Source organism: Vicugna pacos, unplaced genomic scaffold (assembly GCF_048564905.1).
Source record: "Vicugna pacos unplaced genomic scaffold, VicPac4 scaffold_19, whole genome shotgun sequence".
NCBI classification, from domain to species: Eukaryota; Metazoa; Chordata; class Mammalia; order Artiodactyla; family Camelidae; genus Vicugna; species Vicugna pacos.
The window spans coordinates 29,345,272-29,417,360 of record NW_027328740.1 but is presented as its reverse complement, the minus strand read 5'-3'; the positions used below and the strand labels follow the sequence as shown (position 1 = coordinate 29,417,360).

The 72,089-nt window shown below is 33.1% G+C and overlaps 1 protein-coding gene and 1 long non-coding RNA gene across 3 annotated transcripts; both read right to left on the bottom strand.

Moving 5' to 3' along the window:
* Positions 1-31,164: 31,164 nt before the first annotated feature.
* Positions 31,165-63,647, bottom strand: LOC140693049 (heat shock transcription factor, Y-linked-like). Of its 2 annotated transcripts, none has more exons than XM_072957164.1 (2): positions 32,274-32,900; positions 31,165-31,807 (listed from the first exon to the last, which is right to left on the bottom strand). In XM_072957164.1, the coding sequence occupies exons 1-2, from the start codon at positions 32,784-32,786 to the stop codon at positions 31,442-31,444; spliced, it is 879 nt and encodes a 292-aa protein (XP_072813265.1). In that variant the 5' UTR covers positions 32,787-32,900; the 3' UTR covers positions 31,165-31,441. The 2 variants fall into 2 exon arrangements, 1 of the variants encoding a protein (XP_072813265.1); XR_012068699.1 differs by lacking the exon at positions 32,274-32,900 and adding an exon at positions 63,472-63,647 and having other exon boundaries at positions 31,646-31,807.
* A 2,951-nt stretch (positions 63,648-66,598) lies between these two features.
* On the bottom strand, positions 66,599-68,455 carry LOC140693048 (uncharacterized). The gene is made up of 2 exons (XR_012068698.1): positions 68,261-68,455; positions 66,599-66,871 (listed from the first exon to the last, which is right to left on the bottom strand). It is a non-coding gene; the product is annotated as an uncharacterized lncRNA (long non-coding RNA).
* Positions 68,456-72,089: the final 3,634 nt, after the last annotated feature.

Sequence of the window (72,089 nt, the reverse complement as noted above, 5' to 3'; positions counted from 1 at the left end):
AAAATCCGTATATGAAAAACCAATGACTAACATCAAGTTCAATGTTAACATACAGGAAGGTTTTTCTCTGGTACAGTAATAAGAAAAAATAGCTCATACAAACAAGTCCTATATTACACTACTAGAAGTTCTAGCCAGAACAACTAGTCAAGAAAAAATATAAAAGTCATTCAACTTGTGAGCAAGCAGTAAAATTTTTATAGATGACATAATTATACATAGTTAGAAAACTGCACACACACTGCCAGTGACTGTGAGAAATAATGAACAAACTTAGTAAACTTGCTGTATACAAAATCAATATACAAATATCCATTGCATTTTTATATAGTAACAACACATTATCAGGAAGAGAAATTAGGAAATCAATTGTGTGTAAATTTATACAAAAAAGAATAAAATAGGAATACATTTGATAAGTTAAATAAAAGATCTAAACACAGATCTATAAATTACAGGTGGAAAAATATAAGTAAACATAATAAATAAAAGATATTCTGTGCTTAATGATTGTATACAATGTGAGGAAATACTCTAATCTATCTTTCAATTGTTCAGCCTCCCCAGCAATGCTTATTGAGGAGAATCTCTTTTCTTCATTTAATACTCTTGCTTCTTTTTTCATAGGTTAATTTATCATAGGTGAGAGGGATTATATCTGGTTGCTCTATTCTCTTCTATTGATTGGTGTCAGTTTTTGAGCCAGTATCATGTTGTTTAAATTACTAAAGTTTTGTAGGGCTGTTTAACAACAGAGAAATTTACAATATTATATTCAATACTCTTTTTCAAGATTATTTTGGCAACTAAGATCTTTGTGGTTGCATATAAATTTTGAAATTATTTCTTCTATTTAATTTAAAAATCTCATGGTTATTTTGACATGAATCACATTAAATGTAGATTCCTTTGGGTAGTATGGTTGTTTCAACCACACTGTTTCACATCATTAACATAAGAGATCTTTTCATTTCTTTGGATCAATTTTAATTTCCTTCATCTATGTTTTCTATTTTTTAAAGTATAGGTTTTCTCTGTATTTGTTAACTTCATTTGTAGGTATTCTTTACATATATATAATTATATATATTTTATTTCTAAACATGTTCCTCACACAAATACAACAGGCAGAAGGCAGTGGCAAGACATATTCAAAGTCCAGAATGAAAGAAATCTGTTATCTAAGATAAGATATCAAGCAAGGCTAAACTTTAGAATAGAAGGAGAGAAAAATAATCTCCACACAAGGAAATACTAAAAGAATTTAGCAACAGAAAAAGACATAATGAAACATCTCCTCAAAAAATAAAGAAGCAGGATGCTATAGAAAGAGAAAGGCATAATTAGAAAGGCAAAAGCTACAATGACTTACAACAGAATAATAATGATATTGTAAAACAGGACGTCAAAATTTTTAAGTTTAAATTTAAAATTTAGATAGTGAAACAGGACAATACAGATTATTTTCTTCTTATTTCTGTTCTCTGTATGATGCATTTAAATTTATATTCCTTTCAGTTATTATAAAAATATATAGTAACGGGTCAATATACATACAAAACAGGGTAACAATAAGTCAACATCTTACAATGAAGTCACAAAGCTAGAAAAAAACCAAGATAATAAAAGAAAACTTATAAAGCCACAAAAAGAAAAAGAAATGAATAAAAAGGTAATACAAAATCAACTGGAAAATTAAGTTCAAAATGGAAATAAACACTAGTTTATCAATAATTGTTACAAATGTTAATGGACTTAGTGCTTCAATCGAAAGATGTATATTGTCAGATGGGATAATATAACAAGACCCTACATTACGAAGCATACAAGAGACCCACTTTAGAAAGAGGAACACACATCAATTGAAAGTCAGAAAATGGAAAAATACATTCCATGCAAATGTACATGACAAGAAAGGAGGACTAGCAGTACTGACTTCAAACAAAATAGACTTTACAAGAAAGGCCATAGAGAAAGATAAACAAGGACATGATATAATGATTAAAGAACAATACAAAATGATGGTTTTATACTCATTACTATATATGCACTCAATATAAGAGCACATAAGTACATAAAGTAAATACTAATAGATAAAAAGGGAGAAATTGATGGGAACACAATCACAGTAGGACACTATAACTCCCCATTACCATCACTAGACTGGTCTTTCAGACAGAAAATTAATAAGGGAACAAAGATACAAAAAGATACGATAAAATAATTGGATTTGATTGATAGTTTCAATACACTACTTATCCCCAAAACAGAATATACATTCTTTTCCAGTGCACAAGGAACATTTTCTAGGAATGTTTGTGTACTAAGGCACAGAAGAAGCCTAATCAAATTTAAGAAGTTAAAAAAGATTTCAAGCATCTTTTCTGAGTATAATAACATGAAACTAGAAATGAATCACAGAAAAACAGGGAGATAAAATGACAGCATGTAAATTAATAAACATGGTACTAAAACAAGGGGGGTAGGTGATGAATTAAAAGAAGAAATTAAAAAATATCTTGAAAAATATGACACAACACTACACAAAGTATATGGAATATAGTTGAAGCAGGCTTAAGAGGGAAGTTCACAGTGACAAGGTCCGCCTCAAATTAGAAGAGCAATTTCAAATAACTAATCTAATATTCTATGTAAACTAATCATGAAGAGAAGAACAAACAAAATGAAAAGTCAGCAGAAAGCGGGAAAATAAAGAGCAAGGGAGAAAGATTTGAAATAAGATTAAAAATAGAAAAAATCAATCAAACTGTTTTTTGAAACAGTCAACAAAATTGACAAAACTCAGGACAGGCTCACCAACAAGAAAAGAGAGAGAACACAAATAACACACATAGTGAAAATGGGGAAACTACAAAGAGTACATAAAATTTGCAAAAAACCATAAGGGTATACCATGAGCAACTGCATGGAAACAAACTGGATAATCTAGAAGAAATGGAGAAGTTTCTGGAAACATTCGGCCCACCATTATTGTATCAAAAGAAATTGACCATTTGAACAGACAAATCACCAGAAATGGAATAGAATTATCAGTAAAATAAAAAAAAAAAATCTCTGCAAACAAATATTCAGACCCAAATACCTTCACTGGGGAATTTGACCAAACATACAAAGAAAAATCCATACCAATCCTCCTCAAACACTTCCAAAAGATTCATATGGAGAGAGTACTCCCAAACTCACACCATAAGGCCAACATCAACCTGAAAATAAAACCAGACAAACACACTACCTAAAAAGAAAACTATAGGCCAATATCATTGATAAATATAGATGTTAAAGTCCTTAGGAAATTATTAACAAACAGAATCCAACAGCATGTAAAAAAAAAGATCATACACCATGATCAAGTTAGGTTCATCCCAGGAACACAAGGATGGTGTAACATATGCAAATCAATCAATCATTTGTGATACACCATATCAACAAAAGAGAGACAAAAAACCACATGATAATCACAGTAGATGCAGAAAAATCATTTGATAACATTTAACACCTATCTGCAAAAGAAGTTCTTATCACAGTGGGTAAAGAGGGACCATATCTCAACATAATAATAGCTATTTATGACAAATATATAGCCAGCAAAATATTCAATGGTGAAAAACAGAAACCCTTCTCACAAAAACCTGAGACAATACAAGGTTGCCCATTCTCACAATTTCAATTCAATATAGTCTTGGAAGTCCTAACCAGAACGATCAGTCAAGAAAATTTGATTTCCGATCAAATTATGCAAAACGTTTCTTTTTAGGACTGAAACAAATGATCCTAAGATATACATAGAGTCATAAAGAAACCATAGTTACAAAAGCAATATTGAAGTAAAAGAAAGATGCTGGAGGAATACCCCATTAGTTCTCCATACACTATGGCAGAGCTACAATAATGAAAATGACATGACATTGGTAATAAAACAGGCATATGGACCAATGGAACAGAATAGAGACCCTAGGAATAAATCTACAGGCCTATGTTCCATTAATCTTTGACAGACTAGCTAGGAATATGACAGAGAAAAGACCATCTCTTCACCAAATGGTTTTAGGAAAACTGGATAGCAGCATCAAAGCAATGGAGTTAGAACAATCATTCACTCCGTACACAAGAATAAAATCAAAATATCTAGAAGACTTAAATATAAGTAAGACACAGTAAATCTCCTAGAAGAAAACATAGGCAAAACACTCTGAGATAAATCTCAGCAATGATCTCCTAGAACAGCCTACCCAGGGAAGGGATGTAAGAGCAAAATTAATAAATTGGATCAAATAAAACTTATAGGCTTTTGCACAGCAAAAGGAACCATAAACAAAGCAAAATGACAACCTGCAGGATTAAAGAAAATATTTAGAAGTGATGCAACTGACAAAGTCTTAATTTCCAAAATATAAAGAGTTCATACAACCTAATAATAATAAAAAAAAACCAAGAAACCCAATCTGAAAATGGGAAGAATCCCTAAACTAGCAATTCTCTAAAAGAGATGTTCAAATGCCACACAGATATATGAATAAAGAAAAAAAATGGTCATTATCATTATCAGAGGAGGGCAATTCAAAACTATAATGAAGAATTACTTCCCAGTAGTCACAGTGGTTATCATTTAAAAGTCCACAAACAATAAATGCTGGGGAAGCTGTGGAGAAAGGGAAACTTCCTACACAGTTGGTAGGAATGTAGTTTGGTGCAGTCATTTTGGAAACCAGGATGGGGATTCAGCAAAAGAATAAAAATAAACTTAACATACGATCCAGCAATCCCACTTCTGGGTATATATCAAAGGGAACCCTATTTCAAAAAGACACGTGCACCCCAATGTCCTTAGCAGTGCAGTATACAAAAGCCAAAATATGGAAGCAACATAATTGCCCAACAACAGATGACAGTATACAGAATTTATGCCATATTTGCACAATGGAATAATATTCTGCAATAAAAATGATAAAACAATGACATTTGCAGCAAAAAAGATGTCCCAAACATGTGTCATTCTAATTGAAGTTAGCCAGAAATAGAAAGAAATATAATGCATGATATTACGCATGAAGAAGCTTTAAAAAATATATGGATGGGAACACTATGATTTCATCTACAAAACTGAAACATACTCGCAGATCTTCTAAACAATTTTAGATTACTGTGGAAATGGGCTTCGAGAGGATCTATTTGGGAGCTGTAGATTTATAAATGTTATCCACTGTATATAAAAAATGATGTTTTCAAAGTTTCTTTTGTATGACACAGGCCATTATGTTAAATATCGTGAAGTAACGTTTTATAGGCATAGAATTATATGTGTGTATGGGCACACTATGCTATACACCACAGATTGACACATTGTAAATGACATATTTCATTGATAAATAAATTAATAAATATGTAAATATATAAATAAATAAATATATATATTATATTTAATAATAAAAGAAATACAAAGATTCACACTACTTAACTTTACACATCAAGAATCTAGGAGAAAACAGAAAGAATAAAGAAGAAAATTGAATCAATGAGAGTAAGGCAAATAATAAGAGAAACAATTAAAAATATAAAAAAAATACCAAAGTCTGTTTCTTTTAAACATAAAGTGGACAAACGTTTAGGTTGACTAAGAAAATAAAATCTCAAATAAAATTAGAAATAATAGAGAAGATATTACCACTGATGTAGAGATGCATAGCGTCATAAGAAATTAACACTAGCCAAAGATTTGAATGACCTAGAATAAAAGACAAATTCTCAGAAACATATGTCTTCCAATACTGATTCAATAAGAAATTAGAAAGTTAAATATAGCAAAAGTGTGTATGAGTAAATCAGTAATCCAAACCTCCCAAACCAGAAAACATTTACAAGATGACTTTGCTGGTGAAATCTGTGATACATTTGAAGACAATTTTTCACCAATTCTTCCAAAAATCTTCCAAGAATTTCAAGGGGGTGAAAGATTCCAAAGTTATTTTATGATGCCAGATTTATTTGCATAACAATGCAAGAAAGTACATTAGATGCAAAATATGAAATATTATCCCTGATGAACATATGTGCCAAAATTCTCATCAAAAGAGGAAAGTCAATTCAACAACACATTAATGTATCATGCACATACAATGAGTAAAGGGACTTATCCCTGGGTTTAAAGACACTTCAAAATATTCAGATCAATATAGGTGACATGCCACACTTACAGAATGAGAAATAAAACTCACATAATAATTTCAATAGGTGCAAAAAGAGCATTGTATATAATGCAACATCCTTTAAAAATACTCCCAACAAATTACATTAACACTGTCAGTGGCACGATATCATATACAGACAAACACTGTGTGGCCAGAAGAGGAGCAGTTCTCTTTTTATTGATTCCTAGGAAAAGGGTTTATGTAGGACATGCACAATGCCTCATATATCATCTAAGTTATAACAATGTTAATAATCTTAAGCTATTTATGTCCCCATGATCCTGCAGTAAGCACAGGATGTTAAATGATCAAGGATTGTTTTAAAGTTCATCACGGAACTTCATTAAGTAGGCCATCTCTTATCCAGCCGGCTGTGCCTGTCGTAGGTTGTCCTCCTCTGAGGATCTTACCCAGCATGGGCTATCTAGCCATCCATAATGGATACAATGTGCAGGCCACTTCTTATCCAGCCTGGATATGTGACATTCCTCACAGCTTGTTTATCAGTTCAGCCCATGGGCTTATTCTTTAGAGCCTTCAGACAGGAACCTGCAAACCCAACATCCCTTGACCGAAAAATGGATGAAGAAAATTTGATGTACATATGAAATGGAATCAATACTTTGCATTCCTATAAAAAGTGTCCATGGTGTTCCTTTTTCTCTACAATCTCACCAACATATGTTTCTTTTCTTTTTGATGAGAAATTTCTGACAATTTTGAAGTCTTGTCTCATTTTTGGTTTATGACTTTCCTAATAATTGATAACTCTGAACATATTTTCATGTGTCATTTAGGCATCTGTAAGTTTTCTACAGATAATTGATTGAGATCTATCTATTCAGTTCTTACGTACTTTTTTAATTGGATTGTTTGTTCTTTTATTGGTGTTGTGGGGTAAGAGTTTGCCATATATTTGGATATTAACAATTGATTGGAAAATATCACATGCAAACATATTCTCCCAATATGTTGGTTGACTTTTCATTTTATTGATCATTTCTTATGCAGTGTAAATCTGTTTAGAGTGATACAATCATATTTTGTTAGATTTCCCTCTGCTTCCCTTGCCAGAGGAGATATATGTAGAATCAATTTCAGTCCAATGTCAGAGTGTGCTTCTTATGTTTTACCCTAGGATACTTTGTTTTCAGGTTTTATGCTTTATATGCCCTGGAGTGGGATTGCTGCGTCATATGATAGGTCTATTTTAATTATTTAAATGAACATCCATACTGTTTCCAAAGTGCTTGCACCAATTTTCATTCCCACCAACACCGTTGGAGAGTCCCTTTTTCTCCACAACTTCCACAGTCTTTATTATTTGTAGACATTTTGATGACAGCCCTTCTGACTAGTGTGAGGTAAAACATTATTTTATTTTTGTGTTGCATTTGTATAATGATTAGCTATGTGAGCATGTTTTTATGTTTCTGATTGTCATCTGTGTGTGTTTTTTAGAGAATTCTCTTCTGCTCATTTTCTGGCTAAGTAGATTATAGATTTTTGAAATGGAGTTTTTTGAACGATTTGTGTATTTTAGAAATTAGCCTCGTGTTAATTGCATTGTTTTCTAATGTTTTCTCCCATTAGGAATTTCATCTTTTCATATTGTTTATTTTGCTATGAAGAAGGTTTTAAGTTTAATTAGGACCTATTTGTTTGTTTTGCTTTTATTGTTTTCAGCATGGGAGATTGACATATGAAAAATTCGCTACAATTTATGTCTTGTTTTGCCTATGTTAGTTTCCAGGAGTTTTATTTTGTCATGTATTATATTCAGATATTTCAAGCATTTTGAGTTTATTTTTGTACAGTGTGATGGAGTGTTCTAATTTCATTGATTTACATGTAGATGCCTTGCTTTCTCGACATCACTTGCTGAAGACTGTCTTTTCAGCATTGTATATTTTTGTTTCCTTTGTCATAGTTTAGTTGACCATGGTTGTGATGTTTTATTTCTACCTTGTATTCTGTTCCAGTGATATAGATCTTTGTTCGTTTTCCAGTATTGTGCTATTTTGATTACTGTTTTCGTAATATAGTCTGATATCTGGGAGGTTATTGGGTTATGGCTCCAAATTTGTTCTTTTTCCTCATTGTTCCTTTGGCAGTTCTGGTACATTTGCAGTTACATACAAATCTTAGGACTGTTTTAATTTCTGTGGAAAATATCATGTAGTTCGAACTGCATCAATTTATATCTGTGGACATCATTTTTTGTATGTATATTTTAACAATATTAATTCCTCTAAACTAAGACCTTGAGATTTCTTTCCATTTCTAGGCATCATCTCCAAATATATTTATCAGTCTCCTATAGATTTTACTATCTTGGTTTTTCCATAGGTTTTTCATTTTTGATATGATTTCATATGGATTTTTTAAAATTATGGAATATTTCTTTGTTAGGGTAAAGAAATGTGACAGTTTTTGTATATTAATCATGAATCATGCTACTTTGCTAAATGTCTTTATTAGTTTTATTTGTTTTCGTGTGGTGAATCTTTAGGGTTCTCTATATATATCATCATGTCATCTAAAATAATAACAGTTTTACTTCATTCAATCCAACTTGAATAACATATTTTTCTTGTCTGATTGCTGTTGCTAGGACTTCCCATACTGTGTTTAATAGAAATGGTGAGAGTGGGCATCCTTTTCTTATTCCTTAATTTGGCTTTCAGTTATTCACTTTTGCATATTATGTTGTCTGTGTGTCTGTTATTAATGACTTATTTACGTTGAGATATTTTTCCTGAATCCTGCTTTTGTTAGAGGTTTCTGTTGTTGTTCTTTCTGTTGTTTTTTGTTATTGCTGTTGTTGCTGCTTTTTAATGAATAAAAGTTGAAGTTTGTGAAATGCTTTTGATGGATTTATTGGGATGATCATTTCATTTTCCCTTTTTCTTTTGTTAATGTGGTGTATCAAACTGATTGATTTCATGTATGTTCCACCTCTCTTATTACCCTGCAATAAATTAAAGTTGATCATGTTGTATAATTCATTTTAATTATTGCTGGATTTAGTTTGCTAATAATATTTTTTAAAATTTTTGCATCTATGTCAATCAAAGATATTGGCTTGAAATTTTATATGCCTGTAGTTTGTTTGTTGGCTTTGCTATCAGGGTGATGAAAGTTTCATAGAAATAATTTGTGAGTTTCCCACATCTTCACTATTTTTGAATAGTGTGAAGATTATAAGTTCTGCTTTGAATTTTTGTACAGTGTTCCATGGGAGCTGTTTAAATCTGCACTAACATTTAACGATTTTTTAAATGCAGATTGTTTCTTTCTTCTAATAAACAGTTTGTTCAAATTATTTGTTTCTCCTTATCCCTGTCTCTTTCTAGACATTTGTCTATTTCTTCTAAGTTGTCCAGTTCATTGTCATATAAGTGTTGACAAAATGATCCCCTTTTTGTATATCTGAGGGAACAATTGTTATTTCTCCATATTTATTTCTGACTTTATTTCTTTGGATCAATTCTCTTTTCTTCATGATGCATCTGGATAGAGGATTTTTGATTTTGCTTATCTTAAAAAGACAACAAAAACAAAATTTAGGTTTTACTACTCTTTTGCATAGTTGTTTATCTCTCTAATTTATATTTATACATGTAATATTTAGGTTCATGTTTTTTTCTTTTTTAACTTTTTTTTATGGATTTTTAATCATTTTACAAAGGTGTCTCAAATTCCATTGTAGAGCATATATTTTTAGTTACAATGAACTTATATACATTTCTTGTACCATTTTTTCCCCTGTGAGCTGCCTTAAGATCTTTTATATATTTCCCTGTGCTATACAGTACTGTCCTGTTTATCTATTTTAGAATTTTGAAGTCCCAGACTATCTATTCCCACACCCCACCCACTTGGCAACTAAAATTTTGTATTCTCTGCCTGCGAGTCTATTTCTGTTTTGTATTTATGAGTTTTTTGTTTGGTTTGGTTTTGTTTTTAGATACCACACATGAGCCTTCTCATATGATATTTTTCTTTCTCTTTCTGGCTTACTTCACATAGACTGATTTTCTCCAGGAGCATCCATGTTGCTGAAAATGGCATTATGTTATCAGTTTATAAGACTGACTACTATTCCATTGTATAAATATACCACCTCTTCTTTATCCAGTCAACTGTCGATGGACATTTAGGGTGTTTCCATGTCTTGGCTATTGTAAATAATGCTGGCTATGAACATTGGGGTGCAGGTATCTTCCTGAAGTCGGGTTCCTTCTGGATTTATGCCCAGGAGCGCGATTCTTGTGTTATATGGTATGACTATTCCTAGGCTTTTGAGGAATCTCCATCCTGTTTTCCACAGTGGCTGTACCAAACTTCATTGCCACCAGCAATGAAGGACGGTTAACTTTACTTCACATCCTCTCCAGCATTTATCATTTGTGGATTTTTCAATGATGGCCATTCTGACTGGTGTGAGGTGATACCTCATTGTAGTTTTGATTTGCATTTCTCTGATAATAAGTGATATTGAGCATTTTCTGATGTGTCTTTTGATCATTTGTATGTCTTCCTTGGAGAATCGCTTGTTCAGGTCTTCTGCCCAATTTTGAATTGGGTTGTTTATTTTTTCTTATTCAGTTAGATGAGCTGCTTATATACTCTGGAGATCAAGTCTTTGACGGTTTCATATGCAATTTTTTTCCCATTCCGTAGGTTGACTTTTTGTTTTACTTCCGGTTTCTTTACTGTGCAGAAGCTTGTATGTTTCATTAGGTCTCATTTGTTTATTCTTGGTTTTATTTATTCTACGAGAAAATTTTCGAGACTTATATCAGATAATATTTTCCCTATATTTTCCTCTTTGTGGTTTATTGTGTCTTGTCTTATGTTTAAGTATTTGATCCATTCTGAGTTTATTTTTGTGCATGGTGTTCTGGCTTCATTGGGAGTGTTCTAGCTTCATTGAATTATATGCTGCTGTCCAGTTCTCCAAACACCAGTTGCTGAAGAGACTATCGCTTTTCCATTGTAATTTCTTGCCTCCTTTGTCTAAGATTAATTGACCAAACGTTTTTGGGATCATTTCTAGGCTCTTTATACTGTGCCATTGGCCTATATGTATGTTTATCTACCAATACAGTGTTGTCATGTTGACTATAGCTCTATAGTATTATCTGAATCATTAGCATAAAGAAATGCCACAGATATTTGAACCTTAATCTTGTAACCTGCTACCTTGCTGAATTCTTTGATCAGCTGTAGTAATTTCATTCTGGATCTTGTATGGTTTTCTATAAATAGTAACATATAATCTGCATATAGTTAGACTTTTATCTCTTCCTTTCAAATTTTCATCCCTTTTACTTCTCTCTCTTGTTTGATTGCTGTGGGTTGGACTTCCAAGACTATCTTGAGTAGGAGTCATGATGGTGTGCATCCTTTTACTGTCCCAGATTTTAGTAGGAAGAATTTGACTCTCTCACCTTTGAGTACTATGCTGGCTGCAGGTTTGTTTGCTGAGATATATTCCTTCTATGCCCAATTTGGTCAGAATTTTTATCATACGTGGGTGTTGAATTTTTCAAATGTTTTTCCTGCATGTATTGAGATGATCATGTGGTTTTGGCCCTTCCTCTTGTTGATGTGCTGTATTACATTGATTGATTTGCATAAGTTGAACCACCCCTGTGTCCCTAGTTTGATCCCCTCTTTGTCATGATATATAATCTTTCTTCTGTGTTGTTGGATTCTATTTGCTACTCTTTTGGTGAGGATATTTGCATCTGTGTTCATCAATGTTATTGGCCTATAATCCTCTTATTTGGTAGTGTCTTTGCCTGGTTGTGGTATCAGGGTGATTGTGGCTTCATAGAATGTCTTTGGGAGTATTCCTTCATTTTCAAACTTCTGGAAGAGTTTCAGAAGGACTGGTATGTGTTTTTCTTTGTTTGTTTGGTAGAATTCCAATGTGAATCTGTCCAGTCCTGGACTGTTATTTGTAGGGAGGTTTTATGTTGCTATTTTGATTTCATTTCTAGTGCTCTATTTGTTAAAGGGGTCAGTTTCGTCTTGATTCATTCTTGGTGGACAGTATGTTTCCAGAAACTTGTCCATCTTTTCTAGGTTATACTGTTTTATTCCATATACTCTTCATAATATTCTCGTATGATATTCTGTTTTTCTATTTTTTTGTTGTAATTTCTCCATTTTCCTTTCTCATTTTGCTAATTTGTGCTCTCTCTCTTTTCTTCTTTTTGAGTTTGGCCAGAGGTCTGTTGATTTAACTTACTTTTTGGAAAAACCAGCTTTTGGATTGGTTGACTTTTTTCCTATGGTCTTTTTAATATCTATTTTATTTATTTCCTCCCCATTATTGATGATTTCTTTCCTTCCACTGCCTTTTTGGTCTTGTTTTTCTACTTCATTCTGCTGGAGGGTTAAATTGTTTATTTGTGGTTGTTCTTCTTTCTTGAGGAAGGCCTGTATCAGTATTAACTCCCCTCTCAGAACTGCTTTTGCTGTGTCCCATAAATTTTGTGTGGTTTTGCTTTCATTTTCTTTTGTCTCAAGGTAATTTGTCATTTCAGCATTGATTTCTTCATTGACCCATTGGTTTTTTAATAACATAATGTTTTATCTCCATGTTTTCCTTTGTTCTCCTTTTTTCTCTGTTGTTGATTTCTAGCTTCATGGTATTGTGTTCAGTAAAGATGCTTGAGGTAATTTTTATCTTCTTAAAATTGCTGAGATTTCTTTTGTGCCCAAGTACACCATGAATCCTGGAAAATATTCCACGTGCACTTGAAAAGCATATATATATCCTGATTTGGGGGGGTTGCAATGCTTTGAAAATATCCACCAAGTGTAATATTTCTATTGTATTGTTTAATTTGTCTGTTGCCTAATTTATTTTCTATCTCGATGATTTGTTCAGTGATGTTAATGCATTGTTCAAATCTCCAAATATGAATCCCACTTTATATCTGTTAGTAATTATTTTATGTACTTAGGTGCTCCTCTATTTGGTGCGTATGTATTAACGAGTGGGCTATTCTCATACTGTATCACTCCTTCAATCATTATAAAATGTCCTTCTTTATCTTTCTTTATGACCTTTGTTTTAAAGACTATTTTGTCTGAAATCAGTAATGCAACAACTGTTTTTTGGCTTTTCCAATTGTATGGAATACCCTTTCCATCCTTTCATTCTCAATCTATATCTGTCCTACTCTCTGAAGTAGGTCTCTTGTATGCAACATATTGAAGGTTCTTGCTTTATTATACAGCCTGCCACTCTATGACTTTCGACTGGAGCATTTAGTCCATTAACTTTTAAAATAATTGATGATAGGCTTGTGTTTACTGCCACTTTGACCTTATCTTTACAGTTGATTTGTTATTTCCTCTTTATTCCTTTCATCTTCCTTTTATGGTTTGGTCATTTTCCTTTGTATTATCATGAAATTTATTTAGTTTTAGTGACTCCCGAATAACTTTTTGTTTTCTTGTTACCCTTTTTTAGAAGTCCATTAGACCATTACCATAACTGCTTTTATTAAATGGATAGTTAGATTATCTCAAACCTATCCTATCTGAGAACAAAAAATTTAAAATGAAAGACCAAAAAAAAAAATTCTGTATTTCCCTGCCTCCCTCTTCCACTCTCAATGATTTGTATGACTTCTTTTAAAATTTTGTGTTTATTTTATTTGTCATTCATGAATTATCACCTTTCCAGCTGTGAGTATCACATTTCTGTTGCATCCTGCTGCTTTTCTTTTTAGAGAAGACTTTTCAATAATTATTTTAGCATGGGTCTAGTGTTGCTAAACTCTTGAAGCTTTTTCTTATCTGTGAAGTCCTTTATTTCTACTTCTACCAAAAAGAATTGCATTGCTGGTGAAAGTATCCTACAGTATTTAATTTTTTCATTCAGGACTTTGAATATGTCTTGCCACTCCATTCTGGCCTGTAGTATTTGTGTAGAAAAATCAGCTAATAGCTTTATGGGGATTCCCTTATACCTCACACTTTACCATTCTCTTGTTGCCTTTTGGATCATTTCTTTATCTTTGACTCTGGCCACCTTAATTATATCTCTTAGTGCAGGTGTATTTGTGTTCTTCATGTTTGGGACACACTGGGCTTCCTGTATTTGGATATCTGATTCCTTCTTTAAGTTTTGGAAGTTCTCAGTCATGATTTCTAGAAAAACTTTGCAATCCCCTTTGATCTTTCTTCCCCTTCTTGGACTTCTATCTTGCCAAGATTGGCATGCTTTCTATTATCTCATAGGTCTCTTGAGCTTTTTTCAATTGTTTCTCATTGTTTCTCTTGTAGCTCTTCTGATTGGGTGCTTTCTATTGTCGTGTCTTCTAAGTCACTAATTCATTCCTCTGCATTATCTAGTCAGCTTTGCTACACCTTTAAATCATTCCTCATCTCAGTCAACATGTTTACCTATTCTACTCGGCACTTCATTAAATCTTCCATTTCATTTTTGACATATTTTATATCTGTAAACACTATCTCTTTTATTACCTTCAGTATTTGGTCACTCTGTTTTTGAAATCTTGATCAAGTTGGATATCGATGTCTATTTCACTGATCATTCTTTCAGGTGATTTCTCTTGTTCTTTTAATAGGGAATTGTTTCTATGCTTCTTCAAATTTCTACTACCTCTCTGGCACTGTGGTTTTTGGTGTATCAGTTATCTACTGTGTTCCTAAAGGAGTTTAACTACCTAAAGCCTATGTAGTTATACAACTTAGAAAAGAGATAAAAGAGAGAGAAAGATAAAGAATTTTAAAGAAGGGCTAAAGTTTTGAAGGCATTGTAAAATGAATAATAGAAAAGGAATTTGAAGCAGAGGTTTGAAAAATAATAATAATAAATAAATTTAAAAAATTTCAAAGGGATTAAAATTTGGGTATATATAATTCAATAAGAAATAAAAATTAAGAGTGTAATAGAAAATGGAACTGGTAAAAACAGATTAATACAAGGGGGTGGTCAGTGTCCTCCTGGATACTATGTACATTTAATGTGAATTCTTTCTTTATTCATCCTGATTTGGAATCTCAGGTTGTTGTTTCCAGAGGCCCTCCATTGGAGCCCTCATCTGTTCTGCTCCCAGGGCAGGTCATCAAGCAGATCGATCCTACACCCAACACTGGGTCTGATGAAGCTCTCTTTACTCTGGGCTGGCTTGTCACTGCCCTGCCCGATACTGCAGTCAGATGTTGCAGACTGACAAGGCAGGATTGGGCATCACGACCTCTCCCAGCCCAATGGTCAGGGACTGTATTCCAGCCCAAAATTTGAGGGGCCATCCTCCCCCTCAGGTTGCTGATCACTCTGCTGCTCTGTGCCACTTTATGCTCTGCCTAAGGTTTGCACACCAGAAGTGGGCTGAGGGAAGACTGAGGAACAGCCCTGTACCTGGTCTGGGCCAAAATCCAGCTCCTTGTTTGTCTTGGCAGACAAGTTCTCTGAGGAACCAGACAGTAGTATAATATGTGCCTCAGGCTGTAGACAAGTCTCGGTCTGGCCCTTGAGGCTGCTAATTCCTTAGGTGTAGATGCAGGTTTTACACCCTCTGCCACATGGTTGTAAAGCACCAGAAGGTATGGTGGCTGTGTCTGAGCCCCAGCTATCTTCACCAAGAAACTTTTGTGGATTTTCAGAGATGGGGAATGCACCCTTTCATCCACAGGGCACATTTGCCCTGTTGTTTTATGGAGGGCCCACATTGTTCTGCCCTGTGCACCCACAGCCATGACACAAAGCCAACTACATTCCCCCAGGCCACCACAGTGCAGCCATTCCCATCTACCACCCAGCTCGGGCAACAAGGCCCTGCCCTCAGCTTCTGGGCTGCATCTTTGGCTGAGTGTCACAGGGATCCTCTGTGCCTGTTTTACTTAGTTCTGTCAGTCAACTTATACTATGTACATGTACAAGACTTGGAGGCTCCCCCTCTGTCCTGCCAATCACTCAGTTTGAGAGGGGAGACACAGTGAATGAGCACCAGCCCTTCTTTGCTGCTCCCTCACTTTGGGAACTGCCCCACTCTGTTTTGTCTTTTCTTCTTTCTTTCCTCCTTTTCTCCTACCAGATTTTTTGCATCTTAACTATTGAAGAGGAGAATGATCTGTCAGAGTTCTGGAGGTTCTCTGGTTAGCTGGGTGGGTCTGTGTATATGAGTCTTGGTGCATTTGATTAAAAGGGTGAGCTACGAGCATCTTTCTTCTCCATCATCTTTGCCTCCCCACCGAAAAGTCTCACTTTATGGTGGAAGATAAATATAGTCTGGAAATAAATGGAAAATATATTCCATGAAAATGACAAGAGAGTGCAGATTGCAATGCTCAACTCATACAAAACACGTTTTTAAATAGGGGCCAAAATGAAACAAATATGAGACTATATAAATAAAAACTGATCAATAAAAAATAGGGTGTTACACTCATTAAATTATATATGGACCCAAAACCACAGATCCAAAGTATAAAATGAAATTTTACTAGACATGAAAGATTTAATTCATTATAAAACAATAATAATAGATGAGTTTAACACCTAACTATTCTGATAGCCAGATAATCCAGAATGAATATCTGTAAGGAAACAGAGATCTTCATAGCATATAAGATCATTTGAACCTAACTGAGCTATTGGACACTGCATCAGAAAATTAGAACACATAAACATTTCAAGTGTTCACAGGATGTTATCTAAGGAATTAACCACATATTATGTCATAAAAATTGCCTCAGGAACTTTAAGCAAATTTAGATTTCAGCAAGTATTTTTCCATACACAAAAGTAAGAAACTGTGTATCAACTCTAGAAAGAAAAATAGAAAAAGCACTATCAAGAAGTCAAACCACATCCTTTAAAGAAATACAATAAAACAAGGTCAATGATGAAATCAAAGCGGTAATAAAATCATACCTGGAGACAAATTAAAATGAAAACACAGCTTCATAAAACATACGGGATGGAGCAAAGACAAATCTAAGAGGGAAGTTGAGAACAAATCAAGACTTCTACAAGGAACTAGAAAAACATCATAGAAAGGATGAAGCATACTGCCCAAAATAACAAGAAATAAGAACAAACAAAACCCAAAGGCAGTAGAATGAGAAATCTGTAATGCTTATGTTGAAAAAAAATAAAATAATAGTTGAAAAATAAATTACAAATCATAAAATCAACACATATAATTTTTTAAAAAATATTAAAAAACAGGTAAGTATTTAGCCAGGCTTATCAAGAAAGAGAGAGTGGACCCAAACAAAATAAGAAATGAAAGAGTAGAAATAATATCTGATATTTCAGAAATACAGAAAAAGATTATGAAAGCACAACGAGCGGTTACTTGACAACAAACTGGACGATCTAAAAGAAATGGACAAATTTCTAGAAACGTACGTCCCGCCAACACTGAATAAAGAGAAAACTGAGAACATTAAAAGAGCAATCAGTATAAGTTAAATAAATTGTATAATTTTATAAACACCCCTTGAACAAAATGCCTGGATGCCTTCACTAATAATTTTTCCCCCCAAATATTTTAAGAAATGAAGGAGGAAGGAAAATTCCCAAAGTTATTCCATGAGGCCACCATTACCCTGATAACAAAATCAGTCAAAGACACTACCAAAAAAAAAAATGAAAATGAAAACGCAATATCCTTGATGAATGATGAGATCAATTCAAAAATCCTAGAAAAACATCAACAAATGAATCCAGCAATACTTAGAAAGGTTTATACACGATGATCAGTTGGATTCCTTCCAGAGTCTCAAGGGTGGTTTAACATACACAAGTTAATCAGCATGACACTTATCTAATAAAGGAAGGACAAAACTCACAAGACCATGTCAGTACACAAAGTATAAGCATTTGACAAAATTGAACATACATTCATCATCAGAATTCTCATGAAAGTAAGTAAAATGGGATCACCTCTCAACATACTAAAGGTCATTTATGACAATTTATAATACTCAGGGGAAAGGGTGAAAGAATTCTGGGTGAATATGGGAACAAGACAAGGATTCCTACTCTCACCAATTCTGTTCAATAGTAATAGAAGAAAGGAAAAGGAAAAGAAAAAGAAGAAAAAGAAATACAAAATGGAAAGAAAGAGGCAAAATTGTCACCAGTACTGATGGCATAACAATCTTCATAGAGAGTCCTAGGGGCTCCACACTGACTATTATACACAATAAATAATTTCATCAAGGGAGCAGGGTACAAAATTAATGTAAAGAAGTCTCTTGCATTTCTACACATTAATCATGAGATACCATAAAATGGACGTTGAAAGCAATAATATTTAAAACCCCATACCCCCGAAAATCCTCGAATAAATGTAACCACATATGTGAAAGTTCTAAACACTGAAAATTATAAAACATTGACAAAGAAATTAAAAATGATTCAAAGAAATGGAAAGATGTCTTGTGCTCTTGAATTGAAAGAGTTCATATTGTTAACATGGCCGTACTACACAAAGAAACCTACAGATTTAGTGCAATTCCTGTTACAAAGCTGTAGTATTTTCCACAGAATGAGAAAATAAATAACTCTAAATTTTACATGAAACCATTAAAAATTGCCAAAATGATCTTGAGAAAAAACAATAAATCTGGAGGTATAAACCTCCCAGATACCTTACTCTACTACACACCTACAGTAAAAAAAACAGTATGGCATTGGCACAGAGATATAATCAATAAAAACAGAGAACCTAGAAATAATTCCACACAGCCATGAGCAATGAACCTATGATTAAAAAAAAGCAAGAGTACACAATGGAAAAAAGACAGTCACGGCAATGGATGGTGTTGGAAAGCTGGACATCTACATGTAAAACAGTGAAATGAGAGAATTTCCTGACATCATATACAAAAATAAACTCCAAGTTTATTAAGGACCTAAATGTAAGACCTGATAGTATAAAACTGCTAGAAGGGAATATAGGTGATAAACTTTTGTATATATATCATAGGATTATTTTCTTATATCATTCTCCTAAGGCAAAAGAAATAAAAGCAAAAATAAACAAGTGGGACGTAAATAAACTTGAAACTTTCGGTACAGCTCAGTACACAATCAATGAAATGAAAAGATTGTGTAATTGGAGAACATATCTGCAAACAATGCAAGTGACCAGGGGTTAATAGATGTATGTTAATAGATGTAACATGGATTTAAGTTACACAACTCAAGGTGAAAAACAAAAACCCAATCAAAAACAAGAGCATAATACCTGAGTTAATTTTTTCCCAAAGAAAACATGCAGATGCGTAACAGGCAAGTGATAAAATCGCTCAACATTACTAATTATTAGGTAATTGCAAATCAAAACCACAATGTGATATCACTTCACACTGGACAAACGGCTATTATCAAAAAGTCTACAAATAGTGTTGGAGACGATGTGTAGGTAAGAAATCTCTTGTATACCTTTAGTAGAAATGTAAATTGGTACAACTTCTTTGGAAAATATTATTCAGGTTTGTTTAAAATCTAAAAATTTAACTACCATATGACCCAGTAATACCTCTCCTAGGAAAAATCTGGGGAAAAATAACTAAATTGAGAAGAACCAATGTTCATGACAGCACTGTTTATAATATGCAAGACAAGGAAGAAATCCAAGAGTCCACAGTAGACTATGGACTTAAGAAGATATGATGTTTCTATAAATATGCAATGGAATAATACTCAGCCATGAAAATGTATAACACATTGCTATTTCAGCATCCTGAATGGACTTGGTAAATAATGTGCTTAGTGATGTAACTTAGACAAAGACAAAAGTATATAATATAATTTATATGTGGAATCTAAAGAATAACAAATATCTGTGTACATCTATCTATAGCTGTCTATTGATAGATGACAGATAGATAGAAAGAAGGATAATAAATGATAGATAGGTAGATAGAGAGATAGATAGAAGGATAATACATGATAGATTGGTAGAGAGATAGACAGATAGACAGATAGATAGATAGGTAGATAGAGACATGTTGGAGAGGTAAAGAGATTAGTTAGACAAGACTTAAGCAGACTCAAAGATACGTGAAATAATATATGTTTACCATAGTGGAAGGGAAAGAGTTTTTAATGGTTGAATATTGACAGATAGAAAGTAGTATTCATAAAGGAGAAAAGCAACAAGGAAAATCTGTATAGATTATGGAGTTATACACAATAGTTTAAAATAATTGTAGGTTAAAATTATTGTCGTAATTCATAATGCAATATAATCTACAAAATGATTAGAAAAGCTATGCTGTACATCTGAAACTACACAATATAGTACATCTACAGTACTTCAATGAAAATAAAATATCTGATGTATAATTTAGTCCTGTTTTCTGCTGATAGAATCTTCCTTTAATATTGTTTTGTTTTTACTCTTTACCTTCTATAATTACTGTTTCATATTATTTCTTTTGCTGTTGTGAACATGTTACCAGTTTGAATTATCTATATTTATTGTCCCTGATTTCCTATTTTTCTCTCTTTAAAACATATGGTACAGTAGCATTTAAAAACATACCGAAAGAAACAGATGCAAATTTCTCATGGTCTCTCCTTAGCATTTTGGTCAATGTTTTGCCCATTTTTGCCATTTTATATTTCTTGGAAGACTTCTATTCTGCACCTCTTTTAAGGTGTCTCGGTTTTGTTTTTCTCATCACATTCATGTTTGTTTGTCTGGTAAAGCCTTTATTTTCACTTTATATCTAAGTGATAACTGTGTAAGTATTATTGGGTGAGTGATTTCTTATTTCAGTAGTTTGAAATGTAATTTTATTTACCCGTGGACTATGTTTTCTGCTCAGAAATCTGCTGATAACCTAATGGGGGTTCCTTTGTAGATTATCATAACTATTTTTGGCTGCCTTTAAAATATTACTCTGTCATTGACTTGCCAATTTGCATATGACATATCTTGAAGGAGGTCCCTTTGTCTTAAAGTTATTGGGTTTCGTTGGCTCACGGAATTTTATATCAGTTCCTTACACATGTTCTGGAAGTTATCAACTATTATTTCTTTAAATAAACCATCAGCTGCCTTCTAAATTTTTACTCCCTCCAGGATTCCTCTCCAATGTGCACTTCCAGAGGAAGTCTGATGGCTACTGTTGAATTTCCTCACTTTTTATTATCTTGTATCTCTGCCCTCTCCTATCATTTCTAGTTTTGTTTTGGTGAGTTTGCTTATCCCTCTTTCACAAAGACAGTCTTCATCCAATGCTTCCTGTTGCATTCTTCATCTCATTTATTAAGTTCTCCTTGCCTCCAATAATTTTTAGTAATTTTATAGTTTCAATCTCTTTGGCACTGTATTCCTTATCATCATTTCATTTATTCCTGAGCTCACTAAACTGCTTTCATAGTTTTGTTTTTTGTATTGAGTTTCTGAATGACACCTATATGGATTCTCTATTAGTTATATGGCAATATACCATGACTTTAAGTTTGTTTGCTGCATGGTTGACATTGTGCGTGTGTTTGTGTGTGTGTGTGCGCAGGTGCGTGTGCGTGTGTGTCTGTGTCGGTGTCTGTGTCTGTGTGTCTGTGTGTGCGCGTGCCCTATAAAGTTAGTGTGATTGGTAATGATCTTGATAAATTATTGCTCTGATGACACTATATAACAGATTGGTAGTTGGAGTCCTTGCTTTTATTTTCTGGTAGTTTGCAAAATTGCACAAATTTTGGTTTTACTTACCTGAGCTACCTCTGATAGTATTTCAAAATGGCACTTTCCAGTCGCTACTGTCTGGATAAAAGATGTGGTTTCATTGTCACTTCTTAGACTTCTCAGGTAGTTAATGCCACTCTTGTCACTGGGCCGGTGAACCCTTCCTTTTATCTGATATCCCATGAGACTCAGTGTACACATTGAGGAAAGGTGTAAAACAGGTGGGTATTTAGAATCAGGCAAGTGCCTTTCCTATGTCCAGTGTTGCAATGTATCTTGTCTCCACCACTGTGAATGGGGTGTAGGGACAGTTTCATTAATGTCTGAGTGTCTGAAGGATGGAATTTCTGTCTCCATTGTGGCTCCCTCCTAGTTACATGTGACCATGAGTACTGGTGTAGTTGGAGGCCGAAGCTGTGTGAACCGCTGAGACCCTGTTTCTACTAGGTTCTCTGAAATTGAGGACTCATATATCCTAGTCAGGGGGCCTTGGTTGCATACACCAGATCTGCTCTTCCCACAGTTTAGCCTCTTTTGTGTGTTTTAGTCCACCAAACTACCTATTCACATGCATTCCAGAGTATTCTTTTGTGTTGTATTTATTTTTGTTGTGATGTGTACTTTTTCTTGACTGTAGATATAAGGGGAGAGACAAAAATTGTTTAAACTTATGTCACATTTAAAAGTGTATACTTTTTCAATTAAAACCTTAAATTCTACCAAGGACATTATGAAAACAGTATAGAAAGTGAATAAATCAGTTACCTTAATATCATAGTACTACAAAATATTTTGATTTCCCTGGTTTTTTTTTAACGTGTTTCCCACCTACATGCACATTTTACTGTAATATAACCCTATAATCCCTTTAAAATCAGTTAAATTATTAAAATATTTCTCTGTGCTGTAAATATAGCCCTGTTGGTTATCTAATTTATTACTAGTAGCTTGCACATATCTGTCTTCTCCATCCTTCTGCTCTGTCCCCACAGGAAACCACTACTTGGTACACTACACATATATAAGTCATCCTGTTCCTTTATTTTGATTATTTTTCTTATATCTTTTTTCCTCATTTAAGTGACAACGTAGAGTGTTTTTCTCCGTATGACTTATTTTCCTATGTGCAACACTCTCGGGGTCCAGTCACATTGTTCCAAATGGCAGAATTTTATTTTTTAATATGACAATGACTAAGAATTTATTATGTTATCTATATCTCACATCTACTTCAGCCAATAATCTGTTAATGGGCAGTTGAGTTGTGCTTCTATCCTTGGCTACTATAAATGATGATGTAAAGAACATTGGGGTAATATATACTTTAAGTAAATGTTTTCATTTTTTTCAGATTTATACCAAAAACTGGAATTGCTGCAACATATAATGCTTCTATTTCTCATTTTCTGAGCATTGTCCACACGTTTATAATAGTGGATGCATCAATTTATATTTCCACCAAGAGTGTACATAGTTTACCTCTTCTCAAAATTCTTATTGAAGTTTGTCATTTGTAGACATTTTATTAATAGCCATTTTGGTTGCTGTGAGATTATATTCCATTCTGGTTTTGATTTATGTTTCTTAATGAATAGCAATGTTATGTTTCTATATTTGAGCATGAAAATCATCCACAAGTCTCATTTTGAAAATTTTCCATGAAGATATTTCAATTGTTTTCAAGTTGGTGTTTTGTTTTTTTAAATATTGAGTCTATTTTGACATATATATATTATGGATATTAACATCTTGTTGGTTTCATTCTCTGAAATTTTTCCTTCTATTCTGTCTGTTATCATATCTCTTGTTGAAGATTTCTTTGCTCTGCAAAAGGTTTTGCACTTCACACTTATACAAGAATTAGAATCCCTGTAACGCATAATACAATATTTTTTCCTTAGTAACCTAAAAACTGTAATTGTTACCTTTCTTTTTTTTTTATTTGGAGACAGATCAAAAATAAGCATTGCCATGATTTATCTCAAAGTCATTTCTGCTCCTGTTCTTTGTCAGAAATTGTATAGTTTCAGGCTTTACATTTAGGAAATCAATCCATTTTTATCTTATGTTGTATACTATGGAAGGAAGTGCTCTTACATCTTCCTTTTACATGTATTGTACAGCTTTCCCAGATCTACTTATTGAAGAGAATAACTTTTTTCCATTGTATACTCTTGCATTCTTCATTGTAGACTAATTGACCATATGTGTGTGGGTTTATTTTAGGACTCTTTATTTTGTTCCATTGATCTATGTGTTTTTAAAGTGCCATATATTGATGCATTTATTACTGTAGCTTTGTAGTACATTATAAATTCAAGGAGGATAATACCCACAGCTTTGCTCATTTTAAATATAATTTTAGAAAATTTGGATCTTTCAAATTTTTGTATAAATTTTATTATTTTTTCTCCTTGTTTTGTGAAGAAACATGAATTATGTAAGAAAAGAAATTTACTAAAAGAAAAAACCTGAGAAAAATTGTAAAGTGTAGAGGATAAATCATACAATATTAACAACAACTGGATTGCTGTATAAATCAAAGAAAAAATATATAAAGAAAAATGACAATGAAAACAAAATCCATGGGGTATAAAAAAAGCAGTATTAATAGGGATGCTTATAGCAATATAATCCCAGTTATTCAAATAAGAAAAATGTCTCACAACATATTCTTTAAAACAAAATTTGTAGGAAAATAATAAACAGTTTTGTTAGTAGAAGGAAAGACAGCTGAAAGGTCAGAACATAATTTAATAAAATAAAGATTAAAGACAGAAACATTTAATCAAAATAAATAATGGCTTTTCAAAGGTAAATAATGTTGATAAACTTTAACCAGACACATGAACAAAAAAGGGAGTACAGATTAATAAGCTCAGAAATAAATGAGAAGTTACAGCTTATATCAAAGAAATACAAAGCATCATATGAAGTTACAACAAATAATATGCTAACAAAATGGAAACCCTAGAAGAAATGGACAATTTCTATGAAAGAACTAATCTCCAGAATGGAATGAGAAAGAAAATATGAACAGATTATCACTAATGAAATTGAATCAGTAATTAAACAAAATCTCCCAAGAAACAAAATTCCAGGCCTAGACAGCTTCACAGGTGATTTCTGCCAAACATTTAAAGAAGAGCTATCACCTATACTTCTCAGCATATTCCAAAATTTTCGAGAGGAATGGAGGCTTCCAACCCCAAATTTCTGTATCACACTACTACTAAAACTGGAACAAATACCTCAAAAAATTACAGGTTACATACTACTGATAAGCATAGATGCAAAAATCATCACTAAATTATCAGCAAATCAAGCAATACATTAAGAGGATTATACATTATGATTAAGTCCATTTTATTCCAGGGATGCAAAATTGATTCAATGCCCACAAATTTTTCAGTATGATACACCACACTAACAACCTGAAGAATAAAATTTATATGGGCACCTCAATAGAGTCAAAAAACATATTGACAATTTGAGTATCTATTTATGAATATATTCCTCCTCAAAGTGAGCATGAGGAAACATAACTCAACACAGTTAAGGTCTTATATCACAAGAACTCAGCTAACATGACACTCACTGATTAAAAGCTTAAAGCATCTCCAATAAGAGCAGGAAGAAGAGAAGAATGCTCACTCTTACCACTTTTATTAGTTATAGTATTGGAAATTCTAGCCATAGTTATCCAAAATAAAAGTAAGTAAAATATAGCTAATTAAGAAAAGGAGTAAAAGTATCTGCTTGCAGATGACATAATTTAAACAGAAATCCGATAAATGGTGCCACAATACTACTAGGGCTTATCAATGCATTTGGTAAAATTTCCAAATGTAAAATTAACATAGAGAAATCTTGCATTTCTACACACTAACAAGAAGCTAAATTATACAGAAAGTGAGGGAACTGTCTCATTTACAGTTGCATTACAAAAAAAATCAAAAAATATATCCAACCAAGGAGGTAAAAGACCTGTATTCAGAAAAGTATAAAATATTTATAACAGAAATTGAAGATAATGCAAACAGATGAAAGGATAAATTGTGTTCATAGATGAGGAAAAATATATTTTTTAAATGACAGCATAAGCCAAGAAAATGCACAAATTAAATTCAGTGCCTATCAAAATACCAAGGGCATTTTCAGACACTTACAATAAATCATTCAAAAATTTGCATGTAAAGACAAAAGAATTGAAATCACTAAAAAAAAAGAAAGAAAAGAATACAAACAGACTGAAAACACAAACAACTTTGACAAAGAACAAAGAGGATATATCACTGTCCCTCATTTTAAACTATAATACAAAGCTACAGTAATAAAAAGAATACAGTAGTGACACAGAACAAGCAGAATATTAGAACACAAAGAATGCCTGAAAATGAAATCAGACACTTATGGTCATTTAGCCCATTACAAAAATGAATATACAGTGGGGGAAAGGTAACCAACAGGCACATGAAACCGATCAACATCACTGACCATCAGAAAAATGCAAGTCCAAAACACAATGAGATTTTATGTCACGCCTGACAGAATGACTATTATCAAAAAGTTAACAAACATAAGTCTTGGTGAGGATGTAAGAAAAACAACCCTGATGCACTGCTGGAGTGAATGGAAATATGTGCAGCCACTGTGGAAAACAACATGGAAATTTATTTAAAAATAAAAATGAAATATAATTCTACATTTCCATATCTGGACACTAATTCCAAGAAAATAAAGACACTAATTAGAAGAGATAAATTCAACCACATATTCACTGCAGCATTATTCACAATAGACAGGATATACAAGCAAATTAATTGCTCAAAAGATGATGGATAAAGAAGATATGTGTTTATAAAATATATATCTACCCATTTAACTACAGATTTACCTATATTTATATATATATACATACACACAGAAACTATATATATATGCAGTATATATATATATATATATATATATATGTATATGTATACACACTCACATAAAAATACAATGGGTTATTATTCAAGTCTAAATAGATCAAGTTTTTGTCTTTTGCAACAAATGGGTAGACCAAGAGTGTAATATGCTAACTGAAATAAGTCAGAAAGGGAATGACAATTGCTGAATGATTTTATTCACATTTGAAATTTTAAACAAATGAGCTTAACAACATAGAAAATGAGATATACATATAGAAAGAAACAGGTTGTTCACAAGAAGGAGGGAAATGGGGTAAGGAAAAGACAAATTTGAGGAAAATTAAGAGAGAAATTTTTCCAGTTGCAAATTAAATGAATCACGGACAAGAAATATACTCTATGGGGAATAGTCAATAACTATGAAATATCTTTAAATAGCAACATATCATAACTAGATATATTCTGGAGAACAGTTTGAAATGTATTAAAAATAGTGAACAGTATGTTGTGTAGGAGAAACTAACGCAGGGTTATAGATTAAAGTACACTTCAAAAACAAACAAACATGCTTATAGTAAATGAAAATAGATTTGTAATTTACAAAGGCAGGGGTTGGAAAAGGAGGATTTGTTTAATTCACTCAAATGCTACAAACCTCCAGCCTTAAAATAATCGTGTTCTAGGGATGCCCCATATTAACTTCAAAATTACAAGTAATACTGCTTTATGTTCTATATGAATGTTGTTAAGAGATTAGACAATAAGATTTCTCATCACAACCAGATACAAATTGTATTTCTTTAAAATTTTATCTAAATGAGGTAATGAATTCTCCCTAAATTTGCTATGATATATATTACATGATAGGTGTATAACAAATCGCTATCCTGTGCACCTAAACTTACACAATGTTTTATGCCAATTATATCTCAATAAAAGCAGGAGAAATGGAAACTCAAAGGTCGTTTTTCCCATGTCATTTCTCATGATTGTATTTGCAGCAAGTAAACTTGAGTTATGATATACTTATCCTAGGTAAAGATACTAATAAATAAGTGATTCTAATAAGTTATACATAAAGATAGTAATAAAATAAGAGTTTTGCCATGCCTTAAACATTCTTCATCTTAACAGCCCACTGCTTCTGTAGGCATCAAAATTTCAATCTGTGTATTCATCTGAGATTAGGGAATGGATTCAAATTTAAAACTGGCTGCTCTTGCTGTGAGTGATAAAGTTCACTGTCTCTGACCGATGGTCTCATCTCCCCGACAGCATCTGTAAGAAATGAACATGCTAGGTTGCTAAAAATCTAAGCATGGTTAAATCTCAGAACTCCTACAATTCTTAACTGTTTTGCAATGGGAATGCAATACTGACAAACACTTGATTTTGGATAACAATGTTGTGTTTTCTCATGGCTGCATTATGGAATGTGAGGGTAATCCCTGAGATCCACAACATTCTTGCTCAAGTGCTGGGCAAAGTAGTGTAAAGCTTCTGCATTATTAGGACTGGGGACTGATTTCAAAATGATGACTATGCTCACTCTATTTCAGGTAGTCCAAGGGAAGAAAAGTTATTGCAATTTCTAGGTGAATGGGAATAATTCAGTGGTTCAGACCCTACAAATTAGTCAACGTGTGTTCCAAGCCAAAATATGTTGTGTCAACAGTGAGAATTAAAAGAGAAAAACTTAGACATAAGCTTAAATTAAAAAGGTGATACAGTCCTGTGCTGGGCTCTGGGGACTGGAGAATGTGTATGCCTCAGTCCCATTCAAGGGTTTAGAGGCATGGCCCTAACATCAGCTCGGGATTCAATGAGCAGGTAACAATTATTATACTGGGAGAAATATAATCTACCTCTCCCTGATCAGAAGAAAATCTGGTGGCTCAATGAAACTCTTAATTCAGAGAGATTCTAACAGATGCAGAGGAATATTTCACTGATGACTCAACTAAGACAAACTTAGTTACTGCTTAACAATCCATCTTCACACACACACACAGTTGTAGAGAGACTTGTAGTATTTTGTGGGAAGAATTCAGTGGGCAGAGCTCAGAGAATAGATTTCAATGCACCAGCCAACTTTTGTACTTTGGTCAAAAGTCTAGTTTTTCCCAGGTAGAAAACTACAGATGGACAAACAAAGAATATTCTTCTTTACGATTCCTAATTTTGAAAGTAAACTGTAGCTTTTGACTTACCAGTATAGAATCTTGTTAAGATGATCACGGTAAGACCCACTGTCTGATAAGCAAGCTGGAAACTAGCTGCTGAACCAGCCCATCTGAACCCCAGACTGCTAATGTAAGCAACAACATAGCCACCATCAGATTTCAGCTGACAAACTTAAAAGCTTGATGTTTCTGTTGTAGGAAGAACCACAGCTGTCCAGACACAGTTCTCCAGCTGCAAGTGGTCTCTTTTCTTCTCTTGGTATAGGTCATTTTGGTGAGATGTTGCTAGAGTTAACCCTGGCCCATTTGCCCATTCTCCACAATATCAAAGACTTTCTTCACAACAGGTGACAAATTTTCAGGACTCAATTTTACCATTCCAGTCTTATCAGCTGACACTGGCTGCATCATTGTAAGCAGAAGCCTTAGGGTCCCTGACCTAGCCTACAATTTTCCAGCAATTCAGGGCATTTCACATTCTGAAAATGCTTCGCTTTTTATTTTAAATTAATGGGAAATAGTCAAAGACTTCCATGAATATTTTATATTTCTTAATATCTGCAGAAATTTGGTATTCTTGCACTTGGACAAATTTTTAATTCTATCACCCTCACCTCCTTCTAGTCCACACATTTTAGATTGCAATTTGATTACTGAATACCACCACCCCATCCAAGGGAATAGTACATCTTAGAAATTTCCTGTGTGAAGGTTAGAAGGGGCACAAGTTATGTGGGGTATATAAACCTACATTAAATGTTTGCAATGGCAATGTCTCTTCTGGAAAAGCTCTGATTCTATGAAGTAAATTAATTAGAAGGCAATATAGTTATTGGTATGGGGAAGAGAATCAAATTTTTTGGGATGGGTGGGTGATGAAGAGACAGGAATATATCCCACAAATGAGAAAGGAATGATTTAGGCCTATGGAGGTATGACTTGAGAAGAAAATAATACATAGTCTTCTGTACTTACCTCCAATTACTGTCTTGAGTGACTAGTCCTTGCACTATGAAAAGAGCTAGTTTGTGGTGTAAAGACCATAACGAAATAGTTTGAAAACCAAGAGTTTTGTTGTTTCAGGAAAGTAGATATTGCTTAAAGTCAACATGTATTTTTCAATCACTAAATACTAAAATGCATACTGTGGCATGTGCTGTGCTTACTGTGGTGGTATCCAAGATAGACAAGGAAAGTGGGATAGATAGAAAACATCTGGAGGAGGTGGTTTCTGTGCTGAGAGGAGGATAGTCTAAGTAGGTAAAATGAGGACACCCAACGTCCAAGTATGAGCTGGAGTAAAACTGTTGAGGTTTGAGCTAACATGGTTGAGAACCATTTGCCTGGATATATATTCAGATACACTGAAACATAAAGATATGTCAAGGTAGTCAGATGCCAGATTTATAAAGTAATGACTAAGCTAAGTTGAGTTAATTTTGTGTGATTAGATTTGGAAAGGCATTAAGTTTCACCCTGAGGATGTAACCTTCTTTGGCTGGAACATAAAAGCAACATAAATTAATAACTAGAAAATATAGTGTAGACTCTTGAGGGCAGGAAATGAAAGCACCAATTGGAATGCTTTGAGAACAGCACAAAGAAGACCATAGATAAATTACTTCTTAAATTCTACCACATGCTGAATGTGCCATCTGAGAATACATCATGTGACCTTTTTGATTCCAGGGATGACATAATAGAGACCATGATCCCTGGGCCGGTTCCTGAATGTATCTCCTGTTCCAAACTATCCTAACTTAACACATTTACTACTTTCCAGGATGAACCAGAAACCACTTGGTACTTTTCCCTCTCTCCATGTTTTATTATTTTTCCAAATTCTTCCATTTTTTTTCCTTACATGAAAATATTTAAATTTACTCCCATACTGTTCCATCTAAGATCATATCAAACAAATATCTCTTTTTCTTTGAATGGCAAGTTAGTCTCCCATTTAATTCTTAATTCTTTTAAAAAATACTAAGGAAAATACAGGTACACATCTATGTTTAATGTTCAAATAAGAAAATAGCAGATAGTTGTCGACATTTGCCAACATCAGTTATAATCTTTGTTCCCTGCATAATCTGGTAGTTCTCTGGTAGATCAGTTGTTATTAGGATGACGTTCATAAACTGAAGATGGCTGATGAGTTGGCCTTGAAAGGGAAGTAGCTGATGTATCAGCTATCACTGGCACTGGAAAGCGTGGGTTGCACCCTGGGTGAAGTTTAGGAAAATGACCTTCATTTGCAGATATGTTCTGATATGTATTTGGAAAAGTAGAAGGCTCCAACATCAGTCCAAAATAATTGCTCTGTTTGGGAGATAAGATACTCTACTGAGAAGTAGAAATTCTACTTCAAATGGAGTTCACAACACGGCCATTTATTTCATTGTAACTGCTTTGAGAGTGCCCATGGACAGTGGTCAACTGATTGAAAATAGCTCGTTGATCCACTGCAATTTGTTCTGTTGGTCTGACATTGATGATGGAGGAGAAAAATCACCTCTGATCGGGGTAGTTGTATCACCAATTATGTGGCTAGTAGAGGGCTTTCTCATTAGAGGCATGTTTAAATTTGCAGAAGGTAAAAATGCACTTTCTTCAATAGTGTCAGCCACAAATTCAGAATTATTATTATCCACATTATACCCTGCTTTATAGTGCTGCTCTTTGAAGTCTTCAGGCAATGAAGATACCAGAGAGGAATTTTTAATCCCAACTCTTCTTTTTATTCTCACTAAAACCTGGGGACAGCCTCGTTTAAAATTTGGATTATGATAAAAGTGCAGCTATAAACAAAGGAGAAACATTTTAGTAATATTTATACCAAAATACAAGACTACAATAAGCCTAACGTGTAAAACCTGATTCCACGTTTACTATACAAGGATAATATCATCAAAATATGAACATTGCTAACAATATTTTGAAGTTCCTTATTTGGAAAATACACATTTAATTATTATAGTCATGAAATTTAAATGTTAGCATTTACAGTAACGGTGAATGCCACTTTTGAAAAGCAGCTTTAATACCTTTATATGAATTTCTGGAAAGATTCATAGTTGTAAGCAAAGTTTCTCATAATCTTGAATAATTAAGGCACTGTCCTCATTTTTTAGAGTAAAGTATTTTAGCCTTAATAGTTTTATACAATTTTCAAAATCTAGCTTTACATTTATATTACCATAGATTGATGTACAAAATAAAATTTTATACATAAGTTACCAATTCGTAACTAAAATTTGTGTATACCTTGCTTGAAACAGAGGCTTCTTTTTCTTGTGCTAGAAAGTCAACTAGACAAGCAGATCTTTGAAATTTCTGCCGCACTTTCCTAAACCCATAAAAGTTAATGGGTCTAAGTAAACTTTTCATACTTCCAGTTTCAAATATTCTGAAAGGGGCCTTTTTTTCCAAAACTTCCTTCTTCAAGACAACTTCATCAATCACTATGGAAGATCCATTATCACCCCACCAGATGGATTTAAATTGGTCACTCCCAGACATTTTCCAGAGCTTTCTTGGAAATGTCAGAGAACCAAAATCATTATCTTCATCTGGTTCAGAGACACAATGTGTGTAGCATGGTCTTTTTATCAAGGATTCTTCAGACAAATTCTGAAAAGCATTTTCTTCAATCATAGAACTCAAGTCCAAGTCCTCAGAGAATGTTTGATCACACAATAGAGATCTACCGGAGTTTCCTGAGCCAGTTGGTCCATCTTTATGAGACATATCTTGAATTTCTGAAGAAATATGTGCCATCTCAAATAACTTTTTCTACAGCTACATTTCTAATCTGCATGATTTTGAGCACTGCAGCTTCAAATGCTGCTTTGGCAGGCCTGAACAGATAAACTGCTAGGCCTTCACAATGGTTCTCAACTTGAGAAGCTGTGACATCACAAAACGACTGGTATCCCAGCAACTCAAGTGTAACATTCAGCCAGTGTTTACTTATCATTCATCCAGTTAAAATGAAACATATAGGATGATTTTTTTACAGTGTGATCTGCAAATATTATCCCAACACATTTTTATAAACAATTTAGTTTTGGGGTGTATGAAATAAAATCAATCTCCATACTTTTGTATTGAAATTTATGCCAGATTTGTGAACAGAGTATAAATATAGCACAAATTATATAAAATAACTTTAAAGTTTTGGAATTTAAAGTGAAATTCGTGTAAAACTTGTACAGAAAATATATATCTATTTCAATATCATTTGTAATTAAATTGAAACATAATTTGATTAGGAAATGGAAGTAGGTATTTATCTGTGTACTATATAATAAGTAGTTCAATATTCAAAACATGAGCAGATTAAATGTCAGTTTATTTGTTTTGTATATAAATAAATGGTAAATAATTATGAAATAAAATTAGATAAAAATAATGCATCAAATTTAAGAAATCCCAAAAGGCAGAATTTTTGATTTAAATTGTAGTTCATTTCTATAAGTAAAACAAATGTAATTTAATATTCTACTCTAAAATTACAAAAGAGAGAAACTTATTGTATATTTACGAATGTTTATTTTTGCCATTCATTCAATCAGAGGTTTTTCAGTCCCTAGAAACAATAAATTTTCTTTCCATCTTTATAATCCATTCAATTGTGGCTTCTGTTAAGTGTTCTAAAATGATGTTTATAAGTACACTTATGCACAAGATCCTGGGTTCAATCAGCAGTGCCTCCATTAAGGGGTAAACAAACAATCAAAAAACAAATAAATAACACTATATGTGATTTGGGGTGGAAAAGACCAGGTAATGCATTTTTGGAAGGAATATGTATCTCAGTCCTGAAACATTTGACATTGTTAGTAAAATATGGCATTTCAAGGCAAGTGTTTTGTTCACTAAATGTATATAATAGCTATGTTCTGCATCAGTAAACTGTAGAAAATCCAGTTCTATCAAAAGTTATATTCTTTATTTAGAAATAAATTCCTTTAAACATAAGCCAAATTAAAAATGAGGGATAAAATTTTTCAATAAATAAATGTAAACTCAATCTGTAATGTAAATTTTTCTTTCAGTATGTGAACATTCCATTCTAAATAAATATTAGCAACCTGAATTCATTACATATTATAAGTATTATAAACTATAGTTAAGAGGGATTTAGTCCTGATTCATAAATATTACTTATCAAATTCAAATCAATATATGTGATACAATCCCTGAAAAAGCAGAGAATTCAAAAACATCAATCTCAAAAAATGTAGGAAAATTTTTCACAAATCTGATCTTTACTTTTTTATAAAAATATTCTTAACAAATTCACTTTTAATACAATTTAATTAAACATAATAAAAACCATATATGAAAAACCCATGACAATCATCAAGTTCAATTTTAACATACAGGAAGGTTTCCTCTGGTCCAGTAATAAGAAAAGGTAGTTCATTCTCACAAGTACTAAATTACACTATTTGAAGACCTAGCCAGAACAACTAGTCAAGAAAAAATATAAAAGGCATCCAACTTGTAAAAAAGCAGTAAAATTTTTAGAGATGACATAATTAAGCAAAGATAGAAAACTCCATAGACTCCTCCAGTGACTGTTAGAAATAATGAACAAACTTAGTAAACTTGCAGAATACAAAATCAATATACAAATATCCATTGCATTTTTATATAGTAACAACAAACTATCAGCAAGAGAAATTAGGAAAACAATTGTGTGTATATTTATACCAAAAAGAATAAACTAGGAATACATTTGATAAGTGAAATAAAAGATCTAAATATAGATCTATAAATTACAGGTGCAAGAAATAAAATAAACTAATAAATAGAAAGATATTCTCTGCTTATGGATTGTATACAATGTGAGGATCTATTCTAATCTATCTTTTACATGATCAATCTCCCCTGCACTACTTATTCAGGAGAATGTCTATTCTTCATTTTATACTCTTGCTTCCTTTTTCATGGGTTAATTGATCATAGGCGTGAGTGATTATATCTGGTTGCTCTATCCTCTTCTATTGATTGGTGTCTGTTTTTGAGCCAGTTTCATGTTGTTTAAATTACTAAAGCTTTGTTGGACTGTTTAATTCAGAGAACTATACACTATTAGATTTAATACTCTTTTTCAAGGTTATATTGGCAACTAATGGTCTATGTGGTTACATATAAATTTTGAAATTAACTGTTCTATTAACTGGAAAAATCTCATGGGTACTTTGACATGAATGACGCAAAATGTAGATTGCATTGGGTAGTATGTTTGTTTCAACCACATTGTATCACATCATTAACATAAGAGGAATTTTCATTTCTTTGGGTCAGTTTTAATTTCCTTCACCAATGTTTTCTATTTTTTAACGTATAGGTTTTCTCCTTATTTGTTAACTTCATTTCTATGTATTCTATTCATATATATGTAATTATATATATTATATTTGTAAACACGTTTACTACACAAATACAACAGGCAGAAGACAGTGGTAAGACATATTTAAAGTCCTGAATGAAAGAAAGCTGTAATCTAAGATAATTTATCAAGCAAGGCTATCCTTTAGAATAGAAGGAGAGATAAATAACTTCCACTAAAGCAAGTACTAAAAGAATTTAGCAACAGAAAAAGAAATATTGAAAGATCGACTCTAAAAAAAAAAATGAAACAGGCTTCTATAGAAAGGAGAAAGGCATAATTAGAAAGGCAATAGCTACAATGTCTTACAATAGAATAAATATGATGTTGCAGAACAGGACATCAAAAATTTTAAGGATCAGAGAGTGAAACAGGACAATAAAGAGTATTTCCTTATTGTTTCTGTTCTCTATAGAAGGGGTTAGAATTTGTATTCCTATCAGTTAAAATAAAAAGATAAATAAAGGGTCAATATACATACAAAACAGGATGGCCATAAGTCAAAACTTACAATGAAGTCACAAAGCCAAAAAGAAACCAAGATAATAGAAGAAAACTTATCAAGCCACAAAAAGAAAATGAAATGAACAAAAAGGAAATACCAAATCAACTGGAAAATGAAGTACAAAATGGAAATGAACACCAGTCTATCAATAATTATCACAAATGTTAATGGACTCAGTGCTTGAATCAAAAGATATATATTGTCAGATGGGATAATATAACGAGACTCTACATTATGAAGCATACAAGAGTCCCACTTTTGTAAGAGGAACAAAAATTAATTGAAAGTCAGAAGATGGAAAAGTATATTGAATGCAAATGGACATGACAAGAAAGCAGGACTAGCAGTACAGACTTCACACAAAATAGACTTTACAAAAAATGTCATAGAGAAAGATAAACAAGGACATGAAAAAATGATTAAAGGAGAAATAAAAAATGAGGGTATTAAACTCATTAAGATATATGCACTCAATATAGGAGCACCTAAATACATTTAGCAAATACTAATAGATGAAAAGGGAGAAATGGATGGGAACACAATCCCATTCGGAGAATATATCTCCCCATTACCATCACTAGACTGGTCTTTCAGACAGAAATTAAATAAGGGAAAAAAGATACAAACAGATACGATAAAATAATTGGAGTTGGTTCATATTTTCAACACAGTACTCCTCCCCAAAACAGAATATACATTCTTTTCAAGTTCACATGGAATATTTTCTAGAAAAGATTATGTACTCATGCACAGAAGAATCCTCAACGAATTTAAGAAAATAAAACAAATTTGAAGCATCTTTTCTGAGTATAATACCATGAAACTAGAAATCCTTCACAGAAAAACAGTGTGAAAAAATGACAGCATGTAAATTAAACACCATGTTACTATAACAAGTAGGGGAGATGAAGAAGTAAAAGAAGAAATTAAAAAATATCTTGAGAAATATGTCAAAATACTACACAAAGTGAATGGAATACATTTAAAGCAGGCTTAAGAGGTAAGTTTATAGTGACAACCGTCCTCAAATTAAAAGAGCAATTTCAAATAAATAATCAAATGTTCTATGTATACTAATCATGAAAAGAAGAGCAAACAAAACCAAAACTCAGCAGAGAGAAATAAGAAAGAACAATGAAGAAAGAATTGAAATACACATTAAAAAATAGAAAAAATCAATTAAAGTCTTTTTTGAAATAGTAAGCATAATTCACGAAATTCTGGACAGGCTCACCAACAAGAAAAGAGAGAGAACACAAATAACGTAAGAAATGAAAATGCAGAAACTACAAAGAGTACAACAAATTTGCATAATATCATAAGTGAACAACATGAGCAACAGTATGGAAACAAAATGGATAACCAGGAATAAATGGAGAAGTTTTTGAAAACATTCAGCCCACCAATATTGCATCAAGAAGAAATTAACCATTTGAACTGTCAGATCACCAGAAATTGAATAGAATTATCAATAAAATAAAAAATCTCTGCAAGCAAAATTCAAACCAAACTAGATTCACTGGGGAATTTGACCAAACATACAGAGAAAAATACATACCAGTCCTCCTCAAACTATTCCAAAAATTGATATGGAGAGAGTACACCCAAACTCACACCGTCAGGCCAACATCAACCTGATAAAAAACAGGACAAAGACACCACCCCAAGAGAAAACTATAGGCCAATAACACTGATAAACATTGATGTAAATGTCCTTAAGAAAGTATTAACAAACAGAATCCAACAGCATGTAAAAAAGATTATACACCATGGTAATGTTACTTCATCCCAGGAAAACTAGGATGGTTTAATTTATGCAAATAAATCAATCAATTTTAATACACCATATCAATAACCGAGAGGACAAAAAACCACATGATCATCTCAGTAGATGCAGAAATAACATTTGAGAAAAATTAACACCTATTTGCAGTAAAAGTTCTTGTAACAGTGTGCTAGAGGGACCATATCTCAACATAATGAAAGCTATTTATGACAAACATATAGCCAGCAAAATACTCAATGGTGAAAAACTGAAACACTTCCAACAAAAACCTGAGACAAGACAAGGTTGCCCATTCTCACAATTTCAATTCAATACAGTCTTGGAATTCCTAGCCACAATGATCAGGCAAGGAAAAGAAATAAAAGGATTCAGACTGGAAAAGAAGATGTAAAATTGTCATGATATGCAGACATGACACTATATATTGAAAACTGTAAAAGCTTCACAAAAAATTACTAAGGCTAAAAAAGGAACTGGGCAAGGTACCCAGAGTAATGTACAAAAAGGTGGTGAATGAAATATACATGGAGAAGTAGAAAATATTGATTGAGGAAATCAAAAAAGATTTGAAGAATTGAAATCATACCCAATGGTCTCGTAATGGAAGAAACAAAATGGTTAAAATGGTCATATTGTCCAAGGCAATCCACAGACTTAATGTGATTTCCTATCAAATTATGCCAAACTTCTCTTTTTGGGACTGAAACAAATGATTCTAAGATTTACATAGAGTCATAAAAGATCCATAATTTCCAAAGCAATATTAATGAAAAACAAAGAGGTTGGAGGAATAAACCACCAGTTCTCCATACACTATTGCAGAGCTACAATGAACAAAATGACAAGATATTCATACAGAAAGAGGCTTATGGACCAAAAGAACAGAATAGAGGGCCTAGGAATAAATCTACAGGCCTACGTTCTATTAATTTTTGACAAAGTATCCAGGAATATGACAGGGAAAAGACCATCTCTTCACCAAATGATGTTGGGAATCTGGATAGCAACATGCAGAGCAATGGAGTTAGAACACTCCTTCACTCCATACACAAGAATAAACTCAAAATGGCTTGAAGACTTAAATGTAAGGAAAAACACAGTAAATCACCTAGAAGAAAATATTGGCAAAACACTCTGAGATAAATCTCAGCAATGATCTCCTAGAATAGCCTACCCAGGGAAGGGATGTAAGAGCAAAATTAATAAATGGGACCTAATTAAACTTATAAGCTTTTGCACAGCAAAGGGAACCATAAACAAAGCAAAATGACAACCTGCAGGATTAAAGAAAATATGTAGAAATGTGCAACTGGCAAAGGCTTAATTTCCAAATTACAAAGATTTCATACAAACCATTAATAATACTTAAAAAAAACAAGAAACCCAATTTGAAAATGGGCAGAAGCCCTAAACAAGCAATTCTCCAATAGAGACATACAAATGCCACATAGATATATACAAAAAAATTGCTCACTACCATTATCAGAGAAGGGTAAATTAAAACTATAATAAGTATCACCTCACAACAGTCACAATGGTCATCATTCAAAATTCCACAAACATTAAATCCTGGGGTATCTGTGGAGAAAGATGACCCTCTTACACTGTTGGAAAAAATGTAGTTTGGTGCAGTCATTGTGGAAACCAGGGTGGGGTTTCCTCAAAAGAATAAAAATAGACTTAACTTATGATCCAGCAATCCCACTTCTGGGTATAAATCAAAGGGAACCCTAATTCAAAAAGACATCTATACCCCAATGTTCTTTGCAGTGCTATATACAAGAGCCACGACATGGAAGCAACCTAATTGTCCAACAACACATAACAGTATTCAGAAGTTATCCCGTATTTACACAATGGAATAATATTCTGCATTAAAAAATGATGAAACAATGACATTTGCAGCAAAATGGATGTCCACAAAAAGTGTCATTCTAATTGAAGTAAGCCAGAAAAAGAAAGAAAAATAATCCATGACATGATATATGCGGAACCTTAAAAATAAATTTGGATGAGGAGACTATGATTTCATCTACAAAACTGAAACACACTCACAGATTTACTAAACAATTTTAAGATTACAGCGGAAAGGGGATGTGAGAGGATATATTTGGGAGCTGTAGATTCATAAATTTTTTCCACTATATATAAAAGTAAATTTTTTCAAAATTTCTCTTGTATAACACAGGGCAGTAAGTCAAATATTGTGAAGTAATGTTTAATAGGCACATAAATATATGCATGTATTGGGACACTGTGCTATACACCACAGATTGACACATTGTAAATGGCAGTACTTCAATGATAAATAAATGAATAAACACGCAAATAAATATATAAATAATAACTAAATAAAAATATTTAATAATAAATGAAATAAAAAGATTCACACAACTTAAATTTACACCTCATGGATCTAGGAGAAAACAGAAAGAATAAAGAAGAAAATTGAATGAATGAGAGTATGGCAAATAACAAGAGATGCAATTGGAAAGGTAGAAAGAAATATACCTAAGTCTGTTTCTTTTAAACATAAACTAGGCATATGTTTAGGTTGGCTAAGAAAATATAGACTCAAATAAAATTAGAAATAAAAGATAAGATATTACCACTGATGTTGTAGAGATGCAAAACATCATAAGAAATTACCACTAGCCAACGATTTGAATGACCTAGAACTAAAGACAAATTCCCAGAAACATATGTTTTCCAATACTGAATCAAGAAGTAATTAGAAAGATAATAGAGCAAAAGTGTGTTTGAGTAAGTCAATAATCCAAACTTCCAAAACCAGAAAAAATTTACAAAACGCCTTTACTGGTGAATTCTGTCATACAATTGAAGACAATTTTTCACCAATTCTTCCCCAAATCTTCCAAGAGTTTGAAGGGGGTGAAAGATTCCAAACATATTTTATGATGTGAGCTTTATTTGCTTAACAAAGCTAGAAAGGACATTATACGCAAAAAATAGAATATTATCCCTGATGAACATATGTGCCAAAATTCTCAACAAAACACAAGCAAAATGAATTCAACAAAACATTTAATGTATCATAAACATACATGAGTAAAGGTATATATCCCTGGGTTTAAGTATACTTCAAAATATTCAAATCAATAAAGGTGACATGCCACACTAATGGAATGAGAAATAAAACTCACACAATCATCTCAATAAGTGCGGAAAGAGCATTGTATATAATACAACATCCTTTTAAAATACTCCCAACAAATTAAATTTGCCCTGTCAGTGGCACGATATAATTTACACACAAACACTGTGTGGAGATAAGCGAAACAGTTCTCTGTTTTTTGATTCTTAGAAGAAGGGTTTATATAGGACATGCACAATGCCTCACATATAATCTAGGTTATAACAATGTTAATAATCTTAAGCTATTTATGTTCCCATGCTCCTGCAGTAAGCGCAGGATGTTAAATGATCAAGAATTGTTTTAAAGTTCATCACGGAACTTCATTAATTAGGCCATCTCTTATCCAGCCGGCTTTGCCTGTCTTGGGATATCCTCCTCTGACGATCTTACCCAGCATAGGCTATCCAGCCATCCATACTGGATATATTGAGTAGACCATTTGTTATCCAGCCTGGATATGTGACATTCCTCACAGATTGTTTATCAGTTCAGCCCATGGGCTTATTCTCTAGAACCTTCAGACAGGGGCCTACAAACCAAACATCCCTTGACAGAAAACTGGATGAAGAAAATTTGATGTATATATGCAATGGAATCAATACTTTGCATTCCTATCAACAGTGTCCACGCTGTTTCTTTTTCTCCACAATCTCACCAACATCTATTTGTTTTCTTTTTGATGAGAGCCTTCTAACAAGTGTGAGGTCTTGTCTCATTTTAGGTTTATGACTTTCCTAATAATTTATAACTCTGAACACATTTTCATGTATTTTATAGCCAACTGTATGTGTTCTGAAGAAAATTGATTCAGATCTATCTATTCAGTTCCTATGGACATTTTTTTAAATTGGATTGTTTGCTCTTTTTTATGTTGTTTTGGGGTAAGAGTTTGCCATATATTTTGGATATTAACACTTGATTGAAAATTATCACTTAAAAATATGTTCTACCATTGTGTTGGTTGACTGTTCAGTTTATTGATCATTTCTTCTGCATTGTAAATCTGTTTAGTGTGACACAATCATATTTTGTTAATTTTACTTCTGCTTTCCTTGACAGAGGAGGCATATGTAGAATCAAATTAAATCCAATATCAGAGTGTACTTCTTATATTTTACCCTAGGATTCTTTAATTTCAGGTTTTATGGTTCATATGCCCATGAGTGGGATTGCTGTGTCATATGATAGGTCTATTTTTATTATTTAAATGAACTTCCATAATGTTTCCAAAGTTGTTTCACAAATTTTATTTCCCACCAACAGCATTGGAGAGTCCCTGTTTCTCCACAACTTCCCCAGTCTTTATTACTTGTAGACATTTGGATGACAGCCCTTCTCACTAGTGTGAGGTAAAACATTATTTTATTTTTGTCTTGCCTTTGTATAATGATTTGCAATGTGAGCACGTTTTTATATTCCTGTTTGTCATCTGTGTGTCCCTTTTAGAGAATTGTCTTCTGCTCATTTTCTGGCTGAGTTGTTTGTAGATTTTTGAAATGGTGTTGCATGAACATTCTGTGTATTTTAGAAATTAGCCTCTTATTGATAACATTGTTTCCTAATGTATTCTCCCATTTGAACTCCATCTTTTCATTTTGTATATTTTGCTGTTTAGAAGCTTTTAAGTTTAGTTAGGACCTACTTGTTTATTTTAACTTTATTGTTTTCAGCTTGGGAGTGTGACATAAGAAAATTTTGCTAAAATTTTTGTTTTGTTTAGCCTATGTTAGATTCCAGAAGTTTTATTGTGTCATGTATTAGATTCAGATATTTAAAACATTTTGAATTTATTCTTGTATAGTGTGAGGGATTGTTCTAATTTTATTGGTTTACATGTAACTGTTTAGCTTTCTCAACATCACTTGCTGGAGACTGTCTTTAAGGCATTGTATATTTTTGTTTCCTTTGTCATAGTTTAGTTGACCATAGGTGTGATGTTTTATTCCTACTTCTATGTTCTGTTCCAGTGATATAGATGTTTGTTTCTTTTCCAGTATTGTGCTGTTTTGATTGCTGAATTTTTGTAATATAATCTGAGATGAGGAACGGTTATGGTTATGCCTCCAACTTTGTTCTTTTAACTCATTGTTTCTTTAGCAGTTCTGGTCCTTTTGAAGATCCATTCAAATCATAGGACTGTTTTTAGTTCTGTGGAAAATATCATGTAGTTCGATCTGAATAAATTTATATCTGTAGACATATTTTGTAGTATGTATATTTTAACAATATTAATTCCTCTAAACGAAGACCTTGAGATTTCTTTCCATTTCCTTGCATCATCTTCAAATTTCTTTATAAGTGTCCTATAGATTTTATTATGTTGGATTTTCCTTAGGTTTTTCATGTTTTGATCTGATTTCATATGGATTTTTTAAAATAATGGAATATATTATTGTTAGTGTAAAGAAATGTGACAGTTTTTTATATTAATCATGAATCATGATACTTTGCTAAATGCCTTTATTAGTTTTAGTTGTTCTGGTGTGGAGAATCTTTAGGGATCTCTATATAGATTATCATGTCATCCAAAATAATAACAGTTTTACTTCATTCAATCCAACTTGACTAACTTTATTTCTTGTCCAATTGCTGTTACTAGGACTTCCCATACTGTGTTTAAGAGAAATGGTGAGATCGGGCATCCTTGTCTTATTCCTTAATTTGGCTTTCAGTTTTCACTTTTGTATATTACATTGTCTGGGGTTTGTAAGTAATGACTTTAGTTATGTTGAGATATGTTTCCTGAATCCTACTTTGGAAAGAGTTTTCTGTTGTTGTTGCTGTTGTTGTTGTTGTTGTTGCTGTTGTTGTTTTAATAAATAAATGTTGAATTTTCTGAAATAATTTTTATGGATTTATTGAGATGACCACGTCATTTTCTCTTTTCCTTTTGTTAATGTAGTGTATCAAACTGATTGATTTCTTCATGTTGAACAATTCTTGTGACCCTGCCATGAATCCAAGTGATCATGGTGGATGATTCATTTTTGCTATTACTGGATTTAGTTTGCTAATAATATTTTGTAGAATTTTTGCATCTAAATCTGTCAAATTTATTGGCTTGAAGTTCCCTTTGCCTGTAGTATGTTTGTTTGCTTTGCTATCAGGGTGATGAATTTTTCATAGGATTAATTTGGGAGTTTCCCACATCTTCACTATTTGTGAATAGTTTGAAGAGTATAAGTTCTGCTTTGTATTTTTATTCTCCACATGATTTGTTTAAATCTGCACTTACAAATGATCAAAAAGCACATGAAAAAATGTTCAATATCACTAATTATCAGAGAAATGCAAGTCAAAACTACAATGAGGTATCACCTCACACCAGTCAGAATGGCCGTCATTCAAAAATCCAAAAATGACAAATGCTGGAGAGGCTGTGGAGAAAGGGGAACCCTCCTACACTGTTGGTGGGAATGCAGTTTGGTGCAGCCATTATGGAAAACAGTGTGGAGATTCCTCAAAAGACTAGGAATAGACTTACCATATGACCCAGGAATCCCACTCCTGGGCTTGTACCCAGAAGGAAATCTACTTCAGGATGACACCTGCACCCCAATGTCCATAGCAGCACTGTTTACAATAGCCAAGACACGGAAACAGCCTAAATGTCCATCAACAGGTGACTGGATAAAGAAGAGGTGGTATATTTATACAATGGAATACTACTCAGCCATAAAAACCGACAACATAATGCCATTTGCAGCAACATGGATGCTCCTAGAGAATATCATTCTAAGTGAAGTAAGCCAGAAATAGAAAGAAAAATACCATATGAGATTGCTCATATGTGGAATCTAAAAAACAAAAACAAACAAACAAACAAAAACAAAGAATAAATACAGGACAGAAATAGACTCATGGACAGAGAATACATACTTGTGGTTACCGGGGGGGGGTAGAGGGTGGGAAGGGATAGACTGGGATTTCAAAATTGTAGAATAGATAAACAAGATTACACTGTATAGCACAGGGAAATATACACAAAATGTTATGATAAATCACAGAGAAAAAAACTGACAATGAGTGTGTATATGTCCATGAATGACTGAAAAATTGTGCTGAACACTTGAATTTGACACAACACTGTAAAATGATTATGAATCCATAAAAAATGTAAAAAAAATCTGCACTTCTATTTAACGATTTTTTTAAATGCAGATTCTTTCATCTAGAAAGCAGTTTGTTCAAATTATTTGTTTCTCCTTATTTCTGTCTCTTTCTAGACATTTGTCTATTTCTTCAAATTTGTCAAGATTATTCGAATGTAAGTGTTGACAAAATGATCCCTTTTTTGTATATCTGAGGTAACAATTGTTATTTCTCATCTTTTATATCTTACTTAATTTCTTTGGGGCATCTCTCTATTCTTCATGATGCACGTACCTAGAGGCTTTTTTATTTTGTTTATCTTAAAAAAAACAAAAAAAAATCTTCGGTTTTACTGCACTTTTTTCATAGTTTTCTTTTTCTCTCTAATGTATATTTACACCTGTAATATTTAGGAACATGTTTTTTAATTTTTTTAAATTTTCTTTATTGATTTACTGTCATTTTACAAACTGCCTCCAATCCCAGTGTAGAGCACAGTTTTGCAGTTACAATGAACAAATATACATTTTTTGTCCCATTTTTTCCACTGTGGGCTTCCGTAAGAACTTTTATATATTTCCCTGTGCTATAAAGTACATTCCTGTTTATCTATTCTACAATTTAGACCTCCCAGTCTATCCCTTCCCACACCCCGCCCCCTTGGCTAACAAAAGCTAGTATTCTATGTCTGCGAGTCTATTGCTGTTCTGTATTTGTCCTTTTTTTGTCTTGTTTTGTTTTGTTTTTTGATTCCACTGATGAGCCATCTAATATGGTATAATTTTTTCTCTTTCTGGCTTACTTCACTTAGACTGATTTTCTCCTGGACCATCCATGTTGCTGAAAATGGCGTTATGTTTTCGCTTTATATGGCTGACCAGTATCCCGTTGTATAAATATACCACCTCTTCTTTATCTAGTCAAATGTCGATGGATATTTAGGCTGTTTCCATGTCTTGGCTATTGTAAATAGTGCTGGCTATGAACATTGATGTGCAGGTGTCATCCTGAACTAGGGTTCCTTCATGATTTATGGCCAGGAGTGGGTTTCCTGGGTCATATGGTAAGTCTATTCCTAGGTTTTTGAGTAATCTTCATCCTGTTTTCCACCCTTGCCAGACCAATCTGCATTGCCGCCAGCAGTGAAGGAGGATTCCCTTTTCTCCACAGCCTCTCCAGCATTTGTCATTGTGGATTTATGAATGGTGGCCATTCTGACTGGTGTGAGGTGATACCTCATTGTAGTTTTGATTTGCATTTCTCTGACAATCAGTGATATTGAGCATTTTCTGATGTGCCTTTTGATCATTTGTATGTCTTCCTTGGAAAATTTCTTGTTTAGGTCTTCTGCCAATTTTTGCATTGGGTGATTTATTTTTTCTTATTCAGTTGGATGAGCTGCTTATATACTCTGGAGATCAAGTCTTTGTCGGTTTCATATTCAGAATTTTTTCCATTCTGTAAGTTTTTTTTTGTTTTACTTCCAGTTTCTTTGCTGTGCAGAAGCTTGTAAGCTTCATTAAGTCTCATTTGTTTATCCTTGCTTTTATTTTTCCTTCAAGAAAATTTATGAGACGTATGTCAGATACTCTTTTGCCTATATTTTCCATTAGGAAGTTTATTGTATCTTGTATTATGTATAAGTCTTTGTTCCATTCTGAGTTTATTTTGTATATGGTGTTCTACCTTCATTGGGAGTGTTCTAGCTTCATTGATTTACATGCTGCTGTCCAGTTTTCCCAACACCAGTTGCTGAAGGGACAGTCTCTCTTCCATTGTATTTTCTTGCCTCCTTTGTCAAAGATTAATTGACCAAAAGTTGGTGGGATTATTTCTGGGCTCTCAATTCAGTTCCATTGGCCTATATGTATAATTTCCTACCAATACAATGCTGTCATGTTGACTGCAGTTCTATAGTATTATCTGAATTGTTAGCGTTAAGAAATGCCACTGATTTTTTAAACTTAATCTTGTAACCTGCTACATTGCTGAATTCTTCGATCAGCTGTAGTAGTTTTTGTCTGGATTTTGTACGGTTTTCTATATATAGTAACATATTTTCTGCATATAGTGAGACTTTTACCACTTACTTTCAAATTTGCAATCATTTTACCTCTTTCTCTTGTTTGATTACCGTGGCTAGGTCTTCCCAGACTATTTGAGTCAGAATGGTGATAGTGTGCATCCTTTTACTGTCCCAGATTTTAGTGTGAAGATTTTGACTTTCTCACCATTCAGTACAATGCTGGCTGTAGGTTTGTAATCTATAGCTCTTATGATGCTGAGATATGTTGCCTCTATGCCCAATTTGTGACATTTTTTATCATAAGTGTGTGTTGAATTTTATCAAATGCTTTTCCTGCATCTATTGAGATTATCATGTGGTTTTGGTCCTTTCTCTTGTTGATGTGCTGTATTACATTGATTAATTTGCATATGTTGGACCACCCCTGTGTCTCTGGCATGATCCCCACTTGGTCATGATGCATAATATTTTTTCTGTGTTTTTGGGTTCTTTTCGCTACTATTTTGGTGAGGATATTGGCGTCTGTGTTCATCAGTGATATTGGCTTATAATTGTTTTGTTTCGTATTGTCTTTGCCTGATTGTGGTATCAGGGTGATTGTGGCTTCATAGAATGACTTTGAGAGTATTCCTTCTTTTTCAATTTTCTGGAAGAGTTTGAGAAGGACTGGTATGAGTTCTTCTATGCATGTTTGGTAGAATTCTGTAGTGAAGCCGTCCGGTCCTGGACTGTTATTTGTAGGGAGGTTTTATATTGTTATTTTGATTTCATTTCTAGTGCTCAGTTTGTTGAAGTGGTCAGTTACTTCTTGATTCAGTCTTGATGGACAGTATGTTTCCAGAAACTTGTCCATCTCCTCTAGGTTATCCAGTTTGGTTTAATATAGTTTTCATAATATTCTCATATGATATTCTGTATTTATTAATTGTAAATTCTACCTTCTCCTTTCATATTTTGGCAATTTGTGCTTTCTCTCTTTTCTTGTTTTTGAGTTTGGCCGGAGGTTTGTCGATTTTACTTACTTTTTCAAAAAGCCAGCCTTTGGATTGGTTGAATTTTTCCTATGGTCTTTTTAAACTCTATTTTATTTATTTCCTCCCCAATATTGATGATTTCCTTCCTTCTGCTGCCTTTAGGTTTTTTTTTTTCTCCTTTTTCTAGTTCATTCTCCTGATGGGTTAAATTGTTTATTTGTGGTTGTTCTTCTTTTCTGAGAAAGGCCTGTATTGCTATAACCTCACCTCTCAACACTGCTTTTGCTGTGTCCCATAAATTTTGTGTGGTTTTGCTTTCATTTTCTTTTGTCTCAAGGTATATTTTCATTTCAGCGTTGATTTCTTTTTTGACCCATATTTTTTTAATAACATATTGTTTAATCCCCATGTTTTCCTTTTGTTCTCCTTTGTTTCTCTGTTGTTGATTTCTAGCTTCATGACATTGTGGTCAGTAAAGATGCTTGAGGTAATTTTTATCTTCTTAAAGTTGCTGAGGTTTCTCTTGTGCCCAAGTATATCATGAATCCTGGAAAATGTCCACGTGCACTTGAAAAGATTGTATGTACTATTTTGTGGGGGGTGCAATGCTCTGAAAATATCCACCAAGTGTAATATTTCTATTGTATCATTTAACTTCTCTGTTGTTTAATTTATTTTCTATCTCGATGATCTGTCCAGTGATGTTACTGTAGTTTTGAAATCTCCAACAATGATTAGATTCCCATCACTATCCCCCTTTATATCTGTCATTAATTATTTCATGTACTTAGGTAGTCCTCTATTTGTTGCCTGTGTATTAAAGGGTGTGATATCCTCATCTGTATCACTCCATCAATCATTATAAAATATCCTTCTTTATCTTTCTTTGTGGCCTTTGTTTTAGTGTCTTTTGTCTGAAGTCAGTACTGCAACAACTGCTTTTTTGGCTTTTCCATTTGTATGGAATACCCTTTTCCATCCTTTCACTTTCAATCTATATTTATCCTTCTCGCTGAGGTGGGTCTCTTGTATGCAGCATATTGAAGGTTCTTGCTATACTATCCAGCCTGCCACTCAATGACATTGACTAGAACATTTAGTCCATTAACATTTAATATATCGATGATATGTTTGTGTTTATTGCCATTTTCGCCTTATCTTTGAAGTTGATTTGGTATTTCCTCTTTGTTCATTTGATCTTCCTTTTTTGGTTTGGTCATTTTTCTTTATATTATCATGAAAATTATTTAATTTTAGTGACTCCCTGAATATGTTTTTGTCTTGTTTTTGCACTTTTATATAGTCTATTAGAACATTAGTATAATTGATTTTATTAAACTGATAGTAACATGATCTCAAATACATCCTACTGAGAACAAAATATTTTAAAAGGAAAGACCCCCCCAAAGAAATTCTCTATTTTCCTGCCTCCCTCTCCCACTGTCAATGATTTCTATGTCTTGTTTTAAAATTTTGTGTTTATTTTATTTGTAGTTATGAGTTATCACCTTTCCAGCTGTGAGTTTCACATTTCTGTAGCATCCTGCTGCTTTTCTTTTTAGAGTAGGCTTTCAATATTTCTTTTAGCATGGGTCTAGTGTTGCTAAACTCTTGTAGCTTTTTCTTGTCTGTGAAATTTTTTATGTCTCCTTCTACCATAGAGGATAGCCTTGCTGGTTAAACTATCCATGGGTATATCATTTTTTTTTCATTCAGGAGTTTGAATATATCTTGCCACTCCCTTCTGTTCTGTAGTATTTGTGTTGTGAAATCAGCTGTGAGCCTTATGGGGATTCCCTTGTAACTCTCTGTTTGAGATTCACTTGCTGCCTTTAGGATAATTTCTTTATCCTTGACTCTGGCCATCTTAATTATATGTCTTGCTGTGAGTTTATTTGAGTTCTTCCTGTTTGGGACCCACTGAGCTTCCTGTACTTGGATATCTGATCCCTTCTTTAAGTTTGGGAAGTTCTCAGTCATGATTTTTCAAACACCTTTGCAATGCACTTTCATCATCTCTCCCCTTCTGGGACTTCTACCACACCAAGTTTGGCATGCTTTCTATTAACCCATATGTATCTTGTGCTTTTTTAATCTGATTCTTGATGTTTCTCTTGTAGCTATTCTGATTGGGTGCTTTCTATTGTCCTGTCTTCTAGGTCACTAATTCATTCCTCTGCATTATCTAGTCAGCTTTGCGACCCCTTTAGATCATTCCTCATCTCAGTCAATGGATTTACTTATTCTACTCGGCTCTTCTTTATAGCTTCCATTTCATTTTTAACATATTTTACATCTCTAAACACTATCTTTTATTTCCTCCAGTAATTTGATCACACCTCTTTTGAAATCTTGATCTAGTAGGCTATTGATGTCTATTTCACTGATCACTCTTTCAGGGGATTTCTCTTGTTCTTTTAATTGGGAATGGTTTGTCTGCTTCTTTATCTTGCTCCTACCTCTCTGACACTGTGATGGAGTATATGTTATCTACTGTGGTCCTAATGGAGTTTATCTACCTAATGCCTATGTAGTAATACAACTAAAAAAGAGAAAAAAGAAAGAGGGAGACAAAGAATTTTAAAGAAGTGGTAATAAATGTTTGAAAACTTTGTATAATACATAATAGAAGAGCAAGTTGAAGCAGAGTTTTGAAAAATAATAATAATAAAAATATTTTTATAAATTTCAATGGGATTTAAAAGGGGGTATATATAATTGTCTAAGAAATAAATATTAATATGGTAATAGGAAATGAAACAGGTAAAAACAGATTAAAACAAGGGGATGGTCAGAGTGTCCTGGATACTGTGTACTGTTAATGTGAACTCTTTCTGTATTCATCATGGTTTGGAAGCTCAGCTTGCTTTTTCCAGAAACCCTCCATTGGAGTCCACATCTGTGCAGCTCCCAGGTCCTGTCAGCAAGCAGATCACTCCTACTCCCAAAACTGGTTCCAGAGCAGCTCTCTTTACTGTGAGCTGTCTTGTCATTGCCCTGACTGATACCTCAGTCACATGTTTCAGACTGAACAGGCAGTAGTGTTCATCAACTCTCTCCCAGCCACATGGTCAGGGACTGCATTACAGCCCAAAATTTGGCAGGCCATCAGCCCCCTCAGGGTGATGGTCTCTCCTCTGCTATGTGCCCTGTCACTGGTCTGGGCCAAAACCCAGCTCCTTGATTGCCTTGGCAGAGCAAGTTCTCTGAGGAAATAAGACAGAAAGATCTTATATGTCTCAGGCTGTAGACAAGTCCCCATCTGGCGCTTAAGGCTGCTAAGTCCTTAGGAGTGAATGGAGGTTTTGCTCTCACTGCTGCCAGGGTGCAAAGCATCAGAGGCTTTGGTGGCTGTGTCTGAGCCCCAGGTCTCTTGTCCTAGATAATTTGTGGATTTTCAGAGATTCGGAATGCACCTTTCCCCTCACAGGGCTAGTCTGCCCTGTTGTTTAATGGAGGGCCCAGGTTGTTTTACCCTGTGCAACCACAGCAATGGCACACAGCCCCCTCCGTTCCCCCTGGCTGCCTCAGTGCAGCCATCATCATTTTCCACCCAGGTCGGGAAGCATGGCCCTGACCCCAGCTGCCAGGTTGCCTCTTGGGCTTGGTGTCATAGGGATCCTCTGTCCCTGTTTATCTTAGTACTGTCAGTCAACTTATAATCTATAGAGGTTCAATTCTTGGAGGCTCCTCCTTCATCCTGCCGACCTCTCAGTTGGAGAGGGGAAACTCAGTGAATGAGCACCAGTCCTTCTTTGCTGCTCCCTCACTGTGGGACCTGTCCCAATCTGTTTTGCCTTTTCTTCTTTCTTTCTTCATTGTCTTCTTCCAGATTTTTTGCATCTTTATCTTTTGGGACCTGTCCCAATCTGTTTTGCCTTTTCTTCTTAATTCATTTTCTTCTACTAGATTTTTTGCATCTTTATCTTTTGAAGAGGACAATATTCTATCAGAGTACTGCAGGTTCTCTGGTTAATTGAGTAGGTCTGTGAATGTGAGTCTTGATGCATTTGTGGGAAAGGGTGAGCTACGAGCATCCTTCTGCTCCACCATTTTCACATCCTCCACAAAAAGTCTCACTTTATGGTGGAAGTTAAACACAACCAGTAAATAGATGGAAAAGATGTTTCATGGAAATGACAAGAAAGTGCAGTTTGCAGTGATCAACTCATACAAAATACATTTTAAAATAAGGGCCACAGTGAAAGTTAAATATGAGTTTATAAATAAAAAAGAGATCAATATAAAAATACAGTATTACACTCATTAAATTATATATGGACCCAACACAGTAGATCCTAAGAATAAAAAGAAATATTAGACATGAAGGAATTAATTCATTATAAAACTATAATAGTAGATGTGTTGAACACCTCACTATTCTGATGGCCAATTCATCTCAAAAGAATATCTGTAAGGAAACAGAGGTCTTAATGGCATATTAGATCATTTGAACCTAACTCATTTATTGGACACTGCATCAGAAAAGGAGAACACATAAAATTCTCAAGTGTGCACAGGATGTTATCTAAGGAATTAACTGCACATTATGTCATAAAATGAGCCTCAGGAGCTTTAAGCAAATACAGATTACAGCGAATATTTTTCCATATATAAAATTATAGAAATATGCATCAACTCTAGAAAGAAGAAGAGGGTAAGCACAAATATGAGATTAAACCTCATCCTTTAAAAAATAAAATAAAACAAGTTCAATGATGAAATCAAAGAGGTAATAAAATCATACATGGAGACAAATTACATTGAAAACAGAGCTTCATCAAATATATGGGATGCAGCAAAGGCAAATCTAACAAGGAAGTTTAGAACAATTGAGGCCTTCTACAAGGAAAAAGAAAAAACTCACACAAAGGATAATGTTAACCACCCAAAATAAATGGATATAATAATAAACAAAACGCAAAGGCAGTAGAGTGAGTAATCTTTAATGATTAGGTTGAAAATAAATAAATTAAAAATTAAATAAAAATTCATAAAATCAACAGTTATTTTTCTTAAAAATATTAACAAATTGATAAACATTTAACCAGGTTTATAAAGAAATACAGAGTCGACCCAAGCAAAATAAGAAATGAAATATTAGAAATAATTTCTGATAGTACAGAAATGCAAACAAAGATTATGAAATCACTCTGAGCAGTTACGTGACAACTAACTGGACGACCTTAAAGAAATGGACAAATTTCTTTAAACTCTACAGCCTGTCAACACTGAATAAAAAGAAAACTGAAAACTTGAAAAGAGCAATCAGCATAATTTAAATAAAATCTATAGTTTTAAAATCATCCTTTGAACAAAATGCCTGGATGCCTTCACTAAAACCTCTTTCCTCTCAACTATTTCAAAAAATGTATTAGGAAGGAAAATTCCCAAAGTTATTCTATGAGGCCACAAATAACATGATAACAAAACCAGTCAAAGACACTACCAGAAAAAGAAATGAAAATGTAAAGCCAATATCCTTGAGGAATATACATTAAAAAATTCTCAACAGAACATCAACAAATTAATCCAGCAATACATAGAAAGGATTATACACGATGATCAGTTGGTTTCCGTCCAGAGTCACAGGGATGGTTCAACATACACAAGTAAATCAGCATGACACATATTTTATAAAGGAAGTACAAAATTCACAGGACCATGTCAATACACACAGAAAAAGCATTAGACAAAATTCAACATACATTCATGATCAGAACTCTCATGAAAGAGAGTAAAATGGGAACATCTCTCAACATAATATAGGCCACTTATAACAATTTATAATACTTAGGGGAAAAGCTGAAAACATTCTGGGTAAATTCTGGAATAAGACAAGGATTTTTACTCTCAGCACTGCTATTCCATAGTAAAAGAAGAAAGGAAAAGGAAAGAAAAAGAAGAAAAAGAAATGCAAAATGGAAAGAAAGAGCAAAATTGGCACCAGTACTGATGACATAACAATCTACATAGAGTCCTAAGTTCTCCACACAGACTAACATCAACAATAAATTATTTCAACAAGGGAGCAGGGTACAAGATTAATGTAAATTTGTCTCTTGCATTTCTACACGTTAATCATGAGATACCCTAAAATGGACGTTGAAAGCAATACTATTTAAAATCCCATTCCCCCGAATACCTTGGAATAAATATAACCACATATATGAAAGATCTAAACACTGAAAATTAAAAAACATTGACAAAGAAATTAAAAATGATTCAAAGAAATGGAAAGATGTCTTGTGCTCTTGGATTGAAGGAGTTAATATTGTTAACATGGCCGAAATGCACAAAGAAGCCTACAGATTTAGTGCAATTCCTGTTATGAAGCTGTAGTATTTCCCACAGAACCAGAAAATAAATAACTCTAAGTTTTACATGAAGCCATTAAAAATTGTCAAAATGATCTTGAGTAAAGACAACAAATCTGGAGGAATAAACCTCCCAGAGTCCTTACTATAGTACAAAGCTACAGTAATAAAATCAGCATGGCATTGGCACAGAGATATAATCAATAAAATCAGATAGAGAGCCTAGAAATAATTCCACACACCTATGAGCACTGAATCAATGATAAATGAGGCAAGACTACACAATGGAGGAAAGACAGTCTTGTCAATGGATGGTGTTTGGAAAGCTGGACATCTACATGTAAAACAGTGAAATGAGAGCATTCCCTGACATCGTATACAAAAATAAACTCCAAGTGTATTAAGGACCTAAATGTAAGACCTGATACTGTATAACTTCTAGAAGGGGATATAGGTGATACACTATTGGATATATATCATAGGAATATTTTCTTGTATCAGTCTCCTAAGGCAAAAGAAATAAAAGCAAAAAAAAAGCAAGTGAGACCTAAATAAACTTGAAAACTTCTGCACAGCTAAGGACAATTTGAATGAAATGAGAACACTGCCTGTGTAATTGGAGAACATATTTGCAAATAATGCAAGTGATCAGGGGATAATAGATGCAAGTTAATAGATGTAACATGGATTTAGATTACACAACTTAATGTGAAAAACAAAAACGCAATCAAAAAAAGAGCAGAGTACTTGAGTTAATATTTTTCCAAAGAAAACCTACAGATGAGTAACATGCTAGTGATAAAATTGCTCAACATTACTAATTATTAGTTAATAGCAGGTCAAAACCACAATGAGGTATCACTTCACACTGGTCAAATGGCTATTATCAAAATGTCAAAAAATAGAAACTGTTGGAGATGATTTGGAAGAAACAAATCACTTGTATACTCTTGGTAGGAATGTAAATTGGTAGAACTCCTTTGGAAAACAATATTCAGATTTTTTTAACACCTAAAACAGAACTACCATATGAAACAGTAACACCTCTCCTAGGAAATATCTGGAGAAGAAACCCTAAATTGAGTAAAACCAATCTTCACAACTGCACTGTTTATAATATGCAAGACAGGGAAGCAATCCAAGTGTGCACTGTAGACTATGGACTTAAGAAGAAATGATGATTCTAGAAATATGCAATGGAATATTATTAACCATGAAAAAGTATAACACATGGCTATTTCAGCATCATGAATGGACCTAGTAAATATTGTGTTTAGTGAAGTAACTTAGACAAAGACAAAATTATATAATATGATCAATATGTGGAATCTAAAGAATACCAAATATATGTGTAAATCTATATATAGCTATCTGTTGATAGATGACAAATAAGTAGATACATAGAAGGATAGATAAATAGACACATGATAGATAGACAGATAGATACACAGTTAGATAGATAGATAGATAGATAGATAGATAGATAGATAGATAGATAGTTAGAGGGTAGAGGGATAGAGAGATTAGTTAGACAAGACTGAAGGAGACTGAAAGATATGGGAAATAATTTATGTTTACCAAAGGAGAAGGGAAAGACAATTTAATGGTAGGACACTGACAGATAAAAAGTAGTATACAAAAAGGAGATAAGCATCAAGGATAATCTGTATAGATCAGGGAATTACAAGCAATAACTTAAAATAATTGTATGTTACAATTATTGTAATAATTTATAATGCAATCTAATCTAAAAAGTGGTTGGAGTCACTATGCTGTACATCTGAAACTACACAATATAGTACATCTACTGTACTTCAATTAAAAATAAAACATCTCATGTATAATTTAGTCCTTTTTCTGCTGATAGCATCTTCCTTTAATATTGTTTCAATTTTACTCTTTACCTTTTATGAATACTGACTCAAATTATTTCTATTTCTGTTGTGAACATGTTACCAGATTGATGTACCTATATTTATTGCAAGTGAATTACTATTTTTCTCTCTTTATATCATATAAAATAGAAGCATTTAAAAACACACCGAAAGAAACTGTTGCAACTTTCTCATGGTCTCTGCTTAGTATTTTGTTCAATATTATGCATATATTTGCATTTTATTTTTCTTAGAATAGCTCTTTCCTGAACCTCTTGTAAGGTGTCTCGGTTTTGTTTTTTACATCTCATTCATGTTTCTTTGTCTGATAAAGTCTTTATTTTCACTTTACATATAAGTGATAACTGTGCAAGTTAGAGTGTACTTGGGTGGGAGATTTCTTATTTCAGTAGTTTGAAAATGTCTTTTTAATTACCCTCGGCGTATGTTTTCTGCTCAGCAATCTGCTGGTAGCCTGATGGGGGTTTCTATGCAGATTAACATAACTTTTCTTGGCTGATTTTAAAATTTTACTCTGTCATGAACTTGCCAATTTGCATATGACGTATCTTGAAGAAGGTCTCATTGTCTTAAAGTTATTGGTGTTTTGTTGGCTCACGGAATTGTATATCAGTTCCTTACCCAGGTTCAGAAAGTTATCAACTATAACAACTTTAAATATACCATCAGCTGCCTTCTAACTTTCTTCTCCCCCCAGGATTTCACTCTAATGTGCACTTCCTGAAGAAGTCTGATGGCTATAGTAGAATTTCCTCACATTTTAATATCTTGAATCTCTGCCCTCTCCTATCATTTCTTGTTTTGTATTGGTGACTTTGCTAATATCTCTTCCACAAGGCAGTCTTCTTCCAATGCTTTCTGTTGCATTCTTCATATCACTTATTAAGTTCATCTGGTCCTCTAATAATGTTTGGTTGTTTCATAGTTTCGGTCCCTTAGGTAATGTATACCTTATCAACATTTATTTTATTCCTGAGCTCACTAAACTGCTTTCTGAGTTTTGTTTTTTATATTCAGTTTTTGTATGGCATCTCTTCGGATTCTCTATTAGTTATACGGCAATATTCCATGACTTTAAATTTGTTTGCTGCAGTGTTGATGTTTGAGTGTGTGTGTGTATGTGTGTGTGCATTTGCCTGTGCATGTGTGTCTTTGTCTGTGTCAGTGTCTGTGTGTGTGTATCTGTGTGTGTGTGTGCCCTATAATGTTACTGTGATTGATCATGGACCTGGTAAATTATTGCTCTGATGACACTAAAAAACAGATTGGGTTTTGGAGTCCTTGCTTTTGTTTTCTGGTAGTTTGCAATATTGCACAATATTTGGTTTTGCTTATCTTAGCTACCTCTGAAAATATTTCAAAATGGCACATTCCAGTCGCTACTGTCTGGATAAAAGATTGCTTACATTGTCACTTCTTTCACTTCTTTGGTAGTTAATGCCACTTTTGTCACTTGGCCGGTGAACCCTTCCTTTTATCTGATATCCCTTAAGAATCAGTGCACACATTGAGGAAAGGTGTAAAGACAGGTGGGTATTTGGAATCAGGCAACTGCCTTTGCCATGTAGAATGTTGTAAGGTACATTGTCTCCACCACTGTGAATGGGAAGTAGGGAGAGTGTCATGAATGTCTGAGTGTCAAAAGGTTGGAAATTCTGTCTCCAATTTGGCTCCCTCCAAGTTACCTGTAACCATTAGTACTGGTGCAGTTGGAGGCTGATGCTGTGTGAAACAATGAGACCCTGTTTCTACTGGGAACTCTGAAACTCTGGGCTCAGATACCCTAGTAAGTTGTCCATGGTCGCAGGCACAAACTCTGCTCTTCCCTCAGTTCAGCCACCTTTATGTGTTTTAGCCCACCAAACGTCAGCTGTACACATGTGTTCTGGAGTATTGTTTTGTGTTGTAGTTATTTTTCTTGAGATGTGATCGTTTCACTGAGTGTAGATTAAAGGGGAGAGACAGAAATACTTGAAACATGTCACTCTTTTCAAAGAATATACTTTAACGTTTAAAACCTTAAATTCTAATAAGGACATTATGAGAACAGTAAAGAAAGTGAACAAATCACCTCCCTTAATATCAGAGTACTACAAAATATTTTGTTATTCCTGGGATTTTTCTTCAATTTTTTCCCACATGCATGCACATTTTAGTATAATATATGCCTATAATCTCTTTAAAATCATTTAAATTATTAAAATATTTCTCTGTGCTGTAAATATAGCCCTGTTGGTTCTCTAGTTTATAACTAGTACCTTGCATATTTCTGTCTTCCACATCCTCCTTCCCTGTCCCCAGTGGAAACCACTACTTGGTACACTACACATATATATGTGAGTCTGTTTCTATTTTTTTATGATTATTTCTCTTATATCTTTAGTTTCCTCATGAAAGTGGTAACATAGAGTGTTTTTCTCTGTATGACTTATTTTGCTATGTGCAACACTATCTGGCTCCAGTCACATTGTTCCAAATGGCAGAATTTTATTTTTTGATATGACAATGACTAAGTATTTATTATGTTATCTATATCTCACATCTACTTCAGCCAATCATCTGTTGATGGGCAGTTGATTTGTGCTTCTATCCTTGGCTATTATAAATGATGATGTTAAGAACTTTGGGGGTAATATAGCCTTTAAAGTTAATGTTTACATTTTTTTCAGATTTATAACAAAAACTGGAATTGTGGCTACATATAATGTTTCTATTTCTAGTTTTCTTAGCACTGTCCACACTTTTATAATAGTGGAGGCATCAATTTATATTTCCACCAACAGTGTACCTGGGTTCCCTTTTATTGACATTCATACTAATGTTTGTCATTTGAAGAATTTTTTTAATAGCCATTTTGGTTGCTGTGACATTATATTTCATTCTGGTATTGATTTATGGTTTCCTAATGAATAGCAACGTTATGTTTCTTTTTATGTCATGAAAATCATCCACATGTATGTTTTTGAAAAGTTTCCATGAAGATCCTACAACTGTTTTTAAGTTGTGGTCTTTGTTTTTTAAATAATGAGTTTAATATGCTATATATACATTATGGATATTAACACCTTGTTGGTTTCATAGTCTGAAACTATTCCTTCTATTCTATGTGTTGTCATAAGTCCTGCTGAAGATTTCCTTTGCTCTGCAAAAGATTTTGCATTTCACAATTATACAAGAAGTGGAATCACTGTATCATATATTACATCTATTTTTTCCTCAGTATAATTAAAAACAGTTATTGTTAGTTTTCCTTTTTTTGTTGCTTAGTAGACAAATAAAAATACATATTGCAAAGATTTATCACAAAGGCACTTCTGCTCTTGTTCTTCTTCAGAGATTGTATAGTTTCAGGTTTTACATTTAGGAAATTAATCCATTTCTATTTTATTTTTTATTCTATGGAAGGAATTGCTCTTACATCTAACTTTTACATGTAATTTCCAGTTTTCCCAAAACTACTTGTTGAAGAGACTGCCTTTTTTCCATTGTATACCCTTGTCACCTTCATTATAGACTAATTGACCATATGTGTGTGTGTTTATTTTTGGACCCTTTATTTTCTTCCATTGATTATGTGACTCTATTGGTGATATATTTTGATGTTTTGATTACTGTAGCTTTGTAGTATGTTCTAAAGTCAGGGAGGATAATACTCACAGCATTGTTAATTTTTCAAGGATAATTTTTGAAAATTTGTGCCTTTCAGAATTTAGTGTAAATTTTATTATTATTCTCCTTGTTTTGTGAAGAAACATATGGATTCTGTGAGAACAGAAATTTACTAAAAAGAAAAACATGAGAAAAATTGTAAAGTATGGAGGATAAATCATACAACATTAAACAACCAATGGATTGCTGCATAAATCAAAGAAAAAATACAAAAAGAAATATAACAACAAAAACAAAGTTCATGTGATATAGCAAAAGCAGTATTAATAGGGATGCTTAGAGCAAAACAATGCCACTTATACAAATAAGAAATATCTCTCTCTTATAACATAATCTTACAAAGGATGTAGCAAAATAATAAACAAACTTGTTAGTAGAAAGAAAGATAGCTGAAAGATCAGAACATAAATACATAAAATAAAGATTAAAAGTAGAAATATCTAAAGAAACTACGTAGTGGCCTTTGAAAGATAAATAAAACTGATAAAATTTAATGAGACTCATGAGCAAAAAAGAGAGTGCAGGTTAAAATGCTGCAAAATAAATGAGAAGTTACAGCTTATGTCAAAATAACAGAAAGCATCATAAGATGATACAACAAACTATATGCCAATTAAAATGGAATCCCTCGAAGAAATGGACAATTTCCTAGAAAGAACTTATATCCAGAATGGAATGAGAAATAGAAAATATTAACTGATTATCACTAATGAAATTGAATAAGTAATTAAAAAAAATCCCCCAAGAAACAAAATTCCAGGCCTTGACAGTTTCACAGGTGATTTCTGCCAAACATATAGAGAAGAGCTATCACCTATACTTCTCAGAGAATTCCAAAAATTTGCAAAGGAAAGAAGGCTTCCTACCCCACCTTTCTGTATAACACTATTATTAAAACAGGAACAAATATTTCATAAAATTACAGTTTAAATACAACTGAGAAGCATACATGCAAAAATGATCAATAAATATTAGCAAAGCAAACAAAACATTAAAGGGATTATACAGTATGATTAAGTCCCTTTTATCCCAGGGATGCAAAAGTGATTCATCACCCAGAAATTTATCAATATGATACACCAAACTAACAAATTGAAAAATAAAAATTATATGGTAACCTCAAAAGTGTCATAAAATGTTTTGACAAATTCAGTATCTATTTATGATTATATTTCTCCTCAAAATGGATATGAGGAAACATACCTCAACACATTTAAGGTTGCATATGACAAGAACTCAGCTATCATGACACTCACTGATTAAAAGCTGAAAGCATCTGCTGTTAGAGCAGGAAGAAGTCAAGAATGTTCACACTTGCCACTGTTATTCAGTATATTATTGGAAATTCTAGCCATAGCTATCCAAAATAAAAGTAAATAAAATATAGGTATTTCTGAAAAGGAGTACAAGAGTCTGCTTGCAGATGAAATACTTAAACAGAAATCCTAAAAAGGCACCACAATGCTATGAGTGCTTTTCAATGCATTTGGTAAAATTTCAGAATGTAAAATTAACATACAGAAATCTTGCATTTCTACACACTAACAACAAGCTAACAGATACAGAAAGTGAGGGAACTGTCTCATTTACAGTTGCATTACAAAAAAAAACTCAAGAAATGTGTACAACCAAGGAGGTTAAAAAACCTGTACTCAGAAAACTATAAAATATTTATAACAGAAATTGAAGATAATGAAAACAGATGAAAGGATATACTGTGCTCATAGATTAGAAGAAAAATATTGTTTAAATGACAGTACTAGCCAAGAAAATACACAAATTAAATTCAGTGCTTTTCAAAATAAAAATGGCATTTTCAGACACATAAAAAATAATTATTACATTTACATGTAAACACAAAAGAGTTGAAGTCACAAAGAAAAACAAAAGAAAAGATAATGAACAAACTTAAAACACAAACAACTTTGACAAAGAACAAAGAGGATGTAACACTGTCCCTGATTTTAAATTATAATACAAATCTACAGTAATGAATATGGTAGAGGCACAAAACAAACAGAATAATGGAACACAACAGAATGCCTAAAAGTGAAATCAGACAGTTATGGTCATTTAGCCCATTACAAAAAAATGAATATACAGTGGGGGAAAGGTAATCAACAGGCACATGAAAATGGTCAACATGACTAACCATGAGGAAAAAGCAAGACCATAACTCAATGAGATATTATGCCACTCCTGTCAGAAAGACTATGATCAAAAAGGTAACAAATATAAATATTGGTGAGGATGTAAGAAAAATCACCCTGCTGCTCTGCTTGAGTGAATTTAAATTTGTGCTGCTTCTGTGGAAAACAGTATGGAGTTTTATCTAAAAATTAAAAATAAAATATGAACCAACATTTCCATAACTAGATACTTATTCCAAGAAAATGAAAACACAAATCAGAAAAGATAAATTCAACCCTATATTCACTGTGGCATTATTTACAATAGCCAGGCTATAAAAGAAAATTAATTGCTTTTCAATAGATGATGGATAAAGAAAATGTGTGTTTATAGTATATATATCTACCCAACTATTAACTGCAGATTTATCTATATTTATATATATATGCACACTAAACTTATATATATATATATGCACTCATACCCATAAAAATACAATGGGTTATTACTCAGCTATAAAAAGAATAAGTTCTTGTCATTTGCAACAAATGTGTAGACCAAGAGTGTAATATGTTAGGTGAAAGAAGTCAGACACAGGAGGACAAATGCAGAAAAGTTTTACTCATATTTGGAATTTAAAGAAATGAACATAACAAAACAGAAAAGAATTTATATATATAGAAAGCAACAGGTTGCTCAAATGAAGGAGGGAAATGTGGTGAAGAAAAACAAATAGTTGAGAAAAATTAAGAGAGAAATTTTTCCAGTTGCAAATTAAAATATCAGGGACAAGAAATTTACTGTGTGGGGAATAGTCAATAACTATGAAATATCTTTAAATAGCAACTATCAAAACTAGATTTATCTTTTGATCAGTTTGAAATGTATTAAAAATAGCAAAAATTATGTTATGTAAGAGAAACTCACACAGAGTTATAGATTAAAGTGCACTTCAAAAACAAACAAACACACTTATAGAAAAAACAATTTGATTTGTAGTTAACAAAGGCAGTATTTGGGAAAGGAGAAATTGATTAATGCACTCAAAAGCTAAAAAACTCTAGCCGTAAAATAAACCTGTTCTAGGGATGCCCCGCAATAACATGAAAATTACAATTAATACTGCTTTATGTTCTATATTAATGTTGTTAAGTGGGTAGACCATAAGATTTCTCATCACAACCAAAAGACAAATTGTATTTCTTTAAAATTGTATCTAAATAAGATAATGAATTCTCCCTAAACTTGCTATGATATTTATTTCTTAATACTTATAAATCAAATCAATATCCTGTGACCTAAACTTACACAATGTTTTATGCCAATTATATGTCAATAAAGCGGAAGTAAAAATGGAAATTCAAAGGTCATGATTTCCCATGACATTTTTCATGATTCGTTTTGCGGCAAGTAAACTTGAGTCATGATATACTTATCCTAGGTAAAGACACTAATAAATAAGTGATTCAAATAAATTATACATAAAGATACTAATAAAATTAGGATTTTACCATGCTTTAAGCTTTCTTCATGTTAACAGCCCACTGCTTCTTTAGGTATCAAAATTTCACTCTGTGTATTCATCTGATATTAGGGAATGGATACAAATTTAAAACTGGCTGCTCCTGCTCTGAGTGATAAAGTTCAATGTCTGTGACCAATGGTCTCATCTCCCCGACAGCATCTGTAAGAAATGATTATGCTAGGTTGCTAAAAGTCTCAGCATGGTAAAATCTAAGGACTCCTACAATTCTTAACTGTTTTGCAATGGGAATGCAATACTGACAAAGACTTGATTTTGGATAACAATGTGGTGTTTTCTCATGGTTGCATTAGGGTATGTGAGGATAACCCCTCAGATCCACAACAAATATTCTTGCTCAAGTGCTGGTCCAAGAAGTGCAAATTTCTGCATTACTAGGACTGAGGACTGCTCTCAAAATGATGACCATGCTCACTGTATTCCAGGTAGTACAAGGAAAAAAGTTTATTGCAATTTCAAGGTGAACGGGAATAAGTCAGTGATTCAGTCCCTATAAATTAGTCAACGGGTGTTCAAAGCCAAAGTAAGTTGTGTCAACAATGAGAATTAAAAGAAAAAAAAAAACTTAAACATAAGTTTAAATTAAAAAGAAGACACAGTCCAGTGCTGGGCTCTGGGGGCTGCAGAATGTATATGCCTCAGTCCAATTCAAGGATTCAGTGGCTTGGCCCTAGCATCAGCTCTGGATTCAATGAACAGGTAACAATTAGTATACAGGGAAAAATATAATCTACCTCTCCCTAATCTGAAGAAAATCTGGTGGTTCAATGAAACTCTTATCTCACAGACATTCTGACAGGTGCAGAGGAATAACTCACTGATGACTCAACTAAGACAAACTTAGTTACTGCTTAACAATCCATCTTCACACACACACAGTGGTAGAGAGATTTGTAGTATTTAATGGGAAGAATTCATTGGGCAGAGCTCAGAGTATAATTTTCAAAGCACGAGCCAACTTTTGACATTGGCCAATATTCTAGCTTTTCTCAGGTAGAAAACTACAGATGGACAAACAAATAATATTCTTCCTTAGAATTTCTAACTTTGAAAGTAAACTGTAGCCTTTGACTTATCAGTATAGAACCTTGTTAAGATGATCACGCTAAGACCCACTGTCTGATAAGAGAGCTGGAAATTAGCTGCTGAACCAGCCCATCTGAACCCCAGACTGCTAATGTAAGCAACAACATAGCCACCATCAGAGTTGAGCTGACAAATTTAAAACCGTGATGTTTCTGTTGTAGGAAACACCACTGCTCTCCAGACACAGTTCTCCTGCTGCAAGTGGGGTCTTTTATTCTCTTGGTGAAGGTCATATTTACAGGATGTTGTTAGAGATTACCCTGGCCAATTTGCCCATTCTCCAGATTATCAAAGGCTTTCTTCACAAATGGAGACACATTTTCGGACACAATGTTACCATTTCAGTCTTATCAGATGACACTAGCTGCATCATTGTGAGTAAAGGCCTTAGGATCCCTGAACTTGCCTACAATTTTTCCAGCATTTCAGGGCATTTCACATTCTGAATATGCTTCACCTTTTATTTAAAATTAGTGGGAAATAGTCAAAGTCTTCCATGAATATTTTATATTTCCTAATATCTGCAGAAATTTGGTATTCTTGCAGTTGGAAAATTTTTAATTCCACCACCCTCACCTCCTTCTAGTCCACATAATTTAGATTGCAATTTGGTTACTGAATACGAGAACCACAACCAAGGGGATATTACCACTTAGATACTTACTTTGTGAAGGTTAGAAAGGGCACAACTTATTTGGTGTGTATAAACCTACATTAAATGTTTGCAAAGGCACTGTCTCTTCTGGACAAAGCTCTGATTCTAAGAAGTATATTAATAATAAGTCAGTATAGTTATTGGTATGGGGAAGAGATTCAGCTGTTTTGTGGTGGGTGGGTGATGAAGAGACAGGAACAAATCCAGCAAATGTGAATGGATTGCTTTATGCCTCTGCAGGCGTGAATTAAGAAGTAAATATTACTTTGTCTCCTGTACCTAACTCCACTTACTGTCTTGATTGACTTGTCCTTGGGCTATGAAAGATCTAGTTTGCGGTGAAGACCATAACGAAATAGTTTGAAAACCATGAGAGTTTTCTTGTTTCAGGAAAGTAGATATTGCTTAAAGTCAACATGTGTTTTTCATTCACTTAATACAAAAATGCATCCTGTGACATGTGTTGTGCTTACTGTGCTGGTATCCAAGTTAAACAAGGAAAGGGGGATAGACTGAAAACATCTGGAGGAGGTGGTTTCTGTGCTGAGACAGGGAAAGTCTAAGTAGATAAAAGGAGGACACCCAAAATCCAAGGATGAGCTGGAGTAAAAGTGGTGAGGTTGCAGCTAACATAGTTGGCAATCGTTTGCCTGGATATATTTCCAGATACAGTGAAACATAAAGATATACCAAGGTAGTGAGATGCCAGATTTATAAAGAAATGACTAAACCAAGATGAGTTTGTGTGCTTAGAGTTGGAAAGGCATTAAATGCCACCCTGAGGACGTAAGCTTGTCTTTGGCTTGAATATAAAAGCAACATAAAGTATTGACTTGAAAATATAATGTAGACTCTTGAGGGCAGGAAATGAAAGCACCAATTTTAATGCTTTGAAAACAGCACAAAGAAGACCATAGATAAAATTACTTCTTAAATTCTACCACATGCTGAATGTGCCATCTGAGACTACATCATGTGACCTTTATGATTCCAGGGATGACATAATAGAGACCATGATCCCTGGGCCGGTTCCTGCATTTATCTCCTGTTCCAGCCTATCCTATAAACCCTTTTAATACTTTCCAGGATGAACAAGAAACCACTTAGTAATTTTCCCTCTCTCCATGTTTTAGTCTTTTTCCAAATTCTTCCATTTTCTCTTCCTCCTTACAAGAAAGTATTTAAATTTACTCCCATATTTTTCCATCAAATGATCATATCAATCAAATATCTCTTTTTAACTTAAATGTTAATTTAGTCTCCCATTTAATCTTAACCTAATTTAAAAAAATAAGGTTAATACAGGTACACATCTATGCTTCTTGTTCAAATAAGAAAATTGCAGATATCTGTCAACATTTGCCAACATCAATTTTAATCTTTGTTATCCTGCATAAACTGGTAGTCCTCTGGTAGATCCTTTGTAATTAGGATGACGTTCATAAAGTGAAGTTGGCTGATGAGTTGGCCTTGAAAGAGAGGTAGCTGATGTATAAGCTGTCATTGTCACTGGAAACCGTGCATTGCTCCCTGGTTGAAGTTTAGAAAAACGACCTTCTTTGGCAGATATGTTGTGATATCCATTTGGAAAAGCAGAAGTCTCCACCATCAGTCCAAAATAATTACTCTGCATTGGAGACAAGATGGTGTTCTGAGAAGTAGAATTTTTGGTTTTAATGAACTTCATAATAAGGTCATTTGCTTCAGTGTATCTGCTTTGAGTGTGCCAGTGGACAATGTTCAACTGATTTAAAATAGCATGCTGATCTACTGCAATTTGTTCTGGTGGTCTGATGGACCAGAAAAATCACCACTGATCGGGGTAGTTTTATCACCAATTATGTGGCTAGTAGAGGGCTTTCTAATTAGAGGCATTTTTAATTTTGCAAAAGGTAAAAATGCACTTTCTCCACTAGTGTCAGCCACAAAACCAGAATTATGAGTATCCACATTACCCCCTGCAATAAAGTGCTTCTTATTGAAATCTTAAGACAATGAAGATACCAGAGAGGCATTTTTAATCCCAACTCTTCTTTTTATTCTGATTAAAACCTGGGGAAAGACTCGTTTAAAATTTGAATTATGGTAGATCTGCAGCTACAATCAAAGTGAAAAATTTTAGTAATATTTTAAACCAAAATACAAGACTACAATAAGCCTAACGTATAAAACATCAGATTTCACATTTACAATGCACAGATAATATCATGAAAATATGAACATTGCTATTTTTTAAATTTCCTTATTTGTAAAATACACATATAAGTAGTATAGTCATCAAATTAAAGAAGTTAGCATTTGCAGTAACTGTGAATGCCACTTTTCACAAGCAGCTTTAATACCTTTATATAGATTTCTGATAAGATTCATAGTTGCAAGCAAAGTTTCTCTGAATCTTGAATACATATGGCACTGTCCTCATTTTTAGAAAAAATAAAGAATTTAAGACTTGGTAATTTTATACAGTTTTCAAAATCTAGCTTTAAATATATATTACCATAGACTGATGTACAACATAAATTTTCATATATAAGTTACCAAGTGGTTACTAAAATTTCTGAATACCTTGCTTAAAACAGAGACTTCTTTTCCTTGTGCCAGAAAGTCAGCTAGACAAGCAGATCTTTGAAAATTCTGCCTCACTTTACTAAAACCATAAAGGTTAAGCTGTCTAACTAAACTTTTCATACTTCCAGTTTAAATATTCTGAAAGGGGCCTTTCTTTCCAAAACTACCTTCTTAAAGACATCTTCATCAATCACTATGGAAGATCCATTATCATCCCACCAGATGGATTGATATTGGTCACTCCTAGCCATTTTCCAGAGTTTTCTTGGAAATCTCAGAGAACGAAAATCATTATCTTCATCTGGTTCTGAGACACAATGTGTGTAACATGGTCTTTTTATCAAAGATTCTTCAGACAAAGTCTGAAAAGCATTTTCTTCAATCATAGACCTTAAGTCCAAGTCCCCAGAGAATGTTTGATCACACAATAGAGATCTACCAGAGTTACCTGAAACAGTTGGTCCATCTTTATGAGACACATCTTGAATTTCTGAAGAAACATGTGTCATCTCAAATAACTTTTTCTACAGCTACTTTTATAATCTGCATGATTTTGAGCACTGCAGGTTCAAATGCTGATTTGGCAAGCCTGCACAGATAAACTGCTAGGCAATCACAATGGTTCTCAACCTGAGTAGCTGTGTCATCACAATACGACTGGTATCCCAGCAACCCAAGTGTAAAATTCCGCCAGTGTTTACTTCTCATTCATCCAGTTAAAATGAAACATAAATGTTGCTTATTTTTATAGTGTGATCTGCAAATATTATCCCCACAAAATCTTTTTAAATAATATAATTTTGGGGTCTATGAAATAAAACCAATCTCCATACTTTTGTACACAAATTTATACTAGATTGGTGAACAGAGAATAAATAATGCAAAAAAAATAATTTTAAAGTTTTGGAAGTTAAAGTGAAATTTGTGTAAAACCTCTACAGAAAATGTGTAACAATTTCAATATCATTTGTTATTAAAATTAAACATAATTTGATTCGGAAATGGAAGTATGTATTTATCTGTGTTCTTTAAAATAAGTAGCTGTATATTCAAAATATGAGAAAAATAAATATCAGTTTATTTGGAATGTTAATAAATAAATTGTAAATATTTATAAAATAAAATTTTATTTATATAATCAATCAAATTTAAGAAATCCCAAAGGGGGAAATTTTTGTTTTAAATTGTAATTCAGTGGTATAAGTAAAACAAATATAATTTAATATTCTGGTATAAAAAGTACAAAAGAGACAATCTTATTGTATATTTGAAAAAGTTTATTTTTGCCATTCTTTCAGTCAGAGGTTTTTCAGTCCCTAGAAGGAATAAATTTTCATGTCATCTGTATAATCCATACTCTTGTGGCTTCTGTTATGTGTTCCAAAATGCTGTTGATAAATACTCTTATGTACAAGATCCTGGGTTCAATAAGCAGTGCCTCCATTAAGGGGCAAACAAACAAACAATCAAAAAACAAAGAAATAACAGTATATGTGGTTTGGGGTGGAAAATACCAGGTAATGCATTTTAGGAAGCAATATGTTTCTCAGTCTTCAAATAGTTGGCATTGTTTATATAATACAGCATTTTAAGGCAAGTGTTCTGTTCACTAATTGTAAATGATAGCTATGTTCTGTATCAGTAAACTGATATAACTGGTATTATATATTATATATAAATCCAGTATAACTGGATTTATACCAAAATTTATATTATTTATTTCAAAATAAATTCCATTAAGGATAAGCCAAATTCAAAATGACAGATATAATTTTAAGTAAATAAATGTAAAATCAAGCTGTAATGTAAATTCTTACTTCAGTATCTGTAAATTCCATTCTAAATAAATATTAGCAACCTGAATTCATGGCATATTATATGTATTATAAACTATAGTTAAGTTGGATTTAGTCTTGATTCATAAATATTATTTAACATACGCAGATTATTATATGTGGTAACATCCTATAAAAAACAAAGAATTGAAAAATTACAATTTCAAGAAATGTAGGAAATTTATTGACAGAACTGATCTTAACTATTTTATTTAAATATTCTTTACAAATTCGCTCTATATAGAAGTTAACTAAACAAAATAAAAGCCATATATGAAAAACCCATGAGTAACATCAAGTTCAATGTTAACATACAGGAAGGTTTTCCTCTGGTACAGTAATAAGAAAAAGAAGCTCATTTTCACACGTCCTAAATTACACTACTAGAAGTCCTAGCCAGAACATCTTGTCAAGAAAAAATATAAAAGGTATCCAACTTGTAAAATTCAGTAAAGTATTTACAGATGACATAATTATACATTGATAGAAAACTCCATAGACTCCTCCAGTGACTGTAAGAAATAATGAACAAACTTAGTATACTTGCAGAATACAAAATCAATATACAAATATCCGTTGCACTTTTATATAGTAACGACACATTATCAGAAAGAGAAATTAGGAAAACACTTGTGTGTAAATCTATACCAAAAAGAATAAAATAGGAATACATTTGTTAAGTGAAATAAAAGATCTAAACATAGATCTATAAATTTCAGGTGTAAGAAATATAAGTAAATTAATTAAATAGAAAGATATTCTGTGCTCATGGATTGTATACAATGTGAGGAAATATTGTAATCTATCTTTTCAATATTCAATCTCCACAGCACTAATTATTGAGGAGAATATGTTTTCTTCATTTTATACTCTAGCTTTCTTTTTCATGGGTTAATTCATCATAGGTGTGAGGGATTATATCTGGTTGCTCTACACTCTTCTATTGATTGGTGTCTGTTTCTGAGCCAGTATCATGTTGTTTTATTTACTAAAGCTTTGTAAGAGTGTTTAACATCAGAGAATTTTACACCATGACATTTAATACACTTTTTCAAGATTATTTTGGCAACTCATGATCTTTGTGGTTACATATAAATTTTGATATTATTTGTTCTATATAATGGAAAAATCTCATAGGTATTTTGACATGAATCAAACTAAATGTAGATTCCCTTGGGTAGAATGGTTGTTTCAACCACATAGATTCACATCATTAACATAAGAGATCTTTTCATTTCTTTGGATCAGTTTTAATTTCCTTCACTAATGTTTTCTGTTTTTTAACGTATACGCTTTCACCTTATTTGTTAAATTCATTTCGAGGTGTTCTTTTCATATATATATAATTATATGCATAATATATGTAAACTCGTTTCCTACACAAATACAGCCGGCAGAAGGCAGTGGCAAGACCTATTCAAATTACTGAATGAAAGAAAGCTGTAATCAAAGATACTTTATCAAGCAAGGCTATCTTTGAGAATAGAAGGAGAGGTAAATAACTTCCACACAAGCAAATACTTAAAGAATTTGGCAAGAGAAAATGAAATAATGAAAGATCTACTCTAAATACAAAAGAAGCAGGATGCTATAGAAAAGAGAAAGGCATAATTATAAAGGCAATATCTTCAGTGACTTACAACAGAATATATAAGATGTTCTAAAAGAGAACATCAGAATTTTTAAGGGTCACAGAATGAAACAGGACAATACAGCGTTTTTATTTCTTGTTTCTCTTCTCTGTAGGATGGGTAAGAGTTTGTATTCTTATCAGTTAAAATAAACAGATACATTATGGGTAAATATAAATACACAACAAGGTAAACATAAGTCAAAATCTTACAATGAAATCACAAAGCCATAAAGAAACCAAGATAATAAAAGAAAACTATCAAGCCATAAAAAGAAAAAGAAATGAACAAAAAGGAAATACCACATCAACTGGAAAATGAAGTTCAAAATGGAAATAAACACCAGTCTATCAATAATTATCACAAATGAAAATGGAATTAATGCTTCATTCAAAAGATATATAGTCAGATGGGATAATATAACAAGACCCTACATAATGAAGCATACAAGAGACCCTATTTAGTAAGTGGAAAACACAATTGGAAGTGAGAAGATGGAAGAATATATTGCATGCAAATACACATGACCAGAAAGCAGGACTAGCAGTTCTTACTTCACAAAAATAGACTTTACAAGAAAGGTCATAGAGAAAGATAAACAAGGACATGATATAATGATTAAAAGAGCAATAGAAAATGAGTGTTTTATACTCATTAATACATATGCACTCAATATAGGAGCACCTAAATAAATAAAGCAAATACTAATAGATAAAAAGAGAGAAATCGCTGGGAACACAATCACAATAGGATACTATAACACCCCGTTACCATCACTGGACGGGTCTTTCACACAGATAATTAATATGGG

What these genes read in the sequence shown, in the direction of transcription:
- LOC140693049 (XM_072957164.1), bottom strand. Translation starts at nt 32,786, where the DNA reads ATGGCACATATTTCTTCAGAAATTCAAGATATGTCTCATAAAGATGGA. An exon ending in AAGCCTCTGTTTCAAGCAAG is followed by an intron (nt 31,808 to 32,273) that starts GTATACACAAAT and finishes CTTTGTTTATAG; the next exon opens with CTGCACTTTTATCATAATCC.